General features: G+C 48.3%; 2 protein-coding genes, 1 long non-coding RNA gene and 2 pseudogenes across 9 annotated transcripts; 4 read left to right on the top strand and 1 right to left on the bottom strand.

Annotated features, from left to right (window-relative positions):
- The first annotated feature begins 11,186 nt into the window (after window positions 1-11,186).
- On the top strand, window positions 11,187-36,261 carry LOC146355650 (zinc finger protein RFP-like). 6 transcript variants are annotated; one of them, XM_084831061.1, is made up of 6 exons: window positions 11,210-11,710; window positions 16,473-16,568; window positions 16,943-17,173; window positions 19,036-19,058; window positions 21,989-22,107; window positions 36,178-36,261. In XM_084831061.1, exons 1-6 carry the CDS (start codon window positions 11,291-11,293, stop codon window positions 36,198-36,200), a joined length of 912 nt encoding a protein of 303 aa, XP_084687187.1. In that variant the 5' UTR covers window positions 11,210-11,290; the 3' UTR covers window positions 36,201-36,261. The 6 variants fall into 6 exon arrangements, with proteins under 6 accessions (XP_084687183.1, XP_084687187.1, XP_084687186.1 ...); XM_084831060.1 differs by lacking the exon at window positions 36,178-36,261 and adding an exon at window positions 23,240-25,760; XM_084831062.1 differs by lacking the exon at window positions 36,178-36,261 and adding an exon at window positions 23,204-25,760.
- On the top strand, window positions 23,475-32,395 carry LOC146355651 (butyrophilin subfamily 1 member A1-like; annotated as a pseudogene).
- Window positions 36,246-55,062, top strand: LOC146355648 (zinc finger protein RFP-like; annotated as a pseudogene). The gene is made up of 5 exons (XR_014787206.1): window positions 36,246-36,665; window positions 39,914-39,936; window positions 44,370-44,485; window positions 47,730-47,762; window positions 53,471-55,062. The product of XR_014787206.1 is annotated as a zinc finger protein RFP-like (transcript).
- On the top strand, window positions 47,781-49,705 carry LOC146355649 (uncharacterized). The gene is made up of 2 exons (XR_014787250.1): window positions 47,781-47,835; window positions 47,921-49,705. It is a non-coding gene; the product is annotated as an uncharacterized LOC146355649 (long non-coding RNA).
- Window positions 55,063-65,414: 10,352 nt separating the features above from the next.
- LOC146355647 (uncharacterized) lies at window positions 65,415-65,885 on the bottom strand. The gene has a single exon (XM_084829955.1). The coding sequence runs from the start codon at window positions 65,883-65,885 to the stop codon at window positions 65,415-65,417; it is 471 nt and encodes a 156-aa protein (XP_084686081.1).
- Window positions 65,886-70,308: the final 4,423 nt, after the last annotated feature.

Genomic DNA, 70,308 nt, shown 5'->3' with positions numbered 1-70,308 from the left:
GGGGGGAGGCTTCCCGCCTCGCCCGGCCGAAATTCAGGCCGGGGAGGAGGCGCCTCGCCTCGCCCGGCCGCGAACGCGAAAGTAAAAAAAAAACAAAAAAAACTTCCCCTGATAGGCTACGTGACGATTCACGTAGCCTATCACGGCTAGATCTGCAAAGTCAGCCGTGATAGGCTACGTCAATCGTCACGTAGCCTATCACGGGTGACTTAAAAAAAAAAAAAAAAAGTGTGTACGGATAATGGCGGCCCCCATAGGGAGCCGCCATTCCCATTCCTTATTTGGTGGCTGTAGTCTACGTAAATGTTTACGTAGACTACGGCGAAAATAAGGGCAACGCTATTTGGGGTTTTGTTTGTGTGATTTGCTGTTAGGGCTATACATTTGAAAATGGGGAAAATATACATTTTTAAACATTCAGATGTTCAGATTTCAGTTTTTAAATCACATCACCCTCAAACTGAAATCCTGTTGACAGTGTTAGGCAATAACCGCTATATCCCATAGGAGTCATGATCCGCTTGACCTGGGAAGCTCTGCAGCCCCCCCGGTGGCCACATGCAGAAGGCAGCCTGGTCCACACTGCTGTCCTTGCAGGATTAAGCCCTGGGCCTGCAGGTGTTCTCAGAGCCTCTAGCGCAGACCAGCGGGGAGCTTCAGGAGTCCCTTCAAAGGGCTCCCGCCTCCCTCCAGGCTTTGCCACAGCAACGCGAGTCTTCGTGGTGGCAGCACTGTGCTTTTGCCTCTTATTTATGTAAAACAGTTCTTGGCTGCCTTTCAGGGCAGAAGCCCTCCCAAGGCGGCTTACAGCAATAAAGTACATCGTAACATTTAAAATATGAAAAGCAATAAAAACATAAAAGCAATAAAAGCGAACAATAAAACCAGCAACAGCAGTCACATCAAGAGAAGGCCAAGGTAAAAACAATACGTTTTTAAAGTCTTCTTAAAAGCCTGCAATGATGGAGCATGGTGTACCTCCGATGTGGGGCCACTGCAGAGAAGGCCCTCTCACCTGTGATCACCTACCTGACAGCTCTCACTGGTGGGCAACTGAGAAGGGCCTCTGTTCCTGATCTTAATGTGCCGGCAGGCTGATATAGGTGAAGGCTGTCCTTCAAATAACTTGGTCCCCCAAACCGTTTAAGGCTTTAAAGGTCAAAACCAGCACTTTGAATTGGGCACAGAAACACACCGGTAATAAGTGCAGCTGGAGCAGTATAGGAATTCTGTGATAGAATTACCTCACCCCATCAATACTTGGGTGGCTGCATTCTGTACAAGCTGGAGTTTCTGAACCATCTTTAAAGGCAGCCCCAGTAGTCCAGCCTGGATGTCACTAGTGCATGGATAACTGAGGCAAGGTCCATCCTCTCCAGATAGGGCTGCAGCTGGCGTAAAAAGTACTCCTGGACATCACAGCCACCAGGGCTTCCCCCGTTAGCCCAGAATTAGCTCTTGCCTCCAGTCTTGCTACTGAACATCTACTGAACCTACTGAACATCTTCACGTCGCCTTTGTTGACTTAGCCGCGGCCTTCGACTCAATGGAGAGAGAGCAGTCGTGGCATAAATTGGCCAGCACGAACGTCGATCCCGTCCCTTGTTTTTGGTTAAGGGACTCTGTTCCAACGCCACTGCCAGGGCAAGAGTGGGGATCCCTGGTTCGTTGACTGAACCACCCCACCAGCAGAGGGGGTGAACAAGGGTGTCCTTTGCTCCACTGCTTTGCAATTCATATCTGAATGATATAGTTTTAGAATTATCTGGGCCAGAATTATTTTCCTCCTGCAACGGGGTCAAAAAAAGTTTCTATTCTTCTCTATGCTGACAACATGGGTTTATTATCACTCACTCGTATAGGTTTAGTAGGCTACTGTCTAAGCTCAGTGCATATTGTAATAAGGAAAAGTTAAATATTAATTATGCTAAAAAAAAAGGTGATGGTGTTCGGAAAGAGACGTTCCCACTTCCGATGGCCCATTGATGGCCATCAGATTGATCAGTGCCGGCAATTTAAATATCTTGGCATTCATTTTAACAGAAACTCTTTCCTAGAAAGCTCAGGTAGAAGCAACTAAAGCAACGGCCTGAAGAACTATTGGAACCATTCTTAAATTTTATCGTAATGTGGGAGGTGGTTTAGTTGATCCAGCTCTGAAAATGTTTCAGAGTAAGGAGTTGCCCAAATTGTATACAGGGTTTGGGGTTGGGATGATTCTCTAATGGTCAAACTGGAGGTCCGTCAAAATAGGTTTCTTGGGACTTTTCATTCTGCCTCCTGGCCTCCCGCTGCCTTGGTTGGGGCTGCGGTTGGTCTTCCCTCCACTGGAGCTCGTATCCACGGTGCCTTGCTTATTACTGGAGAATTTTAAAAGAACCCTCTGTCCGGGTTTTGCCTAAATTATGTTATGGACAGCTGTGACATTGTAAATTCTGGAGCTCAAGGTATTATACTTTACTACAATCCTATTTCGCCTCAGTTGATGTATTTTCTTCCCTGGACAGACAGGCTATGAATAACTTGAAATTCTCAAAATGGTGCAGGCTCTACAAATATAACCCCCAAAGATCCGCCTCCTTTCCCCACACTTAGGCACGCTTTTACAGCTCTTCGTTTTCAAACTATGCCAACAGCTGTGATTGACGGCAGATATTCGCACATTCCTCAGCCTCAACATTTATGTATTTGTGATGCCCCAGAGACTGAAGATGTGCCACGCTATTTACTCTTCTGCCCTTTATATTCTGAATCAAGGCCTAAATTTCTGGGTTCTGTTTTGTCTCATCTGTACTGTAACACTGTTCCAGTTTCTATCTTCTGTCTGATATAGATCCCACCGTAACTCACAAGGCCTCTCTCTTTGCTTTGGCAGCATTGAGAACGCGTGCCAACTTTATCTCTGATAATGCAGTTGACTGTTTGGGGGATGCCTTGTTTTAATAGTTTTTAGCAGCCTTTATTTTCAGATCCTAATTATCCATTTAAATGTGGAAAAAGGTGTATTTTATGTCCTGCCTTTTCCCCAATACTGGGACTCAAGGTGGCTTTACAACATTAAAACGTATACAATTAAAACCTATCAATAGAAATACGAGTGTACAAAAGTTAAAAATATAATTAAATCCTCAGTATTAAAATTGTAAAAATATTAAAACATTAAAAGACAACAAGAAAAGTAGTATATACCCATCATAGTTTCACAGGTACAGTTTAGTTATCCCCAAAGGCCTGCTGGAACAAAAAAGTTTTTGCCTGCCTGCGGAAGCATACCAAGGAGGGTTCCACTCTCGCCTCCCTGGGAAGGGAGTTCCAGAGCCTTGGGGCAGCCACCGAAAAGGCCCTCTCCTGTGTTCCCACCAGGCGTGCCTGCGATGGTGGTGGGACAGTGAGAAGGGCTTCCCATGAAAATCTCAGGGCACAAGTAGGCTCATAGGGGAGAATACAGTCTTTCAGATAACCTGGACCTGAGCCTTATAGGTAGGCTGACCATACGTACCATTTTTAAATGGGACAGTACCATTTTTTTCATATTTCCCGACCGTCCCGTCGTTTTAATATAAATGTCAATTTTGTCCCGTTTTTAATTTTTTGTAAAAAACTGAACGCGTTTATCATAAGGCTCTATGCTAACCAATGCGTGCAGTAAACTACTAGTGGGATGAAAGAGGGAGCTCCGTTTCCTTTATCCAGCCAGGGCCAGGCTTCTTGAGCTAGCGATGATCAGACGCCGCCCCTTGGCTTGTCTGCAGTCGTGGGGAATTCAAGAGGTGGCCGCTAAGCCCCATTCAGCGTGTGGGAGTCCGGAGGGTGAGTCTTACTGTTATTTCTACCATCATAGAGATTCTTTCTTTCTGCCCTACATTCAGTTTGATTCGGGCTTTTCAGACTCATATTTCGGCCCAACAGGCTGTTAGCTATTTTTTTTATTACAGCGGAACCCTCCGGTGGGACATTAGCATTAGTGGGTCATTAGTTAGTTGTAAAACAAAATTGTGTCATGGAGTGTGAGAAGTTTTATGATAAGGTGTTGAAAGACGGAAATTTGCTGAGTAAGATTACTTCATCGGAGAAATATTCATGGTACGATCATGGTGAAATACACTCCCCCTCTACGTCTACCTAAATTTTTGTATGAGTTCTGTCACTGAAGAATAATTGTTAGCTCAATATGTTCACGTAATAAAACTTTTGTTATCGTCTTACTTTTTCACGAATACGGAATATTACATAACCCCGTCCCGTTTTTGTCATCCCAGTATCCCATTTTTGTCTCAAGGAAATATGGTCAGCCTACTTATAGGGCTTTATAGGACATGACCAGCACTTTGAATTGTGCCTGGAAACAGACTGGGAGCCAGTGAAGCTGTTTTAGCAGGGGAGTTGTATGCTCCCTGTAACCAGCCCCAGTCAGTAGTCTGGCCGCAGCTCTTTGAACCAGCTGAACTGTCTGAACACTCTTCTGAGGCAGCCCCAGTGATCCAAATGGGATGTAACTAAGGCATGTGTTACTGTGGCCAAGTCAGACATCTCAAGGAACGGGTGCAGCTGGCGCACTAGATTTAACTGTGCAAACGCACTCCTGGCCCCTGCTGAAACCTGGGCATCCAGGCTCAGGGCTGAATCCAGAAGTACACCCAAGCCACGAACCTGTGTCTTCGGGGAGTGTAACCCCATCTAGTACAAGCTGTATCCCTATTCCCTGTCCATTACTGCTGACAGACACCGATTCAGCACCCCAACAGCTTCCTTAGAATTAGATGGAAAGGAAAAGTAGAGTTGGGTGTCATCAGCATACTGGTGACACCGAACCCCAAAACTCGGACAACCTCTCCCAGTGGTTTCATGTATATGTTAAATAGCATGGGGGACAAAACAGAACCCTGAGGGACTCCACACGCCAATGGCCAGGGAGTTGAGCAGAAGTCCCCCAGCACCACCTTCTGGGTCCACTCCTCCAAGAAGGAATGGAGGCACTGTTCCCATCCCAGTGAGGCGGCCCAGAAGGATACCATGATTGATGGTATCGAAAGCCGCTGAGAGATCCAGCAGAACCAACAGGGACACACTCCCTCCGTCTAGTTCCTGGCGTAGGTCATCCACCAAGGCGACCAAAGCTGTTTCTGTCCCATAACCGGGTCTGAAGCCAGATTGAAATGGATCTAGATAATCTGTCTCATCCAGGAATCCCTGGAGTTGGGAGGCCACCACACACTCAAATATCTTGCCCAGAAATGGAATATTGGAGACTGGCCGATAATTATCCAATATGGTGGAGTTCAGGAAGGGCTTTTGTAACAAAGGTCTCACCACCGCCTCCTTCAGGCAGGCTGGAACTCTGCCTTGCCTAAGGGAGGCATTACCCACTCCCCTTGCCTAGGGATGTACGAGAGTCACTTACCTTTTCGCAGATTCATTTGCGGTGGGGGGGAGGCGCTCCATCCCTCCCCCTGGAATCCTCGACGTGGGGGAGGCGATCCGGTCTCCCCCCCCCCCGGAATCCTGCCTGGCCGGCTCCGCTCCAATTCCGTGGAGCCGCTGGCGGGGCCTGCCCGCAGCCAGACATCTGGCCGCTGGGCAGCGTGCAAGGATGCAAATGGCGGCGGCCATAGCTGCCACCATTTGTGTCCCTGTATTTAGCCATGATAGGCTCCGTAAATATTTACGTAGCCTATCATGGCAGAGAAAAAACCCCAGTGTACGCAAATGGTGGCGGGTATGGCTGCCGCCATTTGTGTTCCCTTTTTTTGGCTGTTTTAGCCTACGTAAATATTTACGTAAGCAATTACGGTGAAAAAAAGGGAATGAAAATAGCATAGTGGATGCTATTTGTGTTCCCCTTTTTTCCGTCGTAATTGCTTACGTAAATATTTATGTAGGCTAAAACTAGGGATGGACGAAAGGGACTTACCTTGTCCCGCAGCTTGCTTCGCAGTGGGGGGGAGGCGCTTCGGTTCTCCCCCCCGAAGTTCAGGCGAGGGCGGGAGGCGCCCCATCCCTCGCCGGCAAAATTCAGGCCGGGGAGGAGCGCCCCGTCTCCCCGGCCGCGAAAAAAAAGTACAATAAAAAAAAACACTAGATTTCCAAAGTCAGCCGTGATAGGCTAGGTGAATCGTCACGTAGCCTATCATGGGTGACTTTGAAAAAAAAAAAAAGCGCGTATGCAAATGGCAGCGTCCCATGGGCACCGCCATTTGCGTTCCTTATTTGGACAGGGGTAGTCTACGTAAAGATTTACGTAGACTACGGCGAAAATAAGGGCAACGCAAATAGCGTTCCCTTATTTTCGCCGTAGTCTACGTAAATCTTTACGTAGACTACTCCTTTCCAAATAAGGGACGCAAATGGCGGCGCCCATGGGGCGCCGCCATTTGCATATGCGTTTTTTTTTTCAAAGTCACCCGTGATAGGCTACGTGACGATTTACTTAGCCTATCACGGCTGACTTTGGAAATCTAGCCGTGATAGGCTATGTAAATCGTCACGTAGCCTATCACGGGTGTGTGTGTGTGTTTTTTTACTGTACTTTTCTTTTTTTTTGTAATGGTGGTGGCGGCAGCCGGTCGGGAGACCGGCCGCCGCCCCCGCCCCCACCGAAGCGCCGCCAAAGCGCCGCCGGGACCTGCCGCCGAGAGGGACATTCACTGAAGGTAAGTCCCATCCCGGGGGGGGGGTGCGGGGGGCTGGCGGAGAATTTCCCCACCAATTTTGGGGGGCCGAATGCGTCAGCACTCGGCCTCCCAAAGATTTGTGGAGAAATTCTCTGCCATCCCTGGCTAAAACAGCCAAAAAAAGGAAACGCAAATGGCGTTTTTTTTTCCTTTGCCGTGATAGGCTACGTAAATACTTACGTAGCCTATCACGGCTTCTGCAGGGACGCAAAAGGCATCCCTACGTTAGCTATGATAGGCTACGTATATATGTAGCCTATCATGGCTATGAAGAAGTGAATGGCAGCTGCAGGGTGGCCGCCATTCGCTAGTTGGTGTGGACGGCAGCAGGTAAGTGCTCTGGTTCGACTGAGCGACGTTCGTGGGGTGGGGGGGGGGCTTCGTTCCGCAATGGATTTCAGGGGGGCGAATGCACTGGCATTCAGCCTCACCGAGATCCATCGCAGAATTCTCTGACATCCCTACCCTTGCCCACTCGGCCAGTCCACCTCTGGCTGCTTTTATGAGCCAGGAAGGGCAAGGATCTAGAACACACATGGTGGCTCTCACCTCTCCCAGGATCCTCTCCACATCCTCAGGCTGTACAAATTGAAAAGTATCCAACAGCACTGGACAAGCAGGGGCCGAAGTTACATCCACTGGGTCTGTATCAACTACAGCGGCCAAGTCAGAGCGGATCTGAGCGATTTTGTCTGCAAAGTGCTGAGCAAATTGTTCACAGCGGGCTGTCGAGAGGTTTAAATTATCCTCTTGCGGGCTGGTGTGTAAAAGACGCCTAACCACTCAAAAGAGCTCCGCTGGATGGCTCTTTGCAGACACAATAGTGGCAGAAAAACATATTTTCTTTGCTTTTTTTCAGTTTTCTGTTTCCCTTCTCTCCCTTATTTTCGCAAATAAATTTTTGCAAATTTCGCAAATAGCGTTCCCTTATTTTCGCCGTAGTCTACGTAAATCTTTACGTAGACTAGACGTGCCAAAATAAGGAACACAAATGGCGGCGCCCATGGGCCGCTGCCATTTGCGTACGCACTTTTTTTCCCCCCAAGTCACCCGTGATAGGTTGCGTAGCCTATCACGGCTGACTTTGGAAATCTAGCCATGATAGGCTACATAAATCGTCACGTAGCCTATCACGTGTGTGTGTGTGTGTGTTTTTACTTACTTTTTTATTTTGTAATGGTGGCGGTGGCAGCCGGTCGGGAGACTGGCCGCCGGCCCCGCCCCCCACAAAACGTCGCCGAACCGCCGCCAGGACCCGCCGCCGAGAGGGACATTCGCTGAAGGTAAGTCCCATCCCAGGGGGGGGCGGAGAATTTTCCCAACACTTTCGGGGGGCCGAATGCCTCGGCGCTCGGCCTCCCAAAGATTTGGGTAGAAATTCTCCGCCATCCCTACCCTGGACTGCAAGGAGGTCAAATCAGTCCATCCTAAAAGAAATCAACCCTGAGTGCTCATTGGAAGGACAGATCCTGAAGCTGAAGCTCAAATATTTTGGCCACCTAATGCGAAGAAAAAACTCTCTGGAAAAGACCCTGATGCTGGGAAAGACTGAAGGCAAAAGGAAAAGGGACGGCAGAGGATGAGATGGCTAGATAGCCTCACCGATGCAATGAATATGAACTTTTATTTATTTATTTATTTATTTATTTCATTTCTATACTGCCCAATAGCCGAAGCTCTCTGGGCGGTTCACAAAAATTAAAACCAAACAACACACAATAAAACAATTTAAAATATATAGAACATTAAAACCACAATATAACAATACAACCACAATAAAACCTAGCAGCAGTGCAAGAGTTTAAAATACAGATTTAAAACAGCAAAGATAAAAATTTAGAAAGCTAAAATGCTAAAATGCCTGGGAAAATAAAAAGGTCTTCACCTGGCGCAGAAAGGAATACAATGTAGGCACCAGGCAAACCTCACTAGGGAGCTCATTCCAGAGCCGGGGTGCCACAGCAGAAAAAGCCCTCCTCCTAGTAGCCACCCGCCTCACTTGCTTTGGCAGGGGCTCACGGAGAAGGGCCGCTGAGGATGATCTTAAGGTCCGGGCAGGCACATATGGGAGGAGGCGATCCTTCAGGTAAATTGGCCCCAAGCCGTTAAGGGCTTTGAATGTTAACACCAGCACTTTGAACTTGAGCACGGTCCGGGAGAGAGCGGAGGACAAGAAGGCCTGGCGTGCTATGGTCCATGGGGTCATGAAGAGTCGGACACGACTGAACGACTGAACAACAAAAGGAGGAACAGCCCATCGCTCCACCCTTCTGCCAGTAAAACTTATTGAAGGAAAAGTATTTTTTCTCTAATGCCATCTGTGCCATTGCCATAATAAAAGGTGTGGGTGGATGTGGGTCTTGTTGCCTTTGTGAAGTATTATCCACAATAATCAAGGCTTCTCCTGTGGCATACTTGTATTAAGATTTTACGTCAAGCACCATCAGTATATCCTCCCTCGTTATACTAATAACTCATAATTTTTGAATATAGTGTGTGGAATCTCATACGTATGAAGTCATTAACAGAATAAAAGGTTGTAAAAAATAATCGACATATTTGGACAAAGCCTCCAAAACTGAATTATTGCCTGAAACTACTGGCCACCCTGGGGGCAGGTACAAATTGTTCTGTGTCTTAGGTAAAACAAAAAAATGGTGTTCTTGGTTTATCATTATACAGAAAATCGTACTTTAAAAGGGAATTATAGCCCATCCATTATAGCTCCTGAAGAAGAGATTTTGTCTCGAAATGTGTAGAGCATTTCAGAGATCTGCACAACAAATAAACAATTGTTATAGAGGATACTCAGGGGCGCTTCCGGATCTTCTCCTTTCTGGTGTTTTTTAGAAATTGTTTTATCCTGCTGTCTTGGGGGGGGTGTTTTTACAAAAGATATTCAGTTTAAATGTTTTATGATATGAACTGTAGGCCTCCTTGAGAAAACGCTTGTTTTGAAAGGCGGCAAAAAAAATTCCTGAATATAAATATATACACAAAAAAACCCAAACCAGAACACACACAAGAGAGGTGAACCTGAAAAGGGACTCAAGAGAAATGCCCTCTCTGCTTGACCTCCAGTTTCTTAATACGTCTACCATGTTTTGGGAATACTGACGTCGCGCATCCGGTCATAACAACCCACCAGGAATGTGCGCAGGGGGACACGGCGGGACTCTACCGGGAAGCGCTTCCTTGGTCAGTGTGACTGGCACAGAGGGTTGGGCGGAGGGGCTTCCTCACTGCTAGCTGTTCTGGGTCATTCCTTGGCTTTCAAAGTCATATGAGGTTGGGGTGAGGTAATCACAGGCTTCCGCAGTATCACTTGCCACGGTGAGTTGTGTCACCGGCCGCTGGTGAGCGTGGCAAGGCTTCCTCCCAACCTGGGAGCGGCAAAGGTGGGTGAGGAACACCCGAGCAACTGCGCGGTGGTCCCAGCCCACTCCCCCCAGCTCTGCACTTGGGAGGAAGGCTGGGTGTGTGTGGCTGCTGCGTTGCAGAAGCTCCTGTGCCGTGGAGCAGCCGGACAAGCAAGCTCTCCTCCACTCTCTCCTGCAGGGAAGTCTGGTGGGGCAAGTCACTGGCCTCCAGGAGGCCTATTTATTTATTTATTTTTTAAATTTATTAATCGCCCATCTGACTGGTCACCCAGCCACTCTGGGCGATGTACAACCCACCACAAAACAATTTAAAACAATAAAATTTTACCATAATTTTTTTTTTAAAATACCCTAACCCACCCCAAATGCCTGCCTGAACAACCACGTTTTTAATGCACGACGGAAGCTCATTAAAGAGGGGGCATGGCGGAGTTCCCTAGGGAGGGAGTTCCACAGAGTGGGGGCCACCACAGAAAAGGCCCTCTCCCTCGTCCCCACCAGTCTAGCTGTCCTGGCTGATGGGACAGAGAGAAGGCCATCCGAGGCTGATCTTGTTAAGCGGCCTGTTTGGTGCTGCTGGAGGCGCTCCTTAAGATAGGCTGGGCCGGAACCATATAGGGTTTTAAAGGTCAAAACCAACACCTTGAATTTGGCCCGGAAAACAACTGGTAACCAGTGCAACTCCTTCAGCACTGGAGTGATGTGATCTCGCCGGCGGCTGCCTTTAATCAGGCGAGCCGCCGCGTTCTATACCAGCCTAGGCGCGCCGAGTGTGCCTTGCAACTGCCGGGATGACCCCCGCCCACCCTTGCAGCGCCAAGGCTGGGGGGACATTTGGGCGTTTGTTCTTCACGCTCAGCAACGGCTGGTACTACAACTCACCGTGGCAAGCAATGCCGCGGAAGCCTATGATTCACCCGCGACTGACTTGGCTGCAAAGCAGCCAGATTTGATCCTGGTGATCACAGTGGTTAATAAAACCTGCTTTTTAATAAAACCCCAGCTTTCGTTTTAAAAAATCCGTGTTGTTCTAAATGGGGCACAAATTATGCCCAGTCCCTGCCCCCCCCCCCCCACACACACAAAGGAATTTTACATAGCACAGAGGCGGCATCCAAGCTAATCCCACATTCGCAGCCGGCAGAGCTCCGGAGTGAGTCCCCTCCTTCCAACTCCCAGTTGCTGAAGGCAAACAGAGAAAACGAAAGTGCTCCTTTCTCTCCGGAGTGCGAGGCGGCCATGGCAGCGGGGGGTCTCTTGAAGGAGCTCTGCGATGAAACTACTTGTCCCATCTGCCTGGAGCTCTTCAAGGATCCAGTGACCACAGGATGTGGGCACAGTTTCTGCCACGCCTGCCTGGCCCGGGGCTGGGGGGACGCAGACGCGGAGGCTGCCTGTCCGCAGCGCAGAGAAACGGTTCGGCAGAGCAGCCTCAGGCCACATCGGCAGCTGGCCAACTTTGTGGAAATCACCAAGAAACTCGTGCGGCGAGGGGGAAAGGGGGGAGGAGAAAAGGGAAAAGCCTGTGAGATACACCAGGAGCCCCTGAACCTTTTCTGTAAGGACGATGAAACCCCCATGGGTGAGGAGTGTGGCAGATCCGAGGAGCACAAATACCGCGAGGCGGCTCCTCTGGAGGAGGCTTCCCAAGCGCGCAAGGTAGGGAACCACTGCGCATCTTACTGGGGAGGGGGAATCGCTGTGGCTTCCTCGTGGATGGTGCCTCGTAGATTCATTCGGATAGCAGCCCTCTGCGGGCATTCGCCTGCTTGCATGTGAGGCCGGAGTGTGGAGGGGGACGTGTGCGCGCCCGGCTTCCAGGTAGACCTCCGCACATTGAGCGCGAAGGTCTGAAGAGGGCTGCATAAGCTCATTCAGCTGAACATGCTTAGAATTCCTATGATCTTGAACCCGAAGCATGGATCCTGTTGTGTCCTCTGGATTTTTACAGCGGATACTACAAAAATTACCATCAGTTCACAAATCATCTCTGTGGCCAGAGATTGTACCAGAAATCCATGGATCTAATGATTCACGGTGCCACCATGGCACAAAATCATAGATCCCAGGTGTGGAGCCCTCCTGGATCTTTATGGTTTTTTTACAGGGAAAATCCCCCAAACCACAGCCTTATCACAGATGAGCTTTGCTGCTGAAGTGGAACCTTAAAGCAGTGGATCAGGCACTTTATGGCACCTCCCTGCCACAAAAACCTGGACCCAAAGCCCAGATCCTCATGGGTCCTCTCTCTGTATTTCTACAGGGGATCCCTCCAAATCCAACGTCATATCAAATATCACATCGGCCTCTATGGACTGAATGTTAAAAACCACAGATCTGCAATGCTTTGATACCACCAGAGCACACGCATGCACACAAAACACCAAACCCATGCATCTGAGGCACTGATCTTCTTGGATCCTCAGTATTTTTACATGGGATCCACCTGAAACCACAGTCGAATTATAGAACAGATGTGTGCCCATGGACTGAACCATAAAATCAGGGATCCAGTACTTCACCATGTCTCCATGGTGCAAAAAGGCATGGATCCTCTGCAGTTTTACAGAGGATACCCCCCAAACTACCGTCAGATTGCACAACACCTCTGTGCCCATGGACTGAACTATACAAATCATAGACCCCATACTTCACAAAGCCAGCGTGGCATTAAAACTTGGATCTGGAGCGTGGATCCTCTGGATTTTAACTTGGGAACCCTCCTCCCCCAACCACCATCATATCACATTCACAGAGTATTTCCTTACCCACAGTTTGTGCAGTAAATACGACAGATCTGCGGCTTCACAGCACTGCCTTGGCACAAAACATGGAGCTGAACCACAGATCCCTATGGTTCCTCTGGATTTTTATAAGACATGCCCACAAAAGCACTGTCAAATCACAGGTCACATCCATTACCACAAACTAAACCATAAAAATCATGGACCCCTTACTTCACAACCATGGGGCAAAACGGTGGATTTGGGGAACAGATCCTCTGGATTTAACAGGGGACTCCCCCCTCCCCCCCAATGAACATCAAATCACTGATCCCATCTATTCCCATGGGCTGCAGCAGGAAAGCCACAGATCCAGTGATTTCAGTATGCTGCCATGGGATAAAAACATGAATATGTGACATGCAGATGCAATTCTGTGAATTTACATTGTTTTTATACCGATCCCCACAAAGCCTCTATAAAATGAGAGATCACAGCCAAATCCATAGTTGTTGTTGTTCAGTCATTCAGTCGTGTCCGACTCTTCGTGACCCCATGGACCATAGCATGCCAGGCCTTCCTGTCCTGCGCTTTCTCCCGGAGCGTGCTCAAGTTCATATTCATTGCATCTGTGATGCTATCTAGCCATCTCATCCTCTGCCGTCCCCTTCTCCTTTGGCCTTCAGTCTTTCCCAGCATCAGGGTCTTTTCCAGGGAGTTTTTTCTTCGCATTAGGTGGCCAAAATATTTGAGCTTCAGCTTCAGGATCTGTCCTTCCAATGAGCAGTCAGGGTTGATTTCCTTTAGGATGGACTGATTTGACCTCCTCGCAGTCCAGGGGACTCGTAAGAGTCTTCTCCAGCACCACAGTTCGAAAGCATCAATTCTTCGGCGCTCAGCCTTCCTTATAGTCCAGCTCTCACAGCCATACATTACTACTGGGAAAACCATAGCTTTGATTAGACGGACCTTTGTCAGCAAGGTGATGTCTCTGCTTCTTACTATGCTGTCTAGGTTGGCCATAGCTTTCCTCCCAAGGAGCAAGCGTCTTTTAATTTCATGGCTACAGTCACCGTCTGCGGTGATCTTGGAGCCCAAGAAAGTAAAATCTGTCACTGCTTCCATTTCTTCCCCACAGGTGCTGTGCTTCCTGGAACTGTCATTGTACAAAACCATGGTCTGAGGGCACAGATCATCATGGATCCTTTTAATTTTCTTACGTGGGACCCCCTCTAAACCGAGGTCAATTCACGGATCACTTTCATGCCCATGAACTGAACTGCAGAGGATCCACGGGGTCTGTGCCTTGCATGCATGTTTTTGTGCCTTGGTGGCGTGACAAAAGTACAGGATCTGCAATTTTTATGGCTCCGTCCACATGGTCCACGTTGTTGTACCATAGCAGCACCAAAAAGCTTTGGATCTCTGATTTATTATGCTCCTGCAACCCAGTCCTTAGAGGGGAGGACTTGGAGGGGCTTCAGCGCTTATGGAGACGTCAGTTTCCTGGAAGGAGGGCACTGCAAGCTTGTGATGTTTCCTTTATACAGGTTTATTTACACTGTGCTCAGGATGAAGGCCTGTGACATCACAATGCCAAGCAAATCCCTGCTTTCTCTCAGCTGCCCAGCAACCTTCTTCTGCCCTCTTTCTGTCTTCTATTCACCCTTCCCCCAGATCCATTTTTTCCTGCCCCCTCAGGCCTTGTAGAACAAAGGTTACCAATTCAAGATAACCTTTGGGTAACCTGTCCAAAAGACTGCATTGGGGGAAATCCTCAGTCCTTTTGTACTCAGCAGCACTGAACGAACGGTAAGGGATCTCCAGAGGTAATACAGACCGACCCCAAACACATAACAGATTTTTATGATTCAGTCTGTGGAGGCAGTGTGTGATTTGTGATTGAATGGTGGCTTTGGATGTAGCCCGTGTAAAAATCCTATGAAATCAACAGGATCCATTTTTTATTTCGTGGATCACGAAATCCATGATCATTTTTTATTTACTTTCTTCCATAAGGGGAATAAGGAACTGCATCCCAGTAAGCTGAAAGATGAATGGCTGAGAAATTGTGGGATAATCTTTTATTGGTAAAATTGACTGCATATCATAAATCCCCCAATGTGTTTGGTTGTGTTAATGAAATATGGAGGTGGCAACCCCCCCCCCCAGTTTTGCATGAAAACAAGCCGTGCTCGGGGTGGGTTGGTTTGATGAAGCAGCAGCAGGGACTGTGAAATCCATGTGTGCGTGTGCGCGTGTATGTGGTACAGGCAGCCTGTGGGAGCCATGTTACCCACCCCTGCTCCAAAAACAGTAATTGCAAAGGGTCCGAAGGGGGACCATGGAACCACAAACCCCTTCAGTTCTATAACCGGGGTGGGGTGGGGTGGGGTTCTGGCCTAGTCCCTGTGTGTGGCGTTGCTCCTCCCAGGAACGATGGCCTTGCTGGTTTAAGAGGCGGCAATTTCCTGACTCCTCTACAGTCAGAAAGCCATCTGGGACCTCCCGTGGGCTGCTGAAAGATCTGTGGAGGGCTTGTGGATGCTGCATTCTTAAGGCTGTTAGTATGAGAGGCCCCTCTGAACCCCATAGAACAGGGATGGGGAACCTCCGAAGCTCCCCATAGAGGAAGCAGTGGGCTCTCTACTTTTACTTCCCTTGCATCCCGTTATGCTGAAGATCTTCTGAGATACCCTGCACAATCACCTTCGTAATCCTCCTTAAAAACCAAGGATGACGGGCTCTTTCAACGGAAGGTTTCTAGACTTTTAGCTTTGCTGTTTTAAATCTCTATTTTAAATTCCCACACTGCTGCTAGGTTTTATTGTGGTTGTATTGTTATATTGTGATTTTAATGTTCTATATATATTATATTGTTTTATTGCGTGCTGTTGGGTTTTAATTTTGGTGAACCGCCAAGAGAGCTTCGGCTATTGGGCGGCATAGGAATGAAATAAATAAATAATAAAAATAAATAAGGTATGGTGGGATGATACGGTTTAGCCTGGAGAGTTGGTGTCCTTACCAGGGCTGTTTGCCACCTCAGAAATTCCTGCACTTTCCACCATTTTACACTGGTCTGAAAGCTGCCTTGACGCTCAGCCCTTCTAAGATGCCTCTTGCGTTTGGCATTCCTAGAAGGAAGGCCTTTAGCACAGCATGCCCCTCGCTCTAGGAAAGGACTTGAGTCATATGGCGAAATACAAGCCAAAAATGTGTTTCCTTATTCCAGTCTATGATAGTCCCGCATCAGCGGATTTCTGGATGTATCCACTGATAGCAGTGGAGGCTGGTGGCTCCGATTTCAGTGGGGCTTTGCGTCCATTCTGGATTTTACTCAGAACCAGCCAGAACTCTAAAGGAGCTATCCAAAGTGCTGAACCCTATCCCCCAAATGGGTCCAAGCACTCTGGAGAGCTCCTTTAGAGTTCTGGCTGGTTCTGACTAAAACCCAAAATGGATTTACAGCCCTACTGAAATTGGCGCCATCAGCCTCCACTGACTGATAGTCCAGTGGATATATAAGTGAATGTTATGCCCAGTATCTCAACAGATCTAGCAACTTATCTGTAGGCTACTATGGGATAAAGACCTCCTCCTACAAAATGCAATAGCATGTGGGGCAGGGAGCAAGCATATTAACCATCTCCCACCACCACCAATGAACCTAATGTGATTTTTAAATTTCTGTTTAGGCTGAGATCTGTAGCTGGGTGGAGATTCTGAAGAAGAAGAGAATAAAAATTCTGGCATATAAAGCAGATGCAGAAAAGGAAATCCAAGACCTGCTTGTAAGTGGCACTGGGAAGAGGGCATGTATTATTGTTGTTATTGTTATTAACATCATCATTATTAGTGATAATTAAAACATCTAACATGTAAAAAACTAAATATAAAATGCAGAAGAGTCAACAGCCACGAGGCAGCTCTGCTCCTCGGAATATCTAAAATTTGGGATGTCTGATCTCCCAAAGAATTTGTTTATGAAAAGCCATTGAAAAGTAGGCCTAGTACATCTTTATGAAACTCTTTCCCTGCTGTATATCGAATTGTATATCTATGAAAACTCACAGGTGCCTTTTCTACAACGTTCTCTTGAAGCTGCAAAGACTGCCTGTATTCCTGAAATAAGCCAGCTTTTCTCCTCTCTATCCACTTATTGCAGAAGCAAACCAAAGCAGAGAGGGGAAAGACAGTGGCTGAGTTCCGACAACTGCACCAGTTTGTGGAAGTACAGGAGAAGCTTGTGCTGGCTCAGATGCAAGAAGTGGAGAAGCAGATCCTAAGGCAAAGGGATGAACAGCTGGTCAAATTCTCAGAAGAGCTCTCCTCTCTTGAAAGTCTCATCTGGGAGATGGAGGAGAAGTGTCAGCAGCCAGCGAGTGAACTCTTGCAGGTAAGACAGTGACAGAAACATCCCAGGATCTTCTCCACTGGAAGCCTGGCTCCAAAGCTTTCTCTGTCTCCTTCCCTCCACAAAGAGTAAAAGAACCCAGTTTGTTCGGCACGGAGAACCAGTTCTCTTACATACATGAGAGTCCAAGATGAACAGGGCCTTCATATAGAACTAGAGGTTTCTGTGTAATGTTGATGGAATCTCTTGCCTTTTTTACCTGTCTGCTAATGTGCAGTGTCCTAATACCTCCCAATCAGGAACTGATCATGCCCTCCTTATGGGCTTTCCAGAAGCATCTGTTTGGCCACTCTTGGGAATAGGATAGTGAGCTAGGTAGACAGATCGATCCTTGTTGTCTTCCTTCAGGGCTTCCTTCTTATGTGCTGCCTTATTGCTGGGACCTTTGGTCATCGTTGGCATCTCACTTAATTTAAAGGGTTATGCTACCTTCTCAGAGTATTTCCTTGCCATGAAACAGCATCAGATTTATCAGACTGACCATATTCAGAGAAATGGATTAATACAGGGAAAATGATAAGTAGCCCTCTGTAGCTCACAGCAGAGCCCACATCCCCTAAATACCCTCGCTTAACATACACATCTGCTTCTTTCTCTTGTGAAGGCCTGAAGGACATTCAACTCTCATTGTAGGGTTCATAGTATCATAGAATAGTAGGGTTGGAAGGGGCCTATAAGACCATTGAGTCCAACCCCCTCTCAATGCAGGAATCTTAAGTCAAAGCATCCCTGACAGATGGCTGTCCAGCTTCATCTTGAATGCCTCCAGTATGGGAGAGCCCACAACCTCCCTAGGGAATTGGTTCCATTGTCGTATTGCTCTAACAGTCAGGAAGTTTTTCCTGATGTCCAGCCGGAATCTGGCTTCCTGTCACTTGAGCCCATGATTCCGTGTCCTGCACTCTGGGATGATCGAGACGAGATCCTGGCCTTCCTCTCTGTGACAACCTTTCAAGTACTTGAACAGCGCTGTCATATCTCCCCTCAGTCTTCTCTTCTCAAGGCTAAACATGCCCAGTTCTTTCAGTCACCCCTCATAGGGCTTTGTTTCCAGTTCCCTGATCATCTTTGTTGCCCTCCTCTGAACCCTCTCCAGCTTGTCTGCATCCTTCTTCAAGTGTGGTGCCCAGAACTGGACACGGTACTCCAGATGAGGCCTAACCAGTGCTGAGTAGAGGGGAACTAGTACTTCCCTGGATTTGGAAGCTATGCTTCTATTAATGCAGCCCAAAAGAGCACTGGCCTTTTTTGCAGCCACATCACATTGTTGGCTCATCTTCAGCTTGTGATGGACAACAATTCCAAGATCCTTCTTGCTTGTAGTGTTGTTGAGCCACATATCCCCCATCTTGCAACTGTGCCTTTGGTTTCTTTTTCCTAGGTGCAGAACTTGGCATTTATCCCTATTAAATTTGTTCTGTTGTTTTCTGCCCAGCGCTCCAGTCTATCCAGATCACTTTGAATTTTGTTTCTGTCTTCCAAAGTATTAGCTATCCCACCCAATTTTGTGTCATCTGCAAATTTGATCAGCATTCCCTGCACCTCCTCCTCCAAGTCATTAATACAAATCTTGAAGAGCACCAGGCCCAGGACTGAGCCCTGCGGTACTCCGCTCGTTACCTCTCCCCTGTTTGAGAAGGTCCCATTGATAAGCACTCTTTGAGTCCGATTCTGTAGCCAACTGTGGATCCACCTGGTAGTTTTTCATCCATTTTCTCCGGTGCTTGAGTGGAGGGTGCTCTGCAGAAGTACCATAAGCTGAACACGAGAGGGCCAGAGTGCATCCCCATAGCGTGGTGTATGTCAGGCACTGACTCTCTTTCTTTCTCTCTTTTTCCTTCTAGGATGCTAGAAGCACCTTGCAGAGGTAAGTGGATCCTTTTTAATATATATAAAAATAAAATTGGTTTTAACCTTATAAAAACATACAAACAGTATCAAATCCAATATTTGATCAGATGGATAGCTTGCTCAGTCTGTGTTACAATTAGTGAATTCCTTATCATTCCAAAACTTCTGTCTTCTCACGTGGCTATATTTCTTTCAGCCCAGTGTCCTTTTCCATAAGTGTCATTTGTTGGTGGTGGTTTCAGTTTATCCTTATTTTCCTTTGCACATTGTATAAAACATTTCCATGCAAATAGAAGTCTCCATCATGGCTGTGCTCTCTTTCTGTCCATTTTTGTTTGGTATGTTTCCCCATTTCAGCAATCATCCACAATCCCTGCTGCCATAGAGCTATTGATATTTCTGAACTTTGCTTCCAGAATCTTGCCATTTTCAATCATGCAGCCACATAAAAAAGGTTTAATCGTTCTTTACGCATAACGTTTTTATTTCCTCCCTCACATATTGGCAGCAGTCCCAATGCTGGACGCACGCCAATTTGTTGTTTGACTATTTTCGTGCTTTCTAGGAAAACTTTGACCAAAACATGACTCTACATTCATTTCCATGATGCTGGAAAGGGTCTGGATAGCATGTGGACAATATGGCCTTCCAAGCCCCTGGGAAGGCAACGTAGCTCTCCAACATGTCCCAGGTAAAAATAGGGACCTGCTTTTGAACTTGTACCACTCTTATTAACTTAGGAAGGATCACTGCCAGAGCTCTGTCCCCTCTTCTCCATCTCACATGGCTCTTCTATGTCCCTTATTTATTTGTTTGTTTGTTTATTTATTTCATTTATAGCCCACCTTTTTTCCTCCTTAAGGAACCCAAGACAGTGTACATAATCCTCCTCCTCCATTTTATCCTATTAGGTCCCTTTTTTTAATCTGGGACATGTTGGAGAGCTACGTTGCCTTCCCAGGGGCTTGGAAGGCCATATTGTCCCCATTCCATCCAGACCCTTTCCAGCATCATGGAAATGAATGTAGAGTCATGTTTTGGTCAACGTTTTCATAGAAAGCATGAAAATAACCCAGATAATCAACAACTCTGTGAGGTGGGTTGGGCTGAGAGTCTGTGACTGGCCCAAAGTCACCCAGTGAGCTTCCATGGCTGAGTGGGGACTAGAACCTGGATCTCCTGACTCCCAGTCCAATACTCTAGCCACTACACCAGAACAGAACATAAAGGACCATCCCATACGTGCTTATAAATCTCTCAATACATATTAATATGTTCACTGCACTTCTGAGTGGTGAGAGGTTCCAGGGATGCAGTGCTTATATGGGTTTAGTTTCCTTTGAAAGGAGGTCACTGGAGGCTTTTGGCGCTTTGTAATATTTGAATTCATTTACAGATGCACAGGTTGGGTGAGCATAGGTGGAGGCACAGCTGAACCACTCCCATGGTCAGCCAAAAGAACTGCCTGTCAGGAGCGCTCTGGCGGCTTCTCCCAGTAGATTCCAATAGCCAACTCAAGACACAGATGAAAGGATTTCTTTTCAAAGCTTTAATCCTTTTACAACGTAATGACTCTTTCAGATGCTAATCACCAGCGACTAAAGCAAGGAACAGCAGAGTGGCCTTAGCTTCAAGTAGGCAGTTGATCCCCGTTTGAAAGAGAGTCACTTGAAGACCCAGAACTTATGGGCTAGGGAGTGATCCTCCCTCTTTCCCTTGGGTCCATGGGAGGCGGCCATTGCTTGCGCGCCAAACGGGCGCTACGCCTCCTTTCCATGCCCTCCATCGCTCATCGCTCTTTGCGTCTGCGTCGAGCATCTTAAGAAGCCCCCCTCCCACATTCCCTCACTACCCAGGTCACTATCTATCTCTGGAATGCTGGCAGGAGGAATCTCTGCCAGGTGCTGAGCCTGTGAGGGATGAGCTGGCCCCCCTCCCACGGATATGTGTTCCTCTTCAGAATGTGAACTGCTCTGAGGCTCTATGGGCTCAGTTTCCACCCTGATATCGCCCCACTTCAGATCTCCTGAGAGAGGCACCCCTGAATCCCTTGATGCTGTTAGCTTACAAAGTCCTCAAAACTCATATCTTTCTCTCTCTCTCTCTCTCTCTCTCTCTCTCACACACACACACACACACACACACACACACACTGCAGCCTCTATTGCTCCACACAGATACATCTAGATTACTCTGGCCTGGTTCACATATAACAAGAAGCCACCTTGGGTGAATTTCCCCACAGGGTTTCTCATTGTGGCAGTGGCCACCATTTTGAATATTTGGGGCATGACAGGCACACTCACTGTAGCTTCTCGTTATGTGTGAACCCAGTGAGGGTAGGTTGTTGGGGTGGTCGACAAGCCACCCACAACCCTAAAACAGCCCATTGGCTCTGGGTGGCTTGTCAGCCACCCCAACAACCTACCTGCACTGGGTTTGCATGTAATAAAAAGCCACGGCATGCCCCTGCTGCACCCTGAATATTCTGAATGCTGGCCATCACCACGTCAAGAAGCCCCACAGTGATTCATGCAAACCAGGTCTTTACCTTTAGTTGAGATGGGGGAAGAAAGGCATGGCCCTTTTCAGGAATTTCCAGGTGTTTCCTAACCGTTCACAAAGCGTCCACTGGCCATTTGGCCAGCCATCTCCCTAACAGAAGATGTCCCTGGCAACTTTGTCCCTGGTCATTTACATCTGCAGTCATTCTGGCCCCATTCACCTGATCCTGCATTGCCCACCCCAATCCCAAGACAATATGAATATCTTTGAAGGTCAAACTTATTTTGCCCCCTATGGGCTTTTTCTCAGAAAAAGGTAACATTCACAACACTAATTTTTTTAACAATCCAATCATTTATATTATTAATTTCTCTGAATGTATTCCACGCTCTATTAAAATCCTGTATGGATAGCAGGTGAGCATTAATTTTTCTCCCCCAGGAGTGAGGTGAAGGAGACATTTGGGAATCCAGCGGTTTTCCCTCTAGAGCTCAAGTGGTTGATCTGGGGATTCAGCGACATAACTTCCTCTCTGGAGGCCGTCGTGAAGCAATTCAAAGGTAATTTTGACAAATGGCTGCAAGGGTTTTATGCTGGGCATTGTATTGGTGTAAAAGTGAACATAGCCGGCTCTTAACCAAAGCCATAGTGGGACCTGGGGGACCTGGGCCCAGCACAGAAATAACAAGAAAATGGATTAAAAAAACAGCTACAAAAGCCAACATGAGACAAAAAAGAGACACCGCACCCGTGTTTGTGGTTCCTGACACATTTCAAGAATACCTCTTTCTGAAGGGAAGTTCTGGATTACGTCCAAAACTTCCAGATGAGGCATCTTGCTTCTAACTCACTCTTCGAAGACTAAGTCCTCCAAGATATCCCCATTGCCCTGAGCTGAGTGGCTCCCTCCACGTGTGAAGGACACGTGGGCATTGTTGCAGGCACAGCCCCTGGTTGGTGGGCAATACTAATGTTTCCATGGATTCGGGGCCCCTATTCTTGCAGTGTTTTGAGATTTCAAATCAAACATTCCCAGGCTGAGCATGTATAGGATATGGTGGCCATTGTACTGGCATAACGGCCTCTCATTGTACTGGGCCTCTCTCCCTGTGACTGCCACCACACACACACACGCATACTCTTGTAGTATTGTTTTAACATTTTGTTTTGTTAAGGGGATACAATATCTAATATATTTTTATTAGGGGAGTACATTGTTATTTTTTTAAAACTACCACTTTGCCCTAGAACTTTGGCTCGCATCCCTCTTGTTTGATCCAGGTCTTCAGATTTGAAACTCTTTCCTCTTTTAGAGTTAAATGTGTGAAGCTAAACTTGTCTGGGCCTGGAGAGCCCTGGGATGAGAGGCCTCCTGAGAACCCCATGTTTGCTGCCCTCAGCTTATTAGAGGGGCCTTAAATGCCTCAGCATAAGTTCCCTCTTCTGGGTTCCTGCCAATGTACTATTCCTGAGTCTCAACGTAGGAGAGAATCCAGAACCCTCTTGAGTAACTAAATGGCAATGTTGCTTGATTCAGATTACCGTCTTTGTTGGCTTAGCTGGGAGCAAGCCGCCTTGAACACAATGAGATTTACTGAAGAAACATGCTTAGGATTGTGCTTTTATTTGCAAGGATTCCCCCTTCCTTTGTTTCAGTTTCTACTTAATCCTTTACCTGACAATTTGAAATAGATGCTGTGTTACGAACACATTTTGTTGAAGGCACAGCAGTCTAGTCCTTAAGCCTTCTATCTTCCTGCTTCCCCAGATGCTCTGTTATCTGGTCTTCAGCTGCAGAAAGGTAAATTTCCAGTGGAGGGCTGAATTCACAGGAGGGATGGGGACTGGTCACAAATTTGGCTGGTTGCATTTCCTTGGGGATAAGTAGTTCTGTCCTGCAACCCTTGGAACCTTCCATAGGTTCACTATGAGTAGTGGGGAAGTCAACAGCCCCATAGCGACGTGCATTTGTACAACGACTGAAGTCACAGATGGCGGGAGATGGCAACAGGCCTCTGTCCCCAACCCGCGCATTCAGGTGCGCACCCGCAACATGCGCCCGCATCTGCAAGCGAGCATACTTAGGCGGGGCTCGGTGCAGTCAGGAACCCTGAGAAAGCAGAGCTCCCAGTCGTGTAGAGCCCTGGACACCCACGCACGCTTGCACAGGCAGAAGCATGTTGCAGATGCATGTTTGGAGACGGAGGGGAGAGAGCCAACCCTGCCTCCGCATTTGTCATAGGCAGGGAGAGCCTGAATGTGAGTGTAGGGCTAATAAGTGAGGCGTTCGCGTGTCATTTGATTTGTTTTGCACCTGACTCTTTTACACTGTCAGAGAAGACCTGCCCTGCTGGAGCAGACCAAGGGGCCATTTAGTCCAGCATTCTCTTTTCAACAGAAGCCAAACAGATGCCTCCCAGAAGCCCAGGGCCTGGAGGCAACAGAAAGGAGAGAGAGGGAGGGAGGGCAAGCAAGCCAGCCTCCATTGACACTAATAGAGGATTTCTTTTGTTAGCCCCTGGTGAATGGGGAGTTGGGGCTGGGGTTTACAGGGCTAAAGTGGCTGGGCTGGAAGTTTTAAACCCTTCTTTGCAGTGGTCCCAGTCCAGATCAGGGCCCTGTGCGCATACTCTAACGTTTAAAAAAAGAGATAGGATGTGCTGCATGCTCTTTATTTAATGTAGCATACAGTTTAACCCTCAAATGCCTTGGTGGACAGATTGGGCATGATATGATATGATATTTTTGCATTTATAAACTGGGGCCGTGTCTCCACAACAACAAAAGGAGAAGGGAGGAGTGGCTTACCCATATTTTTCTAAGAGCTGGTTTTGCTCCAGGCAGGGCTCCACACGGGTGCATCGCACCATTCCAACACGCATTACATAACACACTTCCGGGGGTCGGGGGGGGGGTCGGAGTGAACGTCATCTGAGTGGTGGGGGCTGCTCAACCAACAAGAGAGGCTCCGCCCCGCCTTTCTCCATAACAAAGGCACGAATTAATTACTTCCTTTCAAGCCTCCCAAGCCCTTTCTAGCCTGTTTATGCGCTTGATCTCTGTAAGGAAGGGGCGAATTAATTACTTCCATGTGCACATTTAAGGTGGCAAGCCTCATTGAGCACAATGGGAGTTACTTCTGAGTAGGCACACACATGCTTGTGCTGGGAAGGAAAACCTCCTTGACCAGTGTCACGGTGAAAGGCACAGCCCTGGGCAGGGCTAGCAGACCCAAGCTAAATGTCGGGGTTAGGGGACACAACAACTATATCATGGAGAACCTGACCTAAGGAAAAGAATCGGACTTTAAGCAGTCTCAGGAAACCCAGTTTTTCCCTGATAAGCTCGGGGGGGGGGGTGCTGGATGGCCACAATGTCATGTATCCCTAACAATCTAAACATGCAACCAGCTCGGAGGAAATCGCTGGTGGAAACTAGGGGTGTACGAACCCCACTCACCCAAGGCCACGAGGGCGTCCGCGGGGGGGGGCACGATCCATTCCTCCCCCCGGAATCCTTCCTGGCCGGCCCCACTCTGCGGCAAGTCTGTGGAGCCGCCGGCCGTGTCTGCGTGCTCCTGGACCTCCTCTGCAGCCGGTCTGCGGATGCCATTTGCGTCCCTGGTCTTTGCCGTGATAGGCTACGTAAATCTTTATGTAGCTTTTCACGGGAAAGAGCAGGGGCGCAAATGGCGTAGTGGATGCCATTTGCGTCCCTGTCCCTTCGCATGATAGGCTACATAAATTTTTACTTAGCCTTTAACGGCAAAGAGCAGGGGTGCAAATGGTGTTCACTATGCCAGACGCCATTTGCGTCCGCAGACCAGCAGTGGAGTGAATGGATGGACCCAGACCCGGCCAGCGGCAGGTAGGATCCGGCCGGCATGAACTTCGTGGGGTGGCGGAGGTGAGTGGTCCGTTCTGCCACAGACTCCGGAGTCCGTGGCGGAATTCTCCGCCATCCCTAGCAGTGACACCCCCGGGGTCACAGTCTCAAGGAGGGTATTTATTGTGGGGAAATCCTGGAAGGAGAAGAGCATCCCAATCCTGAATTCAGTGCAAGGGTGTCCTACTGATTGGAAAGGGAATGCGATTGCTGGGATGGCTCTTGGATCACATCAGTCTGTCTCTCCGCTGATTCTGCTTCTCTTCTCTTCCCTCACCTCCCACACATCCCCAAACAGTAAATGTAACCCTGGATCCAGACACAGGGAATCCAGAACTTGTCCTGTCTGAGGATCATAAAAGCATGACATGTGGAGACCAGTGTCAGGATCTGCCTGACAATCCTGAGATATTTGACTCTTATCCTGCTGTTCTGGGATGCCAAGGATTCACAGCAGGCCGACATTTCTGGGAAGTCATTGTGGGGAGTGAGGAGAAGTGGGCTGTGGGGGTCGCCAGTAAGTCTGTGAGGAGGGAGGGCTGGGTTCCCTTTAGTCCTGCAGAAGGGATCTGGGCTGTGGAGAAGTGGGAGAAAGGGTACCGGGCCTCCAACTCCTCTCTGAATTACCCTCCTGTGACCGCAAGAGAGAACCCCAAGAGGATCCGAGTGAGTCTGAACTGCGCCGGGGGGGCAGGTAGCCCTTTTTGATGCCGATGCAGCAGCCCTGCTCTACACGTTCACAGAAGCCTCATTCTCGGGAAAGACCCTTCGTCCCTTCTTCTGGCTGTGGGGGGGAAAAGCCCACCTCAGAATCCCTTAAGGAAGCCAAGTCTGCCGCACAGGCCCTGCTGGAGTCATTCTCCAGACCAGAACGACTGATCTAAAAATCAAACGTTTGTTAGCCAGGAGCCCCTTCCACTGCTTTGCAAAAGCCCTTGGATCAGATCCATTCCAGTCACAGTCAGCAGAAATAACGAGAATGGAGTCCTGCTTCTCTCCCTCCCTTTCCCAGAGTTCCTTCTTCCCACCGTAGCTTCGCTCATCAAGAGACGGTAACACTTTAACAGTCATAAATGAGATCAGAGCGTCAATCCTAGGTTTAATTTTCCCTTTTCCAGGGGTGTTGTGGGGCGGGGAGGGGACAGAGCGCTGCCACATCTCCCAGAGAGCTATTGGCCAACCTCTGCATGCCAAATAAGAAGCTGAGCAGAGGAAGAGCGAGAAACTGGGGGAAATGGTCTGAAATAGTCCTGAATTAGCCTCACAGGTCCATCAAATCACTCTTTTCTTTTGTCCAGTAGTCTGGTTCTCTGGTCAGGGGTTGCCTGCAACCCTGATAGCCCAAAGACTACTCACAGAATGCTGGTAAGAAACCCATCGTCAGATAATCACCATCCCATCCCCCCCCCCACCACCTTAGAAAAAGGTTGGGAGTTTTGCATCCTGGTAGCTGACCCTGGCAGCAACTGTGGCAAGAGCCATGTGTACAGCCCCCCCCCCCCGCCAGTGCCCAGCTCTGATGAAAGTTGCTTACTAAGGGGAGATCCAGATTGCTGCTGTTTGGAGAAGGCAGGCGCAGGTGAGCTGCTACCATCTTTCTTCTGATTAATTTTAAAAAGGATGCTGCTGCTGGGGGATGGCAACCCCAACCTCTCCCCCTCCACACTAGAACTTATCTCTCAACAAAGGACATGCCCAGACATCTGTGGCCGCCCGGCTTTGTAGTGTTCCACACACCTGAGGCTCCCCCCCCCCCCGACTCAGCCCTACGTTAATTTGGTACGTGCAAGAAGCGGGTGGAGAATGCATGATCGATTGGTCAGTTTGAATTTCCAGCCGATGGGAGTTCCTGACCCTGTAAAACCACAGTTTGGTTGGTAAATCGTGTCTTTGAGCTGCTGACAAAGTGTTGAGATTAAACCATGCTGTGGAGCCCAAGGGGCCTTCCCCGTGGTACGTTAGTGGATTCCTAATCGTAAAGGAGTGGAGATCTAAGTTCTTGAGGGTAAAGTCCTGGGGCGTCTCTACATTAAGGAAATATCCTTCAGCTTTACCGCGGCTTTTGCTTCCATTTTCTTTGTGGGATCGGGGTCGGCTCATTGGACAGCGAGCACGTGATTAGGAACTGAAAACTTCCCTTGTGGGTAGGGATGGATGGACTCGCCTCCGTCCAAGCTGCAGGGGAGCTCGGCGCGCCCCCCACCCCGCCCCGCTCACATGGCCTGGACCCACTCGGCGAGCCTCCCTGTTGTCCTGTCCCTGCCTGCCAGGCCATGCGAGCCACTCCTACTTAGTGCGCCGAAGACCCCAGCAGTCAAGGCCTTGTGCTTTATGTGCATAAGGGCTTGACTGCTAGAGTCCTCAGTGCCCAAAGAGCTCTAGCCATCTCCTCCTCATGAGGGCTTCCTTGACACCCGGTGGAGACAGTACAAGGCCTCAGCGCCATGCACACCTGAAGCGCTCCGGCCATCTCCTCACAAGGAGGAGATAGCGAGAATGGTTGGGGCGCATGCAGTGATGGCAACTCTGGGCTGCTCCGGGACACTCACCGAGCTCTAGGGCGCTCAGTGGCTGGATCCATCAGCACCCCAAGGCTCTGCAAGCGGGGTCCGGGGTGTGTGTGTTTCCTGGACCATCCCAAGCCCTCACAACATCCCTACTTCTCAGCAATGCTCTATAGCAGCGGTCCCCAACCTTTTTGGGACCAGGAACCGGTCCGTGGAAGACCATTTTTCCACGGACCGGGGGAGGGGATGGGGCTGGGCCACAGTAGGGGTGTGGGAACCCTCCTTACCTTGGGTCCGCAAAGGGGGTGGGTGATCTGTCCCTCTCCCCCCCTGGAATCTTCGTCGGCCCTGGACTCGCTGCGGAGCTACTGGCCGGCTTCGGACTTCTGGCCACTGGGATGCAAATAGCATCCGCATAGTGGATGCCATTTACGTCCCTGTTCTTTGCAGTAAAAGTCTATTACTGCAAAGAACAGAGCCGGCTGGCAGCTCCGTGGATGTGGAGCCGGCCAGGGCCAGCAAGGATTCTAGGGTGGGGGAGAAGGACGGATTGCCTCCCCCCTGCGGACCCAAGGTAAGGGGGGGTTCCCACACCACTACTGTGGCCCAGTCCCTAACAGGGACAGGGGGTTGGGGACTGCTGCTCTATAGCATTCAATGAAACAGTGCCATCTAGTGGCTGCTGATATTTTGGGTTAACTTTTATTTTACAAGCCGGATTAAGCTCAAAAAGTGCAGAGGACGCTCTGGAGGTTGATGATGACACGTGAAGGACCTGCAAACTTCATGAGTGGCCAATCATGAGTGTGCAACAGAAGCCACGTGGAGAAATGATCTTACCTAGTTAATTCTATATTTCATTTTATTTTCAAAGCAGCATACCATTTCTGAACTTCCCTCTGCTTGGCTCTTGAATAAATACCCTAAACTGGAAACTCACGTTAATTTAGGGTTTTTTGTGTGTGTGCCCAACCTAAGGTTGGTCTTACACATTAGCCTGCTTTTCATGGAGATCCAAGGGAGCTCTGGAGAAGGGCCCTCTCTTTCTCCACCGGCTTGGATTCCCACATGCCCAGGTGAAGACGTGGGTGGTGGAAACAAATAGTCCTAAACAGACAACGAGGGAAGGCTTGCAGCTGCTGTGAGCTCTCGGGGTTGGAGTTACAGACTCCCATGAATCACATGGGGAGGAGGACGAAAAGGGGAGGGGGCGTTGCTGAAGCCTTCATCTGATTGGTTCACATGCATGTTTTTTTAAAAAACCTATTAAAGGCACTCAAGTCAGGTATGGGCAGTTTCTGGTCTGCAAATATTCCCTGGGCCTTCATAGCTGGTTCTTAGTGGGTGAATGGCTACATTTAGCTTAAACTAAGGGCTTTAGAGCTGCAAATGGCATCTGCTATGCCATTTGCATCCAGAGTCAGCCCTTAACCTAGCGATACGGCACGGCAGTGGTGGCCGTATCGCTGGCAATAGGGAGCTGGCCAGCAGCATTGCAGAGTCACTGCAGGGAGGATCCAGCTCTGGATGGTTCTGGGGAGGAGGTGGAGGTAAGCGATCTGTTCCACCATGGACTCCGGAGGCCAGATTCAAACGAATCTGGCCTCATTGGGGTCTGTGGCGGAATTCTCCGCCATCCCTAGTCAGAACTGGATGGTAATTTCAGGCACAGTAGCACCCTAGAATGGGGATTACTCCTGCCCAACATCAGAAAAATAGGTGCAGGGTTTATATTGGGATTTTCTTGTAAAGGTAACATTGTTATTTCTTGGAAGCATTGGATAAAAAATTATGGATTTATAGCCCCATCAGAGGAGATGCCAAATTTCAGAATGATAGCCATAAGGGGTTTTGTGCAAGGGTGGCCTTGACATTTTGAGGTCTCCAAAAGAGGACATACTTCTCTATGTTACTTGTGGACCATCGTTCTGAAAATTAGAGACAGCCTAGAGGTGTCCCTACGTAAGAAACCAGAAAAGTTTCAGAAGGACAGGTGCAGCAGTTCATGTGGAAGGGGAGTTCTCCAATTTGGGGGAGGGAGTGATTTGCTTTCCCTTCCATTCACCCCCTTCCCAATAGTTTTTGGGTAAATTTTTATGGAAATACACAGGTCATTAGAGGTGTCCCCCAGGCAAGAAACCCTCAAAGTTTCTGAAGGATATACATGCCTGCAAATTTAGAATTACTAGAATTTATTTACATTTCACCAAGGTTAGCAGCAGGGGAACATGGGTGGGAAGGTGCTATTGCACTCGTGTCCTGCTTGTGGGTTTCCAGTGGGCACCTAGTTGGCCACTGTGTGAAGAGAATGCTGGACTAGATGGACCTTGGTCTGATGCAGCACGGCTCTTTATGTTCTTAAATATAGAGTTCCTCTGAGCATATGCAAAATGATTTTCTTTCACCACTGAGCACCTACATCCCCCCAATTCTATTCCCCTCCATGCAACCATCCCTCCTCATCCTACCATCCTCCAGCAACGCTTCATAAAAACAGATGTCTTGTTTTGTGCAACTCTCCTCTACTTCCTTCTTGCTATGCACGAGCTCTCATTGTATCTTCCTCCCCATAACTTCGTTTGTGCCAAGACTTCACCAGGATTCAGCCATTGAGTCTGTTTTCAAAACAAGGGCTAATGTATGGAGAAACTCTGAGCGTGTACTAACTCCCTTTCCCTCACCACTGAAGCTAGGGTTCATACACGCCTGCTCCCCCAATGACAAAACATGTATAGGACTGAGCCGAAAGGGTAGTCAGTTCATTAGCCAGAATTGGGTAGGCACTGTATTAAGCCTGCAGTACCGTGCTCACAACTCAGGACTTATTTCTGAGTAAACCGGCAGAACATCAAGGTGCAGACCTCCCTGCAAAAGTAACTTGTGCTGGAATCCTATGCACACTTTCCTGGGGGTAAGTCTCATTAAACATAAAGGGGCTTACTCCTGAGTAGGCATACATAAGATTGCATAAATGAGCAGCATTTGTCTCCCCTCCACTTAAAAAACAAAGCAAAACCTCCTATTTTTATGAAAGCTTTCTGTTCATAGGAAGCTGCCCTATACTGAGTCAGACCCTGGGTCCATCTAGCCCAGTATCGTTGATACTGACTGTCAGCAGAGGCTCTCCAGCGTTTCAGGGTCTTTCGTAGCCCTGCGTGGAGCTGCTGGGGATTGAACCCGGGACCTTCTGCATGCAAAGCATGTGCTCTGCCACTGAGCTGCGGCCCTTCCTATTGCTGGATAATGGCAGCTGACAAACAAAAAAAACCCATATTTGTTTCTCTGCAACCACGTGAATCCATTTTTCTCAAAGACTTGAACGAGAAGGAGGAAAACCAACCCTCTTGTCTGTTTGTATAAAGTCAAATACAGTCCAGAACTTCTCTTGCCCATGGAAGAGAATTCTCTTTAAGAATTCCCCAAGATATGCTCTGGGTGGAATAAAGAAGAGAACGAAAGAATGGGATGGGGAGGGAAGAAGAAAAGAAGAATGGTGTTTGGAAATGCAGGGGCGGGGGGAGAGAATTCCCTAAGCCAAGTGGCTCCTTTCAGAGATATAGTACTTCAGAGGAATTTAGGAGGCTGTGAAGGGTTTGTAAGGACTGCATATACTTTAACTTTATGAGGTGAGTTGGCTGAGGGTTTTTCTAGCTTTTTTTAAAAAAAACTAGAACCTATTTAAAAGCCTCAGCAGTTCCTCGATCGTGATGCCACATAGTCCTAACCCTCCTTTTGGAATAATTTGAGTCCTACAGCTATTTAGGAGAAATTAAATTGGAGGGGGAGAAAGAAGTTTGTGGAGGCTGATTGGATCCTTTGCTGTACTGAAGCTACTAAACTTCTGCAGAAACCAAAGACTCCCGTTTAGGGCAGTGAAATCAGATGCTGTGTGAAATACCAGTATTTCACATGGAACTCTTTCTTCCCTTCCATCTCCCTCTTCAAAATTTAATTGCAAGCAAGCTCCCAACACTGGGCATGTAAGAGAAGAAAAGTAGGGGGAGAGAGGTTTTTTGCACCTCAGAACCCTACACCAGAGATTAGGGATAGTACCCTCCTAAAGGTCACTTAAACACCTTTTGATTAGGATCTCTAATCCCCTGTGTGGCTTGACAGGGTTGTTTTTGTTGTTTTTTACTTCTTGTTTTAGTCTTTGAGAAAAGGAAACTTTATGCATGGCTAGGGATGGCGGAGAATTTCTCCCCGAAACTTCGGGGGGCCGAGCGCCAACGTGTTCGGCCCCCCGAACAAGTTTCGGGGAGAAATCCTCCGCACCCCCCCGCACCCCGCACCCCCCCGGGACAGGACTTACCTTCGCCGAATGTCCCTCCCGGCGGCGGGTCCGGCCGGCAGTTCGGCGGGTGTTCGAGCGGGGCGGGAGCGGCAGCCGGTCTTTCGACCGGCTGTCACCGCCGCCATTGCAATAAAGGAAAAAAAAACGCCCCCTGATAGGCTACGTGACGATTAACGTAGCCTATCACGGCTAGATTTGCAAAGTCAGCCGTGATAGGCTACATTAATCGTCATGTAGCCTATCAGGGGGCGTTTTTTTTTTTAAAAAAAAAACTTTCGCGTTCGCGGCCGGGCGAGGCGGGAAGCCTCCTCCCCAGCCTGAATTTCGGCCGGGGTGAGGCGGGAAGCCTCCCCCCCTGGCCGGAACTTCATGGGGGGAGCAGCGAAGCGCCTCCCTCCCACCGCGAACATCCTTCGAGGACAGGTAAGTGACTTTCGTCCACCCCTATGCATGGCTAGCACAAAAGCCACTGAACCTAACTGTCTGAAATTTGGCAGGTTCGGTCAGCTCTATAGGGGCTGACAGGTCTCCAAGCTCCATGCACTGATGTGGAAGCACAAACAATTATAGCTCTTTACTTCGACAGATTTTCTTGAAAATAGCAAATTTTACCTGTGACTAACTCAACAACCATTGGAACTAACTGCCTGAAATTTGGCAGGTTCAGTCAACTCCATAGGCGCTACCTGGTCTCTAAATTTCATGTATATATCGTACAAAATAAAAGAGTCATGGCCATTTCTTTTTTCCAATGGAAGTCAATGGGAAAATGTAAAAAAAAATGGCAATTAGGAAAGCTCAAAAAATCCAGAGCACAGCTCAAAAAAGATCTAGGGCTCATGCCCAGGGGGGCTGTTCATAACGACACCCCTGACTTTGGGACAGACGTCCAGGGTCCGCTCAGCAGAATGAACAAGAAGGCCTCAAAGTGCAGCAAGGCTGGCTTGCCACATTTTGAAGGAATACATATTACCATCAAGAGAGGTTGGTCCCTGTAAGGCCCTTATGGCAGGAGTCTAAAATTACCTAACTGCACCACTGTTCGCCCCTGCTGTACTGTCCTCTGCAAGCCTGTTGCTCTTCCTTAATTGCCTATGTATTAATTAAGTGAACGCAACTTTCACAGTGTCTCCATTCCCAGCTTGGTTAGGTGGGTTATATTGGCAAGCATGACTAAGCTTTAAAGTGCCACATTTATTTTGAAGATTTCCAAAGTTTGCAGTGTAGTGAAGAGTGCAGGACAGAGAAAAAGTCAGCAATTGCCCTCACAATGTCTTCGGTGCTTTCTGGAAACTTAAACCCAGCCCCGCTGGTTCACACCAAAGGTCCATCTGGGATAGGGATGGACGAAAGGGACTTACCTCATCCTGCAGCTTGCTTCGCGGTGGGGGGGAGGCGCTTCGCTTCTCCCCCCGAAGTTCAGGCGAGGGGGGGAGGCGCCCTGCCCCACCCGGCCGAAATTCAGGCCGGGGGGGAGGCGCCCCATCCCTCGCCGGCGAAATTCAGGCCGGGGAGGAGCGCCCCATCTCCCTGGCCACGAAAAAAAAAGTACAGAAAAAAAAACAAAACCACACACCCGTGATAGGCTACGTGACGATTTACGTAGCCTATCACGGCTAGATTTCCAAAGTCAGCCATGATAGGCTACGTAAATCGTCACGTAGCCTATCATGGGTGACTTTGAAAAAAAAAAAAAAGTGCGTACGCCGCCATTTGCGTTCCTTATTTGGACAGGGGTAGTCTACGTAAAGATTTATGTAGACTACGGCGAAAATAAGGGCAACGCAAATAGCGTTCCAAATTACATGTGCCAAAATAAAGAACGCAAATGGCAGTGCCCATGGGCGCCGCCATTTGCGTACGTGTTTTGTTTTTTTTTTCAAAGTCAGCCGTGATAGGCTACGTAAACATTTACGTAACGTATCACGGTGGTTTTTAAAAATCTAGCCGTGATAAGCTACATGAATCTTTATGTAGCCTATCACGTTTGTTTGTTTTGTTTTTAACTTGGAAATGGCGGCGGCGGCAGCCAGTCGGAAGACTGGCCGCTGCTGAACCGCCGCCGGAGCCGCCGCCGCCAAGGACATTCGAACAAGGTAAGTCCCGTCCCGGGGGGGGCGGGGGGGCAGACCGTTTCTCCACCAATTTCGGGGGGCCGAATGGGCTGGCATTCGGCCTCCCTGAGATTCGTGGAGAAATTCTCTGACATCCCTACACGTCTTTTTTTTTTTAACAAGACTGGAAATGGCGGTGGCAGCCGGTCGGAAGACCAGCTGCCGCCGCCGCTGCACAGAAGATCTGCCCCGGGTAAGTCTCGTCCCGGGGGGATCTGCGGGGGGAGTGGGGGGGCTGGCCCGCCACGGAGTTCGGGGGGCCAAATGCACTGGCATTCGGCCTCACCGAGATCTGTGGTGGAATTCTCTGACATCCTTAAGCTCTTCGCTTCTGCAAACCTGTGCAGATAAATGGTTTCCAGGGAACCCCCTGCCCCGGTTTTCACGGCTCCCAGTCAGAGCATTACTGCTGTTCCCTAATGTGGACTGGGGTCCTTGGCATAGTGATCCTGTGGGTTTTCAGCATTGAACTGTCAGTTCCCCGAGTCTCCAGAAAGTCCCCTTAAGACATGCACACCCTGCCTCTTTCATGGTTCCCTTTCGCAGTAACTGCAGAAGTAAGGCTTTTCTACATGAAGCTTTTAACCCGCACCTTTACTGAGGCTTTGTCTTCCAGTTAGGGATGTACGAAACTCACCTTTTCGCGGAATTTTTCGTGGTGGGGGGCGAGGCGCTCCGTCCCTCCCCCCGGAATCCTCGACTGGGGGGAGGCGATCCATTCTCCCCCCCCGGAATCCTGCCTGGCCGGCTCCACTCCGCAGCCAGGCTGTGGAGCTGCCAGCCAGGCCAACCCGCAGTGGGGCCTCCTTCCCCTGCCGGGCTGCTGCGGACGCAAATGGCGTCTTGAGTAGGGGACGCCATTTGCGTCCCTATGGTAGCCCGTGATAGGCTACATAAATATTTACATAGCCTATCACGGCAATCACAAAAAAACACCGCGTACGCGAATGGCGGCTACGGCGCCGGCCATTTGCGTAGCTGCCTTTACCGTATTAAGCTACGTAAATACTTACGTAGCCTATCACGGAAAGAGCAGTGGCGCAAACAGTGTAGCAGCTGCCGTTTGCGTCCCTCCCTGCTCTTTGCCGTGATAGGCTACGTAAATACTTATGTAGCCTATCACGGCAGCCTGGCTGGATGCAAATGGCGGCCGCTACGGCAGCCGCCATTTGCGTCAGCAGCAGCCCGGCTGCGGCCAGAACTCTGGCTGCGGCCGGCCCTGGCCGGCGGTTCTGCGGAGCCACCGTGGAGCGGAGCTGGCCGGGGAGGATTCCGGGGGGAGGGACGGAGCACCTCCCCCCCACCGAGGAAGCCCCACAACGGAACAAGGTAAGGGATTCATACATCCCTACTAATTACCCACGCCACATCGCAGGTTGTTGTGTCATTCGAACCCAGCGAGGTGTGACTTCTAAACCATGCCGCAACCCCTATGATGAGCCATGGCTGTGGCAGAGTTTAGAAGCCACCGCGCACCTCGCTGGAGGCGGGGGGCAAGATACGGAGCATAGTTCCCCCGCTGATCATGTGAATCCAGCCTATGGGTTTTCCAGTGAGATAAAGTGGGGGGGAGAGGGAGGAAAGTACTGAGAGGCCAGTGTGTGTTAATGAAAACGTGTTTGTGTGTGTGTGTGTGTGTATGTATATATATATGTGTGTGTGTGTGTGTATAACATATAAGCATTTCCCTCCTAAATGCTTACCTTCCCCCCCCCGCCTAAATTCATGCCCATTCTTTTAAAACTGAATTTTCTGTATCAAAAGAGTATTCCTGCAACTAATTCCATATTTTTTGCATGCTGTTGTTTTTTCATGCTGAGTCATTTACAGGAAGGGAAACACCCAGTCACTGAAAAGAAAGATAGTGAAACTAACTCTGCTTTCGCTGTGAGACAGCCATGGCTGCTGCTGGTCACATCAAGGGTCTCTGTGAGGAAGCCACTTGTCCCATCTGCCTGGAATATTTCAAGGATCCCGTGACCATAGGATGTGGGCACAATTTCTGCCGAGCCTGCCTGGCCCAATGCTGGGGGGAGTCGGGCACAGAGGTTTCTTGCCCTCAGTGCAGAAAAACAGTTCAGCAAAGGAACCTCATCCCCAACCGGCCGCTGGCAAGTGTGGCAGAAATAGCCAGGAATCTCAGTCTTCAGGGGCTGGAAAGGGCAGAGGGAAAGAAGGGCGTCTGTGAGAAGCACCAGGAGGCCCTGAAACTCTTCTGTAAAGATGATGAGACCCCCGTATGCGTGGTGTGCGACAAATCCAAGGAGCACAAAGGCCATGAGGTGATTCCTGCCAAGGAGGTTTCCCAGGAGTACAAGGTAGGAAGTCACCAGGCAGCTGGACAGGGAGGGGGAATAGCTGTGGGTTCTTCTCAGGAAGTTCTCTGTTAATCAGGGAATGGGAGCGTGTGGCCCGCCAGATGTCGTTGAACTGCAACTCCCGTCAGCTCTAGCCAACATAGCCAGTGGTGAGGGATCATGGGAGATGCAGGCCAACAACATCTGGAGCACCGCAAGCTGCCCAGCCCTGCTGGGCAACTTGTAAATTCACTCCAATAAGAAATTATTGGGGCTAAACTCAACATGATAATTGCATGAATGCAATTAATGTGCATGTTTTAATTATGTTAATAGCAGCCACAGGAATCCGGAGAAGTCTCAGGATGGTGGAGGGCGAGAGAACATTCTTTCTTTCCTGCCACATGTTATGATACCAAATATGGGTTAAGAGATGTATATATTAACTGTTTTATTATGCATTTGTTAAGTGTGTTCCTTACTGCACACTTTATCATATATTCACATAATCTGGAAAATGTATTTTAAATTCTTAAAGCAAGAGTTAACCCCACCCCCACCTCTCTGATCCTGAGGCTTCTCAGACTTCCCTGAGGATGCTATAAATATTTTAAACAATGCCATCCATAGTCACTTTGTTCACATAATTATCATGCCCCGATTGGCTTTAAATGAACTATGAATAAGCCAGCTTTGCCTCCCAAATGCATTAAGATGCTGGTGCAATTAGGATATTTAAATAAGGGGCGGGGAGCTAAGAAATGGACGTTGGAGTTCGTCAGTAATGGACTGGATGAGGGCGAACAAATTGAAGCTCAAAGGAAGCTGATGCTTAATCTGTTTTAAGACAAGACAGAGAGGCTCCTGGATAGTTGGAAGGCAGAGCAGGGATTCAGCCTGTGCTGGATGGAACTGCACTCCCTCTGAAGGCTCAGCATCACAGTTCGGGTATGCTCCTGGATGCCAAGGCTTGGGCAGTGGCCAGGAGTGTGTTCGCACAGTTGTGGCTGCTGTGCCGACTGAACTCATTCCCTGAAATGGCTGATCTGACCACGGTCACACATGCATTTGTTACATCCCATCTGGACTAGTGTAACACACCCTAGGTGGGGTTGCCTTTGAAAACTCTTCAGAAACCTCAGCTGGTCCATAGAATCATAGAATCATAGAATAGTAGGGTTGGAAGGGGCCTACAAGGCCATCGAATCCAACCCCCTGCTCAATGCAGAAATCCAAGTCAGAGCATCCCTGACAGATGGCTGTCCAGCCTCGTCTTGAAGGCCTCCAGTGTGGGAGAGCCCACCACCTCTCCAGGTAATTGGTTGCATTGTCGTATTGCTCTTATAGTCAGGAATTTTTTCCTGATGTTCAGATGGAATCTGGCTTCCTGTAACTTGAGCCCATTATTCCGTGTCCTGCACTCTGGGATGATCAAGAAGAGATCCTGGCCTTCTTCTCTGTGACAACCTTTCAAATACTTGAAGAGTGCTATCATATCTCCCCTCATTCTTCTCTTCTCAAGGCTAAACATGCCCAGTTCTTTGAGTCTCTCTTCATAGGGCTATGAAGAGTGTTGCAACCACTCCAGAGTGTTGCGACCACAGTATTGACCAGGGCCAGCTATAGGGAGCGTGCGACTCCTTTCTTATTTATTTTATGTATTTAATTATAATATTTGTATACTGCTCCACATCTAAAACAGATTTCGGAGCAGTGGACACAAAAGATAAAACAGTAAAAGAATAAAAAGATTAAAACACCATATTAGAATTAGGGTTTTTTTTTTTTAAAAAAAATGCTAATAGAAACCGTGACTCATCAATTAAGGAATGCCTCTTGGAACAATGCTGTTTTCAGGAGGCACCAGAAACAACACAGTGTTGGTGGCTGCCTGACCTGCAGGGGCAGGGAGTGCTGAAGAAAGGGGGCTGCCACAGTGAAGGACCCGGTTTCTTGGACATTGAGAACCAGCTCTGCTTTGTACAGGAACATCCTGGACTAACAGGACTGTACATTTACCTTGGTATAGACTAGAGATTTCTATGTAATCTTGATGGAAACTCTTGTCATGTTTACATTTCTGCTAATCTTTAGCTCATCTGCTAATTTGGAAGTGTTCATGCCCTGTACTAATTCAGGGCTGGAAGCATTGTCTTTGTTAGCATTTCTTTCATTGTTAAGGGCTGACCGTGCCAGAGCACCTTAGACTCTGCACACATAAAGGAACATGTATCCCTCTCTAGTTCACACCGAAGCCCCGATCCCCAAAATACACCTTGCGGGTGAAAGGAGGGGGGGGAATGATGAGACGACATGAGTATTTGGTGTAAAATCTCGGGCCACGTTTATTTGAGAATGGTACAATCTGCGAAGGAAAACAAAGGCGGGGACTTCTCTACACCAGACTAGTCTGGCCTTGTATCGGGTGAGACATTCGATGCCTGTGGAGTGGCATCACTGGTCGCCACCCCGCAGAACTGCCCAATTCTGGGACGGGAGGCCTTCCCCGGTCACCCCCCCTCAGGCCACGGAACTCGAGTGGGTGAGGAGAGTCAGCATCAAAGGTAATCCATATCTCCCAACTCGGGCCACGTAACCCTGAGCTGGAAGCCTCTAGCCTTACCGGTCACCCGAAACAGTGCCTCCAAACGCTCACCAACCCTATATCCCAGCAGAAGTGCCCACACAGAACCGCCTATTTAGCGATGTGACCAAATCAACCTGAGAGATTAAATGGAACCAAAACAACCTATGTAACTCCCATACCCCACTTACAGTGTGAAGTAGGCGAAAAGACCCATAGCCAGGGCCAATCAGGCTATGAGCCAAAATTCCTACTCGGCCCTCAAGAGGACGACCAGTAAAACCCACACTGCATCCAGGGCGGGAGGGAGGGAGCCGCACACAAAGAGGAAGGCGGAAGCACAGCCTAACATGGCTGGTAAGCCCCGCCTCCCCCGGTGACGCCACATCCGAATGCCCAATGGCGTTTGCCTCCGTCCTGTCTCCCCCCCCAAATCCCTCCCACAGCCAGGCAAGCCAGCTGCGATGGGCGGGTACTTCCTTAACATCCACATCCACTACTGTCTCTTGTGATAGTTCAAGACATAGGCAAAAGCCTCTTCAGCTCCCATTGTAGGAAGTTTTATACATTTCCCATAGTCCTTGAATGAAGGGTGCTATGAACATGAGAGGGCCAGAGGGCGTCTTCACAGAGTGGTGTGTGGCAGGCACTGAGCTCCCTCTCCTTTCTCTCGTTTCCGCTCTAGGACGTGAGAAGTACCGTGCGGAGGTAAGTGGATCCCACTCATTTCCATTAGTACTCCATGGTCCTGGGAATGTTGGGTTTGAGCCCTAAATACCAAATCAGACACGACATGCGCACGCACGAGTCAACAGCCTCCCACCAAATGCACAGGCAACCCCCCCCAGTGAAAACACAAACCTCAGAATACACCCCCCAAACAAAACACACACGTATACCCCACCCACACTTCAACCTCCCAGACAAAATACACACACACAAAATTAAAAAAAAGCATCCCCCAAAACACCTCCCAAGGAGCAAGCGTCTTTTAATTTCATGGCTACAGTCACCGTCTGCGGTGATCTTGGAGCCCAAGAAAGTAAAATCTGTCACTGCTTCCATTTCTTCCCCTTCTATATGCCAGGAAGTGATGGGGCCAGATGCCATGATCTTCGTTTTTTTAATGTTGAGTTTCAAACCAGCTTTTGCACTCTCCTCTTTCACCCTCAACAAGAGGCTCTTGAGATCCTCTTCGCTTTCTGCCATTAGGGTGGTATCGTCTGCATATCGGAGGTTGTTGATAATTCTCCCAGCAATCTTAATTCCGACCTGTGATTCATCCAACCCGGCATTTCTCATGATGTACTCTGCATATAAGTTAAATAAGCAGGGTGACAATATGCAGCCTTGTCGTACTCCTTTCCCAATTTGGAACCAATCGGTTGTTCCATGTCTGGTTCTTACTGTTGCTTCTTGACCCTCGTACAGGTTTCTCAGGAGACAGGTAAGGTGGTCTGGTACTCCCATCACTTTAAGAATTTGCCACAGTTTGTTGTGATCCACACAATCAAAGGCTTTAGCGTAGTCAATGAAGCAGAAATAGACGTTTTTCTGGAATTCTCTTGCTTTCTCCATGATGCAGCGAATGTTAGCGATTTGATCTCTAGTTCCTCTGCCTCTTCTAAACCCAGCTTGTACTTCCGGTAGTTCTCGGTTCACATACTGCTGAAGCCTAGCTTGTAGGATTTTGAGCATCACCTTGCTGGCATGTGAAATGAGCTCAATTGTGCGGTAGTTTGAACACTCTTTGGCGTTGCCCTTCTTTGGAATTGGAATGTAAACTGACCTTTTCCAGTCTTGTGGCCACTGTTGAGTGTTCCAGATTTGTTGGCATATTGAATGCAGCACTTTAACAGCATCATCTTTTAGGATTTTAAATAGCTCGGCTGGAATACTGTCATCTCCGCTAGCTTTGTTGTTACTAATGCTTCCTAAGGCCCACTTGACTTCACTCTCTAGGATGTCCGGCTCAAGTTCAGTGACCGCACTATCATGGCTATCAGGGACATTCAGATTTTTCCTGTATAGTTCTTCTGTGTATTCTTTCCACCTCTTCTTAATCTCATCTGCTTCTGTTAGGTCCCTGCCTTCTTTGTCCTTGATCATGCCCGTCTTTGCACAAAACGTTCCCTTGAGATCTCCAATTTTCTTGAAGAGATCTCTAGTCTTTCCCATTCTGTTGTTTTCCTCGATTTCTTTGCATTGTTCATTTAAGAAGGCCTTCTTGTCTCTCCTTGCTATTCTCTGGAACTCTGCATTCAGTTGCATATATCTTCCCCTTTCTCCCTTGCTTTTCGCTTCCCTTCTTTCGTGAGCTACTTGTAAAGCCTCATCAGACAGCCACTTGGCTTTCTTGCATTTCTTTTTCTTTGGGATGGATTTCGTTGCTGCCTCCTGAACAATATTACGGACCTCCGTCCATAGTTCCTCAGGCACTCTGTCTATCAGGTCTAATCCCTGAAATCTATTCCTCACCTCCACTGTATATTCATCAGGGATATGATTTAGGTCATACCTGAATGGTTTAGTGGTTTTCCCGACGTTCTTCAATTTAAGCCGAAATTTTGCAAGCAGCAGCTCATGATCTGAGCCACAGTCAGCTCCAGGTCTTGTTTTGACTGACTGTATGGAGCTTCTCCATCTTTGGCTGCAAAGGACATAATCAATCTGATTTCGATATTGACCATCTGGTGACGTCCATGTGTAGAGTCGCCTCTTGTGCTGTTGGAAAAGAGTGTTTGCTATGATCAGCATGTTCTCTTGGCAAAACTCTATTAGCTTTTGTCCTGCTTCATTTTGTACACCAAGGCCATGCTTGCCTGTTATCCCGGTGATTTCTTGACTTCCTACTTTAGCATTCCAATCCCCTATGATGAAGAGGACATCTTTTTTTGGTGTTAGTTCTAGAAGGTGTTGTAGGTCTTCATAGAACCAATCAACCTCAGCTTCTTCGGCCTCAGTGGTTGGGGCATAGACTTGAATTACTGTGATGTTGAATGATATATACTCTGGATCAATTATTGGGTGTTGATGATGAGTTTTTGCCATTTTCAGCTTTGTGGATAAATTTGATTTGCCTACTACAGCTGAATGGCAGTATTTGCAATTGAATCATTCAATCATTCATTCATTTCATTTTTATACCACTCAATAGCCGAAGCTCCCTAACAGTTGTTAGAATCTAGATTTGGTCCTGCTGCTTTTACTGTCTTGGAGTCCACTTTGGTATAGGAAACGCTTATTGAAGCTGAGCAGGTATATCGACCCACGATTTATGTTTATAAATACTTATCGTTAGTGAATACACATGATACGCAGGGTCTACAGCTGGAATGGAACAGGGAATTGGAATATCCTTTTTTGTCTAATCAGTGGACCGCCATTTTGGCATCTGTATCTGATATATCTATGGACCTCTGGTTGCATCTTATCCAGCAAAAACTTTTATTTCATGTCTGTTGGACACCACAACGTCTTTTTAATGAAGGTTTGTCAAATTCAGCTAATTGTTGGAAGTGTAATGTAGTTAATGCTTGATTTCTTCATATATTTTGGACATGCCCAATAGTTGCCTCCTTTTGGGAGGAAGTTATCATACAGATAAACTTTGTATTGGAAAGCTCTGTAATATTTACCGATGTACATGTTCTCTTAAACTATTTACCTGCTTTTTTGGAATGTAACACACAGTAAGTGTAAATGGATTTTTCGTGCCCTCTTGGCTGCTAAAAGACTGATATTACAATACTGGAATGATAAAAGCTCCCTGCCTATAATGCAATGGATTGAAGACTTAGCAACATTTGAAAGAAGGGTAGAAAGGCGTCACTGAATGGGCTTATATTTGTTAATTTGGTCTGCTTTTACTGAAGTTTATGTGTAATGTATTTTTTCCTTCCTCCCCGCCTAGAATGTTGTAGTATTTGAAACTGAGGACTTTAGAGGATGTTGTTATATTTTCACTTTTTTGTTTTATTTTGTTTTATTGAAACTCACAATAAAAATTGCTTTTAAGAAGTTTTGTGTGTGTCATTGTGCTATTCTGCTACATCACAGTGCCACCTACAGCTTATGTAGTGGAAAAACAGGAAATGAAATGCTCCTTGTGTAGTGCTCGGATCTCAGTTCTGCAATGAAACCAAAAGGAGATTAACAGCTGATTAATAGCCTCGTGTAGAAAAGCTCCAAGTGTCACTAAGACAAAGCAATGTCCCACAACAAGACCCAGTGCCGTTATTTTGCTCAACTGGTGCCTTGGCTGCCATCTAGTTTGGCCAGTTGGGTCACTCTAGCGCCAATTGCTATGGCAATTGCCCCATCAGTCCCATGAACACATCTGCATCCCGTGCAGCCCCCTTGGGTTTACTCCTGTGGGAGTAGGGGTTGTGGGTATGCCCTGCCATGCCCATGTCCCTGTTGCTATATATCACTTAAGTGCCACCTGGGATTAAAACAAAGGTTATCAGCAACATTTCACTTCCACCAGCAACAGCCACATTTTTTCTCTTTCCTACATATCCTTGGTAACATCTTGAAAAAGTAAACATGTGAGGTGATGTCCTTGTACTCAAAGAATCATGTCTCTTCCATGTGGTAACAGAGAAACCCGGCCCCCATCTGCTTTTCCTTGCTGCCCAGCTAGTCGGATGTTACCAGGAGGAGGAAAACAGTGATTTTGATCGTGATCAATGAGGTGGGGTGGGTGGTTAAAATAATAGCAGCATGGAACAGTGGTCTTGCTTGAATTTGCATTGGGATTGTGTGGGGGAGCATGTAAAGCCCCCCCTGTGATCCCGATGAGGACCACTGGTGGGGGGGGAGGCATCATCCCCCCCGCGACATGATCCCTGCAGTATCCCTGTGTGTGAATTGATGGGAGTGTTTGTGAAGGGGTGTGTATGTGTCCCCCCTCCAGCACTGCCTCCCCACTCACTTCCCCCCCACCCCCACTATGCCCATTTGTGCAGCCACCAAAGGGTTCTGCAGGGCCAGAGTGGCCCCCCCACGCAAAGAAGTTTGTCCATCCCTGCTTTAGCAGTTCTGGAGTTCTCTACCTCCCCTTAGTTATTTCTTTTCCTCCAACTGGAAAATTTGTATTGGATTTTGGATGGTTTAACAATATTGTTTTTCTCTACCAGGACTGAGAAGGGGACTTTTGAGAATCCAGTGGCTTTTTCTCTAGAGCTGAAGTGGAGCATTTGGGAATTCTGTGATATAAATCCTTTTCTGGAGGGAGTCATGAAGCAATTCATAGGTAATGAAGTATGGCTGTGAGGATTCTTTTAAAGATACTGAGCATTATTATACCCAAAGTGAACATGACAGCATTTCATTGTATTTTGCTGTATTTTATTTTATTGTTTCATTTTGGGCAGCCAAAATGCCCCCCAAAACCCATTTCCTGTAAACCAAAATACATCAGATACAGTGTTGTTCTGGATCATGGTCAGGGTGTGGTGAACGGTAGACACCACCACAAAAGCACACAACCCAGTGTACATGTGTAATTAGGATTCCTGCCCCCAGTGTGTATCAGTTCACGCTCAGAGCCTTTCTACATGAGGCTTTTATTGTGCACTCATGATTCCTCACTCACAGTAGTTTGTGGGTTCTTTACATCAGGGGTCCCCAACCCCCGGGCCATGGACTGGTCCCGGTCCGTGGCCTGTTAGGAACCGGGCCATACAGCAGGAGGTGAGCATAGTGGTGTGCAAAACTCCCTTACCTTGGGTCCATGGTGGGGGGGAGGCAATCTGTCCCTCCCCCCCGGAATCCTCACCAGCCTTGGCCGGCTCCGCTGTGCAGCGCGTCCGCGGAACTGCTGGCTGGCTCTGGCCGCTGGCGGACTTCCAGCCGCCGGGACGCAAATGGCGTCCGCAGTCGGGGTGCAGCGGGTGGACAGCAGTGGACAGACCCAGACCAGCTGCCGCCAGGTAGGTTCCGTCCCGGGGGGATTTCAGGTAGTGGGGGGGGTAGTCCGTTCCATCACGGACTCTGGGGGCCGGATTCTAAAGAATCTGGCCTCATTGCAGTCCGTGGCGGATTTCTCCGCCATCCCTATATTTTAGTCTGTGCATGGCCCGCCCATTATTTTATTTACCACTTCCATCCGTGCCTCTTTCCCACACTGTGCACTTGTCTCAGTCACAGTTTTAGTAAGCCCACAAGCTAGTTGCAGGAAAACAAGCTCAGGGCTCCCAGTGATTCTGCATTTTGGTGAGTTGTATAATTATTTCATTATATATTACAACGTAATAATAATAGAAATAAAGTGCACAATAAATGTAATGTGCTTGAATCATCCCGAAACCATGCCCCCCCCAGTCCGTGGAAAAATGGTCTTCCACGAAACTGGTCCCTGGTGCCAAAAAGGCTGGGGACTGCTGCTTTACATGATATAGTCATCCTGCAGGGACTCTCCTGCACTTTGCAACCATTTTAGTGGGGGGGGGAGTTCCTAATGAGGAAAGTCTGGTATATATCCGAATGGTGGCATTTGTGCAATTCCACTGTACCACATTGCCACCTAGTGGTTGTATAATGGAACATATAGAAAGGCAGAGAAAGAAAATCCCCAGAAAAAACATGTGTAAAGGAGACAATCTTAATCCCACAAAGAATCTGGAAGAGGAAGCCTCAGTAAAGCTGTGGTGTAAACGCCTCATGTAGAAAAACCTTTACTGAAATTCAACCTCCTTTGCATTTGTTATAAATCTACCCAGTCAGGAGAACTCTGTTTGGAGGTTCCCAAAGTCATTATGTTTTCACCACCCAGAATAATTTGACAACATCCAGACTTGGCAACCTCACTGCTCAGCCTTGACGCCATATCACTCTCATAAATTAATGAACATTCATCCGTATACATGCTTTGGGGACCCACAACTTATCTCCACTGCGAGAACTGTCCTTTTATTCCTCTCCTTCCTTGTCTATAAATAGTTGTGAATTCATGACAATCCCCGGCCTCTTATTGCATGACAATTAAGCATACACAGCAGCCTTTTGTAAAGGACTTCTAAAAAGTTTTTTGGAGCTCCAAGTATAAGATTTACGACTGCCTCTGTAGCAGCTAAGCACTGTTCAAGCCATAGCAAGGAGGAATAAACACAGCCTCTTTCGTTGTTCTGCCTTTAGCGTCTGCTTTGGTCCTTGTGAGTTGTCCTTCTTTTGGCTTCAGAAATGGAGGGGAAGGGGTTAATCAGCAGCCAGTTCCTCCTGCTGCCCCTGGGCTCCGAGTTGTAGAGCAAAGGTCCCTGGCCATCTCCTCCTCAGCCTCCTGCCCAAATCTGCCATACAGTATATGGTGCTGCAACCATCACAATCACCAGAGAGCTCCTTGGCTTCTTGCGAGATTACGGGGCTGCACCTCACTCTGTCCCAGCTCCTGAGCCGGGCCATGCAAGCATTCTTGACGTGTCCTCACTGCCCGAGGTAGTGGGCAGATGGGACAGGGAACTGATTCCTTCTCTCTCCTCACATGAGAGATAAGGACGTGATCCTCAAGAGCCTCTAACTACATGCTTTTCACTACTCTTAATTTTAAGAGGTTGATGAGGCAGGACTTTCCTTTGCAGATGCCACGATAATTCTTCCTCAGCAAAGTTTGTTTTTCCACATGTGTAACAATTCCGGCTTTATTAAAGCTTTGCACCAATTCACCTGGGACAGATGTTAAGTTAAGCGACCAGCTCCGTTCGGCTTCCCTTTTTAACGATTGGTGTTCCGTGGCCTGTCTTCCAATTCTCCAGTATAGACACCAATTTTAGTGACAAGTTCCGTATCAAATCAGATGTTATGTTGAGTTCTGCTGCTTATAGGAGTGGTGGTTTATCCTTCTTCTGGGTTTTACTGTTTTGTTTATTTTATATGCTTTTCACTGGATTTTCTGAGTTTTAATTATTTATTGTTAAATGATTTTTAATTTTGTTATCCACTTAGGGAAAATGTTTACAACTTTAAAAGAAGTCTAAAAATATTTTAAATAAATACATATGTTTATTAGAAGATGAACATTTTCATGTTTGAGTGAAATGATTGTGGACCCAGTGACTTGTTCCTTTTAAATTTGTCAATTTGCCCTAAAATTTCAATTCTCTTCACTTCTGTTTCACCTAATTCTTCTGCCTTGACTTTCTTGACTCTTGCTTTGAACTCCTTCTAGCTACTGCCCTCATCTTTGAGAAGTTTCCTCTTTTGGAGTTAAATGTGAAGGAAAACCCTCCAAGTAACTAACCAAGCCACTTTGCATGATTTAGGCTGCAATACTTATGCTTAGCTGCATTGAACATGGTGGAACTTACTAAGTAAACGTGCATAGGATTGTGCTGTTATTGACAAGCAATTTACCGTTCCCCCTCTGCCAGATTTGTTTCCATTTCTAACTTGATCCTTGACTTGAAATATATGCTATATTATGAATTTATATTAGTGTTAACAAGATTCATTGTTAGAACAGTGGTGTTCTGCTTAATCTTTATATACTTTTCCTTCCCCAGTTGCCCTGCTACCTGGACTACGGCTGCAGAAAGGTAAATTTCCAATGAGGACAAAGTTCACAGGAGAGATGGGGGAGTGGTCCATCCCTGCCAAATAAACAAACAGGTGGGGGATTCGCCTCGTCTCCTGGGAGGGCCAGTCTTGAGTTTTAGTACAGCCTGTTCCAAGCTGTTGTTGTTTATTCTCTCAGTCGCTTCCGACTCTTCATGACTTCGTGGACCAGCCCATGCCAGAGCTTCCTGTTGGCCGTCGCCACCCCCAGCTCCCCCAAGGTCGAGTCCGTCACCTCCAGAATATCATCCATCCCTCTTGCCCTTGGTTGGCCCCTCTTCCTTTTGCCTTCTGCGCTACTTAGTTCCAAGCTCCTAAGTACTAAAATGAATGTATTTTCAGGGCAACAATGTGCTTTAAAATCACCTCTGCCAGAATAAATATTTACTGTCAAAGAGCCACCAGCACGCTTCTGCATGCAAAATTGCATATAGTGATACAGGGTTTTCAAGAAAACCATACTGAAGCTTATGTTTTAATTAGGCAAGGAAAGCTGTTAGGATGACTAACTTGGTTTCTTTGCCCTAGTTTAGATCCAAAAGAAAATTAACAGAATTGTCTCACTTGAAAGGTAGCAAATCATTCTCCCCGTCGCTAGTATGTGTCCGAGTTATATCTCCATGCCGGAAGCCCTATTTTAGAAAAGATAATATCAGCAGGCAATAACCTAACTTGCCTTTCATTCCCAAGAACAAATGCAAATACAGTCCTTGTGCCACATCAGGCATTCACGTGTCCTGCTTGAAAAGGAATGCTTCTTCAGCACAACTGCGGCTTTCCCAGGGTGATGAGTACGTTGCTTCCAGAGTGCTGCCTTCAGCTGATGGCTATACAGACTCCACGCTGATACTGTCCCCAGCCTTACCTATAGCCAGGGCATAACTGCACGTCTGCTCTCTGCTTGTGTAAACTGAGGCACCCTCACTCCCCCTGGAAGTCCCAAGTGGCCCATCTACACAGAGAACATCAAGGACTAGCAGAGCACCTCATTTGCATGTAGAAGGTCCCAGGTTCAATCCTTGGCATCTCCAGGTAGGGCTGGAAACGAATCCTGTCTGAAACCCTGGAGAGCTGCTGCTGCCAGTGTCGATGGACCAACGGTTCGACTCGCTATAAGGCAGCTTCCTATGTTCCTAAGGGACCGTTAATTCTCTCCTCTCCTACCTGCTTGTGCCCCACCCCTTAAATCAAACTGAAGAGCCGAGTAAATGTTTTCTGGGCATTTTTGCTTCTTGTAAGATGCCTTCTTGACAGGAGGGGCGTGATATAAAATACTTTGAACAGAAACTGGGGTCACTGTTGCAAAGAGGATATTCATGGTGGGGAATGACTAGAAGAGGAGGATTTGTTGTTCTTCAGTCGTTCAGTCGTGTCCGACTCTTCGTGACCCCATGGACCATAGCACGCCAGGCCTTCCTGTCCTGCGCTCTCTCCCGGAGCGTGCTCAAGTTCATATTCATTGCATCCGTGATGCTATCTAGCCATCTCATCCTCTGCCGTCCCCTTCTCCTTTTGCCTTCAGTCTTTCCCAGCATCAGGGTCTTTTCCAGGGAGTTTTCTCTTCGCATTAGGTGGCCAAAATATTGGAGCTTCAGCTTCAGTATCTGTCCTTCCAATGAGCACTCAGGGTTGATTTCCTTTAGGATGGACTGATTTGACCTCCTTGCAGTCCAGGGCACTCGTAAGAGTCTTCTCCAGCACCACAGTTCGAAGGCATCAGTTCTTCGGCGCTCAGCCTTCCTTATAGTCCAGCTCTCACTAGGGGTGAACGAAAGTCACTTACCTTTTCTCGCAGCTTTTTCGCGGTGGGGGGGAGTGCTTCGCTGCTCCCCCCGCGAAGTTCAGGCCGGGGGGGGAGGCTTCCCGCCTCGCCCGGCCGAAATTCAGGCCGGGGGGGGAGGCTTCCCGCCTCGCCCGGCCGAAATTCAGGCCAGGGAGGAGGCTTCCCGCCTCGCCCGGCCGCGAACACGAAAGTAAAAAAAAAAAAAAAAAAACATCCCCTGATAGGCTACGTGACGATTCACGTAGCCTATCACGGCTAGATCTGGAAAGTCAGCCGTGATAGGCTACGTGAATCGTCACGTAGCCTATCACGGGTGACTTTAAAAAAAAAAAAAAAAAAAGCGCGTACGCGAATGGCGGCCCCCATAGGGAGCCGCCATTCGCGTTCCTTATTTAGTTGCTGTAGTCTACGTCAATATTTACGTAGACTACGGCGAAAATAAGGGCAACGCAAATAGCGTTGCCCTTATTTTCGCCGTAGTCTATGTAAACATTGACGTAGACTACAGCCACCAAATAAGGAACGGGAATGGTGGCTCCCTATGGGGGCCGCCATTATCCGTACACACTTTTTTTTTTTAAAGTCACCCGTGATAGGCTACGTGACGGTTCACGTAGCCTATCACGGCTGACTTTGCAAATCTTGCCGTGATAGGCTACGTGAATCGTCACGTTGCCTATCAGGGGACTTTTTTTTTCTTTTCTTTCATTGCAATGGCGGGGGCGGCAGCCGGTCGAAAGACCGGCTGCCGCTCCCGCCCCGCTCGAACACCGGACGAACCGCCAGCCGGACCCGCCGCCGGGAGGGACATTGAGGGAAGGTAAGTCCCGTCCCGGGGGGGGCGGTGGGGGCGGAGGATTTCTCCCCGAAACTTGTTCGGGGGGCCGAACACGTTGGCGCTCGGCCCCCCGAAGTTTCAGGGAGAAATTCTCCGCCATCCCTACCTCTCACAGCCATACATTACTACTGGGAAAACCATAGCTTTGATTAGACGGACCTTTGTCGGCAAGGTGATGTCTCTGCTTCTTACTATGCTGTCTAGGTGTGCCATAGCTTTCCTCCCCAGGAGCAAGCATCTTTTAATTTCATGGCTACAGTCACCATCTGCGGTGATCTTGGAGCCCAAGGAAGTAAAATCTGTCACTGCTTCCATTTCTTCCCCTTCTATATGCCAGGAAGTGATGGGGCCAGATGCCATGATCTTCGTTTTTTTAATGTTGAGTTTCAAACCAGCTTTTGCACTCTCCTCTTTCACCCTCAACAAGAGGCTCTTGAGATCCTCTTCGCTTTCTGCCATTAGGGTGGTATCGTCTGCATATCGGAGGTTGTTGATAATTCTCCCAGCAATCTTAATTCCGACCTGTGATTCATCCAACCCGGCATTTCTCATGATGTACTCTGCATATAAGTTAAATAAGCAGGGTGACAATATGCAGCCTTGTCGTACTCCTTTCCCAATTTGGAACAAATCGGTTGTTCCATGTCTGGTTCTTACTGTTGCTTCTTGACCCTCGTACAGGTTTCTCAGGAGACAGGTAAGGTGGTCTGGTACTCCCATCACTTTAAGAATTTGCCACAGTTTGTTGTGATCCACACAATCAAAGGCTTTAGCGTAGTCAATGATGCAGAAATAGACGTTTTTCTGGAATTCTCTTGCTTTCTCCATGATGCAGCGAATGTTGGCGATTTGATCTCTAGTTCCTCTGCCTCTTCTAAACCCAGCTTGTACTTCCGGTAGTTCTCGGTTCGCATACTGCTGAAGCCTAGCTTGTAGGATTTTGAGCATCACCTTGCTGGCATGTGAAATGAGCGCAATTGTGCGGTAGTTTGAACACTCTTTGGCGTTGCCCTTCTTTGGAATTGGAATGTAAACTGACCTTTTCCAGTCTTGTGGCCAGTGTTGAGTGTTCCAGATTTGTTGGCATATTGAATGCAGCACTTTAACAGCATCATCTTTTAGGATTTTAAATAGCTCGGCTGGAATACTGTCATCTCCGCTAGCTTTGTTGTTACTAATGCTTCCTAAGGCCCACTTGACTTCACTCTCTAGGATGTCCGGCTCAAGTTCAGTGACCGCACTATCATGGCTATCAGGGACATTCAGATCTTTCCTGTATAGTTCTTCTGTGTATTCTTTCCACCTCTTCTTAATCTCATCTGCTTTTGTTAGGTCCCTGCCTTCTTTGTCCTTGATCATGCCCGTCTTTGCACAAAACGTTCCCTTGAGATCTCCAATTTTCTTGAAGAGATCTCTAGTCTTTCCCATTCTGTTGTTTTCCTCGATTTCTTTGCATTGTTCATTTAAGAAGGCCTTCTTGTCTCTCCTTGCTATTCTCTGGAACTCTGCATTCAGTTGGGTATATCTTCCCCTTTCTCCCTTGCTTTTCGCTTCCCTTCTTTCGTGAGCTACTTGTAAAGCCTCATCAGACAGCCACTTGGCTTTCTTGCATTTCTTTTTCTTTGGGATGGATTGAGTTGCTGCCTCCTGAACAATGTTACGGACCTCCGTCCATAGTTCCTCAGGCACTCTGTCTATCAGGTCTAATCCCTGAAATCTATTCCTCACCTCCACTGTATATTCATCAGGGATATGATTTAGGTCATACCTGAACGGTTTAGTGGTTTTCCCGACGTTCTTCAATTTAAGCCGAAATTTTGCAAGCAGCAGCTCATGATCTGAGCCACAGTCAGCTCCAGGTCTTGTTTTGACTGACTGTATGGAGCTTCTCCATCTTTGGCTGCAAAGGACATAATCAATCTGATTTCGATATTGACCATCTGGTGACGTCCATGTGTAGAGTCGCCTCTTGTGCTGTTGGAAAAGAGTGTTTGCTATGATCAGCATGTTCTCTTGGCAAAACTCTATTAGCTTTTGTCCTGCTTCATTTTGTACACCAAGGCCATGCCTGCCTGTTATCCCGGTGATTTCTTGACTTCCTACTTTAGCATTCCAATCCCCTATGATGAAGAGGACATCTTTTTTTGGTGTTAGTTCTAGAAGGTGTTGTAGGTCTTCATAGAACCAATCAACCTCAGCTTCTTCGGCCTCAGTGGTTGGGGCATAGACTTGAATTACTGTGATGTTGAATGGTTTGCCTTGGATTCGTACTGAGATCATTCTATCATTTTTAAGATTGTACCCCAGTACTGCTTTTCCCACCCTTTTGTTGACTATGAGTGCTACTCCATTTCTTCTAAGGGATTCTTGCCCACAATAGTAGATATGATAGTCACCTGAATTAAATTCGCCCATGCCTGTCCATTTTAGTTCGCTGATTCCCAAGATGTCGATGTTCAATCTTGCCATCTCATGTTTGACCACCTCCAGCTTACCTTGATTCATTGATCTGACATTCCAGGTTCCTAAACAATATTGTTCTTTACAGCATCAGATTTTCTTTTCACCACCAGACACATCCACAGCTGAGTGTCCTTTCGGCTTTGGCCCAGCCGCTTCACTCTTTCTGGCGCTACTTGGAAATACCCTCTGCTCTTCCCCAGTAGCATATTGGACACCTTCCGACCTGAGGGGCTCATTTTCCGGCGTCATCTCTTTTAGCCTTGTGAAACATTCCATGGGGTTTTCTTGGCAAGAATACTGGAGTGGGTTGCCATTTCCTTCTCCAGTGGACCACATTTTGTCAGAACTCTCTGCCATGACCTGTCCGTCTTGGGTGGCCCTGCACGGCATAGCCTATGGCTTCATTGAGTTACGCAAGCCCCTTCGCCACAACAAGGCAGTGATCCATGAAGGGGAGAGGAGGATTACCCCAATCCTAAATGCAAGGCAACAAAGTCCTATTGATTTGCAGTTCCTGTGATGTGTCTTGGATTGGGATGCCAGTGTGTCTCTCGACGGATTCTAACCTGCCTTCTCTTTTCCTCCTCTCTCTCCATCCCCAACAGCAAATGTAACCCTGGATCCTGATACAGCTCATCCCCAACTCATCCTGTCTGAGGACTGTAAAAGCGTGAGATATGAAAACAGTGCACAAAAACTGCCCAGCAATCCTGAGAGATTTGAACAATGTCTGTTTGCTTTGGGACGTGAGGGAGTCACAGAAGGCAGGCATTTCTGGGAAGTTGTGGTGGAAAGTGAGGGAAGCTGGGCTGTGGGGCTTGCCAGAAAGTCTGTGAGGGGAAAGGGCAACATTAGCCTTAGCCCAAGGAAGGGATCTGGGCTGTGGGGAGGTTTTCAGGTCATTACAGGGCCTTCAACCTCCCTTCTACCTCTATTCTGCCCCTGAGTGGGGAGCCTCAGAGGATCCGAGTGACCGTGAACCATGTTGGAGGGAGGGTGGCCTTTTATGATGCTGATAGAGCAGCCCTGCTCTTTGCATTCACTGCGCTCTCATTCTCCGGAGAGACCCTTCAGCCCTTTTTGTGGGTGGGGAATAAATCCCGCCTCAAGGTCTCATAAAGAAACCAAGTCTGCTTCATAGGTCCTAATGATGCCATTTCTCTGCAGACCAGAATGGTAGATTTTAGAAACATTTATTTGTCAAGAGCACTTTTGACAGCCTTTGCCAAGGTTCTTATGCAGGATTTATTCGAGGCACAGAAGGAATAACACATGTAGATGTTGTTGTTTTTCTTCCCTCTCCCAGAATTCTTGCCCCACTCTGCAGCTCAGTTCTTAAAGAGACAAATACTTTAACAGTCATAAATAATACCAGGGATGTTTCCAGATGGAAGGCTCCTAATGCAATGAATCAGAAGACACTGGGCAGCTAAGCATCTTGTTTTCCCTTTTTTATGGATTTTCTGTGGTAAGAAAAAAGATGGAGGAAGCTGTGGGAAAACACATGGATGATGACATCTTGACAAACACACACCCGATAATATTCTGTGACTGGGGCAGGGCAATTGCACATTAAAAGCCTCACATTTAGGCACAAGTCAGGCTGATTCTCAAAAAGGCCACAACCTCCATAACTCCAGTTTTAGTTTTCTGTTTTTCTTTTCCCCCTTCTCACAAGATCTCCAGTAGCTATTAAGATGTGCATCCTCCCACATCAACAGGAAAAGCTCATTGCTTGGTAAATCTTCGACAGAAAGTAGATATAATTACCAGAATATATGTAAGGCATCACCCTCAAAACCCCTCTGTAAATGTAGCCTGGTCCTATCCACATTTACTCAGAGATAGGTTTCACTGAATTCAGTGGGACTTAATTCCACTTAATTGTGTTTAGGATTGTTGCATTAATTGATTGGCAGTTGGATTCTTTATATAATTCACATTGAGCATGTATTTTTTTTAAACTCCAAAACTTCACCTGAAGCGTGCCCTGCTGCTGCTTCTCCTGCTGATAAATAAGCAGCTAATGCTATATGTGTTTGCATTTTAGGGGTGGGGGGGTAGGGGATGAGACCTCTCACCCTGGGTAAATGGGGGGTCAAGCTATATTATTATTATTATTAATTACATTTCTATACCACCCAATAGACGGAGCTCTCTGGGCGGTTTACAAAGATTAAAAACATTAAAAATACAATATGTTGTTGTTGTTTATTCGATCAGTCGCTTCCGACTCTTCGTGACTTCATGGACCAGCCCACTCCAGAGCTTCCTGTCGGCCGTCACCACCCCCAGCTCCCCCAAGGTCGAGTCCGTCACCTCCAGAATATCATCCATCCATCTTGCCCTTGGTCGGCCCCTCTGCCTTTTGCCTTCCACTTTCCCTAGCATCAGCATCTTCTCCAGGGTATCCTGTCTTCTCATTATGTGGCCAGAGTACTTCAGTTTTGCCTTTAATATCCTTCCCTCAAGTGAGCAGTCTGGCTTGATTTCCTGGAGTATGGACTGGTTTGATCTTCTGGCAGTCCAAGGCACTCTCAGAATTTTCCTCCAGCACCGCAGTTCAAAAGCATCTATCTTTCTTCGCTCAGCCTTCCTTATGGTCCAGCTCTCGCAGGCATAGGTTACTACAGGGAATACCATTGCTTTAACTATGCAGACCTTTGTTGTCAGTGTGATGTCTCTGCTCTTCACTATTTCATCAAGATTTGTCATTGCTGTCCTCCCAAGAAGTAAACGTCTTCTGATTTCCTGGCTGCAGTCAGCGTCTGCAGTAATCTTTGTGCCTAGGAAGACAAAGTCTGTCACTGCCTCCACGTTTTCTCCCTCTATTTGCCAGTTATCAATCAAGCTGGTTGCCATAACCTCGGGTTTTTTTTAGGTTTAACTGCAACCTAGCTTTTGCACTTTCTTCTTTCACCTTCGTCAGCTCCTCCTCGCTTTCAGCCATCAAAGTGGCATCATCTCCATATTTGAGATTGTTAATGTTTCTTCCAGCAACTTTAACTACAGCCTTGGCTTCATCAAGCCCAGCACGTCACATGATGTATTCTGCATACAGGTTGAATAGGTACGGTGAGTGTATACAACCCTGCCATACTGCTTTCCCAATCTTAAACCAGTCCGTTGTTCCGTGGTCTGTTCTTACCGTTGCTACTTGGTCGTTACACAGATTCCTCAGGAGGCAGACAAGATGACTTGGTATCCCCATACCACCAAGAACTTGCCACAATTTGTTATGATCCACACAGTCAAAGACTTTAGAAGAGTCAATAAAACAGAAATAGATGTTTTTCTGAAACTCCCTGGCTTTCTCCATTATCCAGCGGATATTGGTAATTTGGTCTCTAGTTCCTCTGCCTTTTCTAAACCCAGCTTGTACATTTGGCAATTCTTGTTCCATGAATTGCTGGAGTCTCCCTTGCAAGATCTTGAGCATTACCTTACTGGCATGTGAAATAAGTGCCACTGTTTGATAGTGTGAACATTCTTTGGTGCTTCCCTTTTTTGGTATGGGGTTATAAGTTGATTTTTTCCAATCTGTTGGCCATTCTTGTGTTTTCCAAATTTGTTGGCATATGGCATGCATCACCTTGACAGCATCATCTTGCAAGATTTTAAACAGTTCAGCTGGGATACCGTCGTCTCCTGCTGCCTTGTTATTAGCAATGCTTCTTAAGGCCCATTCAACCTCACTCTTCAGGATGCCTGGCTCTAACTCACTGACCACACTGTCAAATCTATCCCTGATATTATTATCCTTCCTATACAGATCTTCCATATATTCTTGCCACCTTTTCTTGATCACTTCTGCTTCTGTTAGGTCCTTGCCATCTTTGTTTTTGATCAGACCCATTTTTGCCTGGAATTTACCTCCAATGTTTCTGATTTTCTGGAAGAGGTCTCTTGTCCTTCCTATTCTATTATCTTCTTCTGCTTCCGCGCATTGCTTGTTTAAAATAATTCCTTATCTCTTCTGGCTAACCTCTGGAATTTTGCATTTAATTGGGCATATATCCCCCTATCACTGTTGCCTTTTGCTTTCCTTCTTTTTTGGGCTACTTCCAGTGTCTCAGCAGACAGCCATCTTGCCTTCTTTTTGTTTGGGACATTTTTTGTTGCCGCCTCCTGAACAATGTTGCAAACTTCTGTCCATAGTTCTTCCAGGACCCTTCAGATTGCAAATGGATAATGCCGCTTCAGATTGCAGATGGATAATGACCCAAAACAGACAGCAAAAGCTACCCAAGAGTTTCTCAAGGCAAAGAAGTGGGATGTTCTGCAATGGCCAAGTCAGTCACCTGATCTTAACCCAACAGAGCATGCTTTTCACTTACTGAAGACAAGACCGAAGACAGAAAGACCCACAAACAAGCAGCAGCTGAAGGCAGCTTCAGTAAAGGCCTGGCAAAGCATCTCAAGGGAGGAAAGTCAGCATTTGGTCATGTCCATGGGTTCCTGACTTCAGGCAGTCATTGACTGCGAAGGATTTTCCTCCAGGTATTAAAGGCGATCCTTAAGTTTGAAATGACGTTGGTTTGTTCCATCACTTATGAGCCACCAGCGATGGGGGTGCATGTATGCCACTGGCTGTACTTCCTGAATGGTTAGTGCCCCACTTTTGTCAAACCCCTTGAATTACAGCTGACAGTCCTGACTTCGCTCCCATCTGGGTGTGTTTCCTTTCAACTTCAGTGTGGTGGTGTACAGAGGCCAACTGCCAAAAAAGTTATCCTTGTTCCAATACTTCTGGCCCTGACTGTATGTTGAATGAGCACGGTCAGTGCCTATCCCAGAAATGCCACTGATTTTTGAAAGGTGTCAGTGCCTAGCTGTCAGGAGCGCCCTGGTGGGCTCTTTCAGTCCCCTCCAATAGCCAACTCAAGACACAGACGAAAGGATTATTTTCAAGGCTTTAATCCTTTTACAACGTAATGACTCTTTCAGATGCTAATCACCTGCGACTAAGCAATGAACAGCAGAGTAGCCTATGCTCCGAGTAGGCAGTTGATCCCTGTTTGGAGAGTCACTTGAAGACCCTGAACTTATGGGCTAGGGAGAGATCCTCCCTCTTTTCCTTGGGTCCATGGGAGGCGGCCATTGCTTGCATGCCAAAAAGGCGCTACGCCTCCTTTCTGCGCCCTCCATCACTCGTCGCTCCCTGCATCTGCGTCGAGTGTCTAGCAGGCCCCCCTCCCACACTCTCTCACTGCCAGGGTCACTATCTATCTCAGGAATGGCGGCAGGACGAATCTCTGCCAGCTGCTGTGCCTGTGTGGGATGAGCTGGCTCCTCTCCCACAGATTGCTGAACCTCCTCAGAATCAGAACTGCTCTGGGGTTCTATCGGCTCAGTTTCCATCCTGACATCATCCCTGCTCCCATGAGGCCCCCCCCTCATGCTCTTCCCCTGGGGCCCCGGGTTTGTGGGGGTACAACTGGTGGAAGTGCCTCAGCAGCAATGGAGCATACACATTTTCCCCAGGTTCCCAGGTTCGCTCATCTGGCCCATACCCCTTGCAGTCCACTAGATATTGCAGGCGGCCGCAAGAAAGGCAGGAGTCCAGAATCTCTGCAACCTCAAACTCCTCCTCCCCCTCCACCAGCACTGGCGGTGGGAGGGAACCGACTGAGCGATGAAGGTCACCAGAAACCAAAGGGGACAGCAAGGACCGATGAAAAACAGGATGGATCTTCATGGAGGGGGGAAGAGCCAGGCAAAAAGCAACAGGGTTAAACTGGGCCATAATCTGGAAATTCTCATGCGGCGAGGTGCGAGCTTCCTTGCAGGCGAGTGAGAGTGGAGGTATTGGGTGGACAGCCAAACCCAGTCCCCCAGTTGCAGAGACGGACCCGGCTGGCACCGCCGGTCTGCGGAGGCCTTGTAGGCTGTCCTGGCTTGCTCGAGGGAGTCCCGTAAGAGGTGGTGTACTGCTCGCAACTCCTCTAAAAAGTCATGGGCTGCTGGCACTGAAGAGGGAGCAAAAGGTGGACGGGAAAGCCTTGGGGTGGTAGGAGTGCACGAAAGCCACTTACCTGGTCTCGCAGCTTGCTTCGCGGTGGGGGGGACGCACTTCGCTGCTCCCCCCGAAGTTCAGGCCGGGGGGGGAGGCTTCCCGCCTCGCCCGGCCGAAATTCAGGCCGGGGAGGAGGCGCCTCGCCTCGCCCGGCCGCGAAATAAAAAGTTAAAAAAAACCACGCCTCCATAATAGGCTACGTGACGATTCACGTAGCCTATCACGGCTAGATCTGCAAAGTCAGCCATGATAGGCTACGTAAATCGTCACGTAGCCTATCACGGGTGACTTAAAAAAAAAAAAAAGCGCGTACGCAAATGGTGGCCCCCATAGGGAGCCGCCATTCGTGTTCCTTATTTGGTCGCTGTAGTCTACGTAAACATTTACGTAGACTACAGTGACCAAAGAAGGAATGTGAATGGCGGCTCCCTATGGGGGCCGCCATTATCCGTACGTGCTTTTTTTTTTTTTTTAAGTCACCCGTGTTAGGCTACGTGACGATTTACGTAGCCTATCATGGCTGACTTTGCAAATCTAGCTGTGATAGGCTACGTTAATCATCACGTAGCCTATCACGGGGGCGTTTTTTTTTTTTTTACTTTTATTGGAACGGCGGCGGCGGCAGCCGATCAAAAGACCGGCTGCCGCCCCTGACGAAGACCTGCCGAACTGCCGCCGGGACCCGCCGCCGGAAGGGACATTCGGGAAAGGTAAGTCCCCTCCCGGGGGGGGCAGGGGGCGGGGGGTGCAGAGAATTTCTCCCTGAAACTACTTCGGGGGGCCGAACACGTTGGCACTTGGCCCCCCAAAGTTTCGGGGAGAAATTCTCCCCCATCCCTATGGGGTGGTAACCAAAATTGGCAAAAACTGGAGTTTGGCGGGCGGAAGCATGGCAGGCATTAGTATAAGCAAATTCTGTGAGAGGCAGCAAGGAAAACCAGTCATCTTGCTGGTAATTGACATAACAGCGCAAATATTGCTCCAGAGTCGCATTGGTGCGCTCGGTCTGACCGTCCGTCTGTGGATGGTGGGCGGAGGAAAGACAGAGCGTGACAGGAAGCCCAAGTAGCTCCCTCCAGAAATGGGCAGTGAATTGGGCTCCCCTATCCGAAATGAGACCCTCCTGCCATCCGTGGAGCTGGAAAACATGCGCCAAAAACAGCTCCGCCGTCTCCCTGGCTGTGGGCAACCCAGAGCAGGGGATGAAATGGCCATCTTAGAAAACAAATCTACCACCACCAGAATGGTGGTCTTACCATGTGAGGGAGGTCAGTGATGAAGTCAAGGGAAAGCGGTTTCCAAGGTCCTGAGGGGGTAGGCAGGGGGTGAAGCAAGCCTGTGGGCTTGCCTGAGGGGGCCTTCACCCACTGGCAGGTTGGGTAGGAGGTGACATAGGTCTTGACGTCCCAACACACACGAGGCCACCAAAAATCCCGCGTCACTCCGTGCAGGGTCTTGATGAAGCCAAAATGCCCAGCGGTGAGGGAGTCGTGGCACTGATGGAGGACCTTCTTGTGGAGGGGTCTAGGAGGCACATAGACCCGACCGGAATGGTAAAGCAGGCCACCTCGCAAAGAGAAGGGGGTAGAGTGGGGGGGGCAGAGCCTAGCCCCAATTCCTCCACTTTTGTGTGAACAAAAGCATCCTGAGCCTGTGCAGAGTGAAGGAGCTCCTCCCAAGAGTGAGGCACTGCAGCTGCCGCCAGGCTCTGGGGGGAAAAATCAGAGGGGGGGGGATTTCCCTCACCTCCTGACTGAAGGTCCAGCTAACAAGAAAGAGCATCCACTTGTAGGTTGTCAGAGGCCTTCACATGGCAAATCTTAAGGTGGAACCGGGGAAAAAAAAGCAACCACCTAATCTGCCTTTTGTTTAAGGCATGGGCTGTCTGAAGACGTTCCAGGTTGCGATGGTCAGTTCTAACTTCAACTGGGTGCTGTGCCCCCTCCAGCAGATGATGCCAGGTCTCCAAAGCTGACTTGATGGCCAACAGTTCCTTCTCCCAGATGGTATAATTCCTCTCAGACATGTTCAGCTTCCTGGAGTGGTAGGTGCAGGGTTGCAACCCACCGCCCGCCCAATCTGGCTGAAAAAGCACCGCCCCCACCACAAAGTCAGAGGCATCAGTTTGCACCACAAAAGGCTTCCTCGGGTTGGGATATAACAGGATCGGCTCAGAACTAAAAAGCTTCTTAAGTTCCTCAAAAGCCTGTTGGGCTGATGCCATCCAATGAAAAGGAGATTTTCTGCCCTTAAGGAGGTCTGTGAGAGGAGATGTCAGCCGAGCAAAGCTGGGCAGGAACTTTCTGTAAAAATTAGCAAACCCCAGAAATGTTGCAAGTCCTTCTTGGTGGATGGAGCCTGCCAGGAGAGGACAGCCTGGACCTTTGCAGGATCCATCCTGATACTGTCAGCTGAGATAATGTAGCCAAGATAGTCCAAAGAGGTTAGGTCAAACACACATTTCTCCAGCTTGGCATAAAGATGGTGCTTGCAGAGGTGCTGGAGGACGGCGGAGACATGGTGCTGATGGGCGTGGGGGTCCTCAGAAAATATAAGTAAATTATCGAGATACACAATGAGGAAAGTGGCCAAATAGTCCTGGAAGATGGCATTCATAAAACGTGAAAACGGAGGGGGGGGCACGCAGGTGAGCCCAAATGGCATCACTAGGTATTTGTGTGCTCCGTACCGGGTGCCAAAACAGGTCTTCCACACATCCCCCTCCTGGATGTGAATCAGACTGTAGGCGCCATGCAGGTCCAACTTTGTGAAAATCTTGAAAATCTCGCCCCAGGCATTCCAGCATCTCAGGGATCAGGGGGAGGGAGTACTTGTCAGGGATTGAGACCGAATTGAGGGCTCTGTAGTTGTGCACCGGGTGGAGTTCTCCAGATTTTTTGGTCACAAAGATGGTAGGGGTGCAGGCAGAGGAGGAGGAAGGGTGAATGAAGCCACGTCTGAGGTTTGTGTCCAAAAACTCACGCAGAGCTCAAAGTTCCGGCTCCAACATCGAATACAGTCATCCAGCGGGGATGGTTGCCCCCGGAATGAGGTTAATGGCACAGTCAAATGGGCGATGGGGGGAGCTGGTCGGCCTCCTTCTTATCGAAAACATCCGAAAAAGCTGCATACTTCTCTGGGAGGATCACGGTAGCTGAAGAACTGCCAGAAGCAGATGAGGAGGGGGAGGAAAGGGTTAAGGCCTGGACTGGGACTGGCGCCTCGATCGGGAGGCAGCAAACTCCACTTGCTGAAGCTTCCAAGAAATCTGAGGATTATGCTTAGAAAGCCAGAAAACACCCAGCACAATAGGGTATTGGGGAACCTTGGCCAAGTGAAACTGAATCTGCTCAACGTGGGACTGGGCGCGCAGAGTGAGCGGAGCTGTAATCCGGGTCACCACGCCCGAAGAAAGGGGACGCCCATCGATGGTCTCCACTGCCAAGGGGGCAGGAAGAGGCAGGGTAGGAATCTTGTGGAAGAGGGTGAAGGTTTCATCCATGAAACTGCTCGTAGCCCCTGAGTCCACTAAAGCCAGGGCCTCCACCCCACCCTACTGGGAGAAGCGGAGGTGAACATGCAATAGCAGATGGGAGGGTGGGGGGGTTGCGGAAGGTACCCACCGGGTGTGGAACCGACCCCCACACTGGAGACCCCCAACAGGCTTGGAGGGCAGCCTAATCAGGCCTGGGAGCAAGGAGGAGGAGGAAGGAGAGGAGGGAGAGGCGGAGGAGCTGCGGGTCTAGTGCGGCAGGTTTTGGCGAAATGTCCTAATTTTCCACACTGAAAGCATCGGCGCTCAGTGCGCTGCCACTCTAGTTCCTCCGGTGGCAGTGGGGCTCGGGTAGCTCCCAGCTGCATCGGGGTCTCCTCTGCCCCCACCACAGGAGTGGGGGGTGGGAGAGGGGGCAGATAACAGGGGGGAATGGGAGGAGGGAAATCTCGGCCCCCGGCACCCCGCCAGGTCTGTCGGCGCCCCTCCAGCCGACTATCTATCTGGAGGCAGGTCTGGATGAGGTCCTCCAAAGTAGGCGGGCTAGGCGTGCGCACCAACTCATCCAAGATCTCATCATTCAAACTGTCCAAAAACTGAGCCACCAGCGCGGCATCGTTCCACTGTAAATCCTGCATCAGCAAGCGAAAAGTTGTTGCATAGCTGGAAACTGAGTCCTTGCCCTGCCTGAGGCGGCGAATCTCTCAAGAAGCCATCTGCATGCGCAGGGGGTTACTGCAAAATCTGGCCATCGCTGTCATGAAACCTTGATAGTCCCTGAGCAGGGGGTCATTAGCGAGAAGAAGTCCCAAAGCCCCTTTAGCTGCCACGCCTGAAAGTAGGTTAATGATGAAGCCCACACGAACCTGTTCCATTAGGAAATCCTCAGGTTGAAGGCGCATGTACAGCCCCGATTGGGCCCAGAAAATCTGAAAAAGTCCTTTCTCCACAGAAAACGTCTCTGGCAAAGCCACTGGGCACTTGCGGTGGGGGGGAATCAGAGGTGGTGGGGGTTGAACCGCAGCTTGTAGATTCTGTACGGCAGTCGTCAGTTGAGCCACTTGATCACGGAGAATCTGGTTCTCTTGCGCCAGAGCTTGCACCGCCGGGTCCCTGGCACCCTCCATTCGGCAGTAGGAGAAGAGAGAGAGAGAGAGAAAGAGGAATGGGGATCAAGCTGTCAGGAGCGCCCTAGCGGCCTCTTTCAGTAGACTCCAATAGCCAACTCAAGACACAGACGAAAGGATTCTTTTCAAGGCTTTAATCCTTTTACAACCTAATGACTCTTTCAGATGCAAATCACCAGCGACTAAGCAATGAACAGCAGAGTAGCCTATGCTCCGAGTAGGCAGTTGATCCCCATTTGAAGGAGAGTCACTTGAAGACCCTAAACTTATGGGCTAGGGACAGATCCTCCCTCTTTTCCTTGGGTCCACGGGAGGCGGCCATTGCTTGCATGCCAAATGGGCTCTTTGCCTCCTTTCCTCACCCTCCATCGCTCGTCGCTCCCTGCGTCTGTGTCGAGCATCTAGCAAGCCCTGTTCCCGCACTCTCTCACTGCTAGGATCACTATCTATCTCAGGAATGCCAGCAGGACGAATCTCTGCCAGCTGCTGCGCCTGTGAGGGATGAGCTGGCTCCTCTCCCATGGATTGATGATCCTCCTCAGAATCAAAACTGCTCTGGGGTTCTATTGGCTCAGTTTCCACCCTGACATCACCCACCTCCCAATATTACTGTCATAACTACAGAACGATAATCAACTATCAGCACTCCCTGGCCTTGGTGTTTGCCATCACTGAGCTCAACAAGGATCCAACGCTCCATCCCAACACAACACTCGGCTTCTGCATCTATCAGCACAGGGACGTTGTCAGTCTGATGCATGAGAAAGCCTCTCTCTGCTTTCTACTTGAGGGCAAATGCTTCCCAATTATAAATGTGACAGGCATGATCAACTGCTCTCTCTTATTGGGGGTCTTGACTCCAAATCCTCAAGGGAGATCGCATCCATAATGGGCATCTACAAGATCCCACAGGTAAGGGGATTCATATGTGGGGGAACTGAAGATCTCAGGATTATTAAGATGGACAGGCCAACCTTTGAAACCTGATCTGCCCATGCGGTGGATGCGGTGCCTCAATTCTGGATGGCAGGAGTCGGGGGCCTTCTGACCTTGGCTAACCTGCCATGTGATAACCTCAGGTGGCTATTGCATGACTAATCCTATCCAGCAATGGGTCAATTACATAAGAAAAAGGCTTTGGACTGGGAGAAACAGCAAGGAGTCTTGTGATCGCTTAAAGACTCAGAAATGAACATAGTGCTCCAAGACTCCTTATTGTTCTTGCTGCTATCTACTAACACCGCCCCCTCCAGGGATTAGGGGAAGACCCCCCATCCCAACGGCCACAATATAGCATTTGTCCGTCTATAATTTATTGGGTTATGGATGGCTACTAACCCTATGCCACCTCCAGCAGTCTCGCAGGCAGTATGCCTATGTAAATCCGTTGGCGAGGAATATGACTGAAAGGCTGCTATGCCTCCTTATGGGCTTCCCACAGACAGCTGGTTGGTCACAGTGTGAAAAGAATTCTGGACTAGATGTAGGGATGGGGGAGAATTCTGCCACGGACCCCAATGAGGCCGGATTCTTAGAATCCGGCCCCATTGGGGCACGTGGCGGAATGGAGCACTCACCTCCGCCTCCCCCCAGAATCCGTCCAGATTGGATCCGTCTCTGCGTCAATCCTGCGGAGCCAGCCGCCTGCTGTGCATCACAGGCTAATGTCGATACGGCCGGCAGCCATTGCCGTGCCATATCGCTGTAAGTAAGTCTCTGGAGGCAAACGGCGCAGTGGGCGCCATTTGTGGCCGTAAAGCTGGTAGATTAGCCTAAATGCAGCCATTTATGGCTGCATTTAGGTTAATTTACCAGCTTTACGGCCACAAATGGCGCCCACTATGCCATTTGCATCCAGAGACTTACTTAGACAGTGATATGGCACTGGATGATAGAGCTCCTGCTGTTTGTTTTCAGCTGGCCCAGGAGTCTGGCCCATTCCCATACATGAACAAGTATCCACTGGTGGATTTGTGGTCGGAGTTGTCTCCAGCCCAGTCTGCGTAAGTGTAGCCTGTCAGTTCTGGATTGCTACCAGCTGGCAATTTCAGTCTGAAGTCCGTAGTCCCTTTTAAGTAACTAACCACTCTTTCAACAGCAACCCAGTCTCTTTCAAGGTGTGAGCTGTTTTTTCTGCTTAGGATTCCTACAGCAGTTGCTATGTCTGATCTGGTAGGAGTGGTTAAGTATAGGAGTTTACCTATTGCTGTTCTGTGCTTGCTATTGTTTGACCAGTGTTCACCATCTTCCTCCTTGAGGAAATCTGTTTCCATAGGTGCTGCCACAGTGTTGGCATATTTGAGTCCTAATGTCTCTAAAAGTTCAATGATCTTGTGCTGTTGACTGAGAAGATAGGAACGATTGTCTTCTCTTTCAATCTGCATGCCTAAATAGTAAGTTGCATTTCCTAATTCTTTTATTTCCACTTCCTTGGTTAGGGGGTGTACAATGCCTGCATAGTCCTTATCCCTTTGTGTTATATCATGATGAGATCATCTACATATGCAAGAATCAGTTCAATGTCCATTTGTTTCTGGGATACAGACATGGATCTGCCTCACCTTGTCTGAAGCCTTGCTGTGTGAACATTTTATTTAGTTTCTCATTCCAGGCTCTTGCCTTGCCTCCTGTTTAAGTCCATAACATCCTATCTTGAGTTTGCACACAAGGTTTGCTTGCTTGGGGTTTGTGAAACCTGGAGGTTGTTCTATATACAGTTCCTCTGTTACCAATCTATGTAGAAAAGCAGTCCTTATAACTAGGTGCCTTTCTTTCTGGACACTGCTAGACTCAGGAGTATTCTGAATGGTGCTGTATTTCACAATGGGGGCAAAAAGTTTCATCAAAGTCTTCTCCAATCTTCTGTAGAAAACCAGTTGGCCATTAGCCTCACCTTGTAGCATTCCACTTTGCCTTCTGCACCTTACTGTATCTTGAAGACCAACTAGTATTCTATGGCTTTCTTGCCTGGCGGTAGTTTGGTTAGGATCCATGTTTTGTAAATGGGCCATTTACACTTGTAATGTTGTGTAGATGAGGCCCTTACACCCTCCATGTGCGCAATATTAAATTTACGAAAGTTCCCAAGTTGCCATTTTTTTCACAAAGTGGCGAATGTGGGAATGATGGGGGCTCATGGACAGCTCAGTGTAGGTGTGGGCGGCTCAGTGAGCATGGGGGGGCACACAAGTGAGTCCAGGGGCATAGCAGTGGGGGCAGCAGCTAGGTGGGCATGAAATGGATGATATAGATTAATAAGCACATCATGGCCTTCAGATGGTGGGTTGGGACTGACGGTGTTTCCAGGAGTGGAATGACCTATTTCAGAACAGGGGAAGTGGCCTAATAAAGGTCAAAAGGTTGGTCCATTTAACTTATGACTGTCTATGCATTGGCAGCGGCTCTCTACGGTCACAGATAGGGGTGTTTCCCAGCCCTGCCTGGAGATGCCAGGAATCAAACCTGGGAGGCTCTGCATGCAATGCATGTGCTCTATGAGTGAACTTCCAAAAGTAATGTAAGATTCCAGTCCTCTTGGTTCTGAATAAAGGGCTGATTTAAATAGGAACATAGGAAGCTGCCTTCTACTGAGACAGAACTTGGTCCATATAGCAGCGGAGCTCCAGGGTTTCAGACAGGGGCTCAAATGGACCAGGCTTCACTATGAAAAAAGCCTTAAACTGGATTTCAATCAGCGTAGCTCCCTAGCCCCTGCACCAATCCTTCTGAGACTTTGAAGGTCCATTGCCTGGAGTCACCTCTATGACGTGTACCATTTTGATACAAATTGCCCAAAAAATTACAGGAGGAAGGAAGGGGAAGCAAATCACTCCCCCTCTAAAAGCATTTGAGGACTCCCTTTCCATTTGAAACATTGCACCTCTCCTTGTGAAACTTTGCTGTTTTCTTACATACGGCCACCTCCATGCTGTCTGTCATTTTCAGAAGAGTGGACCACAAGGAACATAGAGGGATAAGCACACCCTGAGTTTGGATATCCTCAAAATGTAAAGTCTGCTCTTGCACAAAAATCCCAGAACCTATTCATCTGCAACATGGCAGAGTAGATCGTCACAGAAGGGGAAACCGTCCCTGTAAATTTCAACCCATTCTGCCAAGCAATAAAAATATTATTGGCAGTTTCCTTAAACAATCTCCCCCACAAATATCGTGGGCATAAGACAAACACCACTACACCTATGTTTCAGAAATTTGGAATGCAGACTCCCTTCCTAACATTTTATCCACATCTCACAAACAGGAAAAAAAAAAAAGTTACAGCCAGATTATCATAGATAATTGGAGGCATGAAACTTTGGATTTCTGAATTGCGACTTGGGTTCATTACCCAAGTCGAAGTTGATGTCCTCTGAATCAGGCCCAGCAGAATTAGGCCATTTTCTGATGGCCCGTGACATTTTCTGATGTGCTGAATTGGGGTCTGAGTGAAATCTTGTGGTCAGTGCAAACTTTTAATATAAGCAGTTGTTGAAGAAGAAGAAATCCAGATACCAGATATAATTATGGGAAGACTAAGAAGTTGCAGTTTAGGGGAAACTTACAACGGGATTCCAGAATCTGTTAGCGTATAAAACCCTCAAGAATTAGGGGCCAAAATGATGACAGAAAGGTGGGAAGCTCTTTGAGAGGAACGGAGTCCTGTAATATTTCCACATATAAAATCCCCTCAACTAGACAGAACTGAACCTTGGGCAGTTGCTATCTCTGAGGAAAAAGGACTGATAAGGAGGCTGCCTTATACCTAACCAGAATGGCCCATCTAACTCAATATTGACTGCACTGACTGGCAGAGCCTCTCTAGACAGGGGTCTTTCTTGGTCCTACCTGGAGATGCTGGGATCTAACTGGGACCTTTTGCATACAAAACAGGGGTTCTATGGTCCTTTCTCAACAATTAATGTAAAATCCCAGATCTCATGGTTCTGAATGTAACCCCACCTTCCCCAGCAGCAATCCTGTGGGGTGATGGAAACCATGGGACCTGGGCTTATACGGTAGTGGGATGGGAAATGGAGAAAAATGCTGATCCCAAACTGGATTGTGGTGTTTCCAGCCCACCAGCAACCCTGTTCCTTGAAAAGAGCTGGGGGCAAAGCTAACCGGGACATAAAAAAACAAGAACAAGGATTTATTTAACAAGGAATGGGAAAGGGGCCAGTAAGCAAAACAAAAATTCCAATGAATAAACAATTTAAAGTCTCTAAACAATACAATGGAGACAATGAAGTCTGGTAGTTGTATGGTCCACAAAGGCAGGGTTATTTCTTCAGACCTGTCTCTAGCTGTGTAGCCTGGGGGTTGGGGGGATTTTCACAACAACAGAATGAGAAGTGCATTGTTATCCAGATTTTCATGGAATCAGCTTTGGTCTGTCAGGGACGCATGAAGCAAGAAAAGCTGAGTGTACTGTAATTTCAAAATCTGATTTTCATGGGTCACACAGCGCTTGAAAAGAACATACTTCGGGGTTTGGTTGGGGGAGTAGAACAGAACATCATCAACCTGGCAGGGGCTGCTCACCCAATGACAGGGGCTAGTTCTCGCCCCTGTCCAGGCTCCCCCTCTTTTGCATGAAGAAGCCAAAATCCCCAATTCTCCAGTATAGCATCTGAAGGCTTCCCCTGAGAGTATCCCCCTGCCCATTTCACCCCATTCCAGCAAACTGTCATTGAGTTACTCCTCTCCTCCCTTTTTCCCCAATATGTGCACCTTTGCCACGTGTTTTGGACCTCAGGTCCCATCTGCCCCAGCCAAGAGTCAAGAATACTGGGAGTTGATATCCAAAACATCTGGAGAGCACCAGCTGGGAGGAGGGCTGCTCTAACTATTTTAAGAAAGTGGGAAATGAAGTCGATGTTCACTTGGATTCTCTGAAGTGTATGTGGAAGTTGGGAAGTTGCATCCGGGGGAGCACCAGGTAGGCAAAGAGAGGTCCACAGTGACTGGAAGAGGCTCTCCAGGGCTTCAAAGAAGAGTCCATCCTAGCCCTACCTGGAGACCTAAATTATCTCAGAATCATCGCACGTCTTGCATCTTGATGGAACAGAAACCATAACACCACCTGGTGCCTGGATAGGGTTCACATCCCTGGTCTGAGTGGTATGGAAACTGCCATCGACAGCCTGAGGGATCACCAAGGACACTGGTTGCCAGGAATCAATGATGGTGTAGAGGTGGGTCATCTGAGATGGGGTCAGGGGTCCAGCCACAGATGATGAGATGCCATCATGCCACCTGGGTTTCCATCAGGCATGGAGATCCATGGAGCTGATGTTGCGTGCTCTCTATGGATGAAGTAAGTGGAGGAGCATCCTTGGCTAGGACTGGTATCTTGTAATTCACAAGATATCCTATGCTGTGCTTGGGCGAATCAGGAACCCTACCAGATACTTTCCAGAGATGTTACACTAGATGGTAGCAGGATGAGGACCTCATGTCCTGAGGATAAACAATGCTCCTGACATCCCTGAATGCACTTGGCAGTCTGTCAGAGCTGCACAATCTGCATAGGCTATTGGGCCTGCATTGCTGCCAACAGATGGGTCACTGTCAAGAAAGAATGCAGGCCTCTTTTCTACCAGGAAGCTAGGCTTTGATCTCATGGATGATGCAACCACCTGAGAGTGTGTTATCTGGGAAGCTCCTTGATCCTGGAGCACAAGGCCAGGCTCAGCCTTTGTTAATTGGGAAAGTGGTAACAGCTGGACTTGGTGGGAAGTTCCTGCCTCCTTCTACCATGAGGGTGGGGAACCTAGGGACTGGGCTGGTGATTGGCTGGGAGACATC

The sequence above is a fragment of the Heloderma suspectum genome, chromosome 2 (genome assembly GCF_057233095.1).
Source record: "Heloderma suspectum isolate Gila_16-S chromosome 2, 16-S_ref, whole genome shotgun sequence".
NCBI classification, from domain to species: Eukaryota; Metazoa; Chordata; class Lepidosauria; order Squamata; family Helodermatidae; genus Heloderma; species Heloderma suspectum.
This window is presented reverse-complemented; position numbering and strand designations above follow the sequence as displayed.

Bases quoted from the DNA above. Each gene is read 5' to 3' on its own strand.
- LOC146355650 (XM_084831057.1), top strand. From the start codon at position 11,291: ATGGCAGCGGGGGGTCTCTTGAAGGAGCTCTGCGATGAAACTACTTGT. The intron at 11,711-16,472 runs GTAGGGAACCAC...ATTTCTGTTTAG, and splicing joins AGGCTTCCCAAGCGCGCAAG to GCTGAGATCTGTAGCTGGGT. The intron at 17,174-19,035 runs GTAAGACAGTGA...TTTTCCTTCTAG, and splicing joins CAGCGAGTGAACTCTTGCAG to GATGCTAGAAGCACCTTGCA.
- LOC146355647 (XM_084829955.1), bottom strand. From the start codon at position 65,885: ATGCAGATTGAAAGAGAAGACAATCGTTCCTATCTTCTCAGTCAACAG.